Source organism: Adiantum capillus-veneris, chromosome 22 (genome assembly GCF_014529385.1).
Source record: "Adiantum capillus-veneris isolate H3 chromosome 22, ASM1452938v2, whole genome shotgun sequence".
Classification (NCBI taxonomy): Eukaryota; Viridiplantae; Streptophyta; class Polypodiopsida; order Polypodiales; family Pteridaceae; genus Adiantum; species Adiantum capillus-veneris.
The window spans coordinates 133,652,205-133,708,286 of NC_140952.1; the positions used below are offsets into that span (position 1 = coordinate 133,652,205).

Genomic DNA, 56,082 nt, shown 5'->3' on the forward strand with positions numbered 1-56,082 from the left:
GAGACAACAATGTAAGCTCACAGAACATTTATGACACTTTGTTGCCTCTTTTCAGTGGTGGAAATACGAATGTAAGTTCCAATGAGGCAAATGTACAGCCTATGGGGGTTTCTGAAAATGTTACAGATCAACCTATTACTGATGCACATGTACATGATGTACTTGATGAGGAAAGGGCTGAAAATGAGCAGGCTAGAGATATGCCAAAATGGCTGGTGCACACTTTGCGTGACAATAAATTGGATGCACCTTTGTCTAGTCGTACTCGTTCAGGCTCTTGCCATGCATCTGATGCATCATATTGTTATGCTTTGGCTTTGTCTAGCTTACATGATGTTGAGGAGCCTCTGTCTTTTGATGAAGCACAAAATTCAGAAAATTGGATGGCTGCCATGCAATCAAAATATGATGCACTTACAGAAAATGACACATGGACTTTATGTGATTTGCCTCCTGGCAAAAAGGCCATTGGTACGAAGTGGGTTTACAAGTTGAAACGCAAGCCGGATGGTGAGATCGATTGCCATAAGGCTCGACTTGTTGCAAAGGGTTATGCACAACAAAAAAGCATAGATTATGAAGAGACTTTTGCTCCCACTTGTCATATGACTACTGTGTGTTTTCTATGTGCATTGGCAGCTCATTTTGGTTGGGATGTACATCAATTAGACATTGTTACTGCTTTCTTGAATGGTGACATATTTGAGGAATTTTATGTAACGCAACCTCGCGGTTTTGTCAAGAAAGGACAAGAGGACAAAGTGTGCAAATGTAACAAGGCTTTGTATGGGTTGAAGCAATCTCCTTGTGCTTGGTATGAGAATGCTGACACTCATTTGGTCAAACAAGGCTTTCATAACAGTCCAACAAAAAGCACATTGTATGTAAAGCGTGAGGGTGATATACTTCTCATTGTGGTTCTTTATGTAGATGATTTGCTCATCACTGGACCAAATGACAGATATATTGTTGAATTTAAGGCTGATTTGAATGCTACTTTCAAGATGAAAGATTTGGGGCTGTTGCATCATTACTTTGGTATACAATTTAAGCAGTGTGATGGTGGTATTGCCTTGTGTCAGAAAAGTTACATAGAGACATTGCTATGTAAGTTTGGACTTGAGGATTGCAAACCTATTGCCACTCCTATGAAAACAGGTTTGAAGTTGAGTTTACATGATGCTGGCGATCCTGCTGATGTCACGCTTTACCAAACTGCTATTAGATGCCTCATTTATGTATGCAACACGAGGCCAGATATTCAGTTTGCATTCTCACAGGTTAGCAGATTTATGCATAGCCCAGGGACCAAATGACAGATATATTGCTAAATTTAAGGCTGATTTGAATGCTACTTTCAAGATGAAAGATTTGGGGCTGTTGCATCATTACTTTGGTATACAATTTAAGCAGTGTGATGGTGGTATTGCCTTGTGTCAGAAAAGTTACATAGAGACATTGCTATGTAAGTTTGGACTTGAGGATTGCAAACCTATTGCCACTCCTATGAAAACAAGTTTGAAGTTGAGTTTACATGATGCTGGCGATCCTGCTGATGTCACGCTTTACCAAACTGTTGTTAGATGCCTCATTTATGTATGCAACACGAGGCCAGATATTCAGTTTGCAGTCTCACAGGTTAGCAGATTTATGCATAGCCCAGGCTCCAAGCATTGGCAGGCTATCAAGAGGATTTTACGCTACCTTAGTGGCACTTTACATCTTGGCTTGTTTTATCCCAAGGGGGGGTCATTGCCGCCAGACTTACATGCTTTTTCGGACTCAGATTGGGCTAGTTGTTTTGACACGCGAGTGTCCACAAATGGTTTCTGTTTCATGCTTGGTAGTTCATGTATATCATGGTTGAGCAAGAAGAAACCTATTGTGGCCACTTCGAGTTGTGAGGCTGAGTACACGGCAGTCTTCACACCTACGGTTGAATGTGTATGGCTTAGACACCTTATGGCTAAATTGGGTGTTGGACAGAACACTGCCAACACTATCTACACTGACAGTCAAAGCGCATTGGCAGTTGCGAGGAACCCAGTTTTTCATGCTTGCACAAAGCACATTGAGGTGCATTACCACTATGTCACGGAGAGGCTCTCAACAGGAGAGATCATCTTGGTTTATGTGCCAACACAGGACAACCTTGCAGATCTTTTCACAAAGGCATTGTCTCGTGAGAATCTTGAAGCTTTCCGTAAAGCTTTGGTCTTACTCCCCTTTGTGGACTGATCATGTCCTCAGGGCATGGCACTTCCCTTTACTCATGTGCCATCTCTTGTTCATCGCATCACTCCAAGGGGGATTTGTTACCATATACATGTGGTAGTGATGTGGGTGAACACATTAGGACCGCCGAGGCATTTTTTCCCTCTTTAGGAGGTTTTTTCCCCCGTGCATTTTATATAATCCCATCACTCTAGGGCTATCTATCTTTCCATTGCACACCAAGTAACACACTCTCTATTGTGTGCCTTGAGCTTCCTTTGTCTTTTCCAAGCTGTGTGTGTTTCTCTGCACCCCTAATTCCAGCAGTTTCAGTCATTGTACACTGACAATCTGCACTCAACGTACATCAACGGAGTGTCCATGTTGAAACATGCACCAAAGGAGTGCAATCTAAAATATTTGATCAACACAGATTTCCCTTGTATGTGACATTATGGAGCCATTTTTGACATTTCTACTCATTGACATTGAGTAGTGTTTACCAATTTATGGTATTGAGTCCTTTTTTAAAGATTGATGTGGTTGAGGTTTACTCCCACTTTGCCATGCGTTTGGTTGAAATTTTTTTGGTCATTTTGTAGTGGTCGAGTGTGACTCCCACTTTGATAGTTATTGAGTTTTGACTCTCACTTTGACAAGTTTTGTCAGTTGTGGACATGGATTGGTGTTTGTATCCACTCTTATAGGAGTGATATTTTTGTATACTCTAATGGCTACAAGTTATAGATAGTCACATGCTCGGATTCTACAAGTTACTTGTAGAATGTTGTCAGATTGTGCATGCAATTTTGTGTGATGCATATTCAAAATTGGTTTTCCTCTCTACTTATGCAGATGGTTATGTGTTTAGTCTTAAAAACGCACATTGTAAGACCCTCATTATGAGGAGAAGCCATCGTGCATAAGAAAAATTACTCACCAAAAAATCAAAAATTAACGTCCACGTCAGAATATACCTTTTTTGTCGGAACATTATGGCCGAACAACGGTCAAAAAGTGGTCAAAACATGGCAGGTCGGTTGGCCGATGGCCGGTAGTCCATGGCCAGTGGTCGCTGGGTGAAAGTCTTTGGTCGATGGCTAGACTTGTCTTCTCAAGGGCGGCCACACATGGGCGCATTGGAGAGTCCAACTTGGACTTGTCTACACAAGGGTGGCTACACACGGTTGTCTCTCATGAGAGAGGGTAGCTCATTTGGCCTATAAAAGGAGGCCGTCTCTACACACAAAAGGCGTTGTGACGTTGATGAAACAAGGTGTATGTGAGGTGGTGAGAGTGAAGCAAGGTGGGAGCTCCATTAAGGGTATAATCCCTTTGTAATCGACTATACTTTGAAGTACTAAAGCCATCGAGTGCCTGCTTTCATGTGGACGTAGCCCGCATTGGGTGAACCACGTATATTGTGTTCTCTCTCTCTCTCTCTCTCTCTCTCTCTCTAATCTCTCCTGTGTGAAAATTATCTCTCTCCATTAAGTAAACTATTCTAATATCTACTTAGCTACGTCCTATTTTCTAACAATTTTCCATGACTTCTCAAAAGAGAAATTTTCTTGTACATGCTCTTTATAGTTTTATCCTTCCTTGATCTATACCTTTGACCTTAGATAATTAAATAGAAATTATCCTTGATTTTTAATAGGCTTTTTTTGTTTGGTCCCAAGCCTTTGACCTAAATAAGTCTATAATCACTTTAAGCAATTTCTCTTAATCTTTTTTATTCTTTTATCTTGAGCCTTTGACTTAAATAAGTGTATATGCACTTTAATCAAATTCTCTTAATCTCATTTATTTTTCCTAACTTAAGTGGCCAATTTACGCTAAAAAATATGTTTAGAAGGCTAGAAATTAATTTTCATGACATTACCTCTCCCCGAGCCTCTCCCGTGAAATCATAGTCGTCCTCTACTATGATTTCAAGACATTACCTCTCCCTCAAAATCATAGTTGTCCTCAAGTATGGAGTAGGGAAAATAAAGTCATGTCTAGTCCTTTTACTTTGGGTAGAAGATTCCTTTTTACCCATCGACATCCTTCCACAATGGTGACTAGTTCACTTGGTTCTTGGAAGACTTAGCTATCGTAATCATGTTTTTACTTACCCCTTACATCTTTCAGAGTAGATTGGAAAAGTCTACTTGGTTCATGTTTTTACTTAGCCCTTACATCTTTTAGATTAGATTGGCAAAGTCTACTTGGCTCTTGAGAGACTACACTACCGCAATCATGTAATCTACTTAGCCACTAATCATCTTCCATAGTAGATGGACAAAGTCTACTTGGTGCTTGAGAGCAATGTTTCTGCCACAATAATGATTCATTCTATGCATACATTTAAAAACTTATGAAGATTTAAAAGAAATCTTAAAGTCAAAACAAGTTGTTCATGTGTGGTTCTTACCTTTGACATGAGCCATTGTAGGAATTTACAAGGTTTAGATTATTATTTAATTGGGTGCCTTGCATCCACCTTGCATTTTCAAAGAATAATTCTTAAACTTAACAAGATATTGGCCAATAATATTACCACTTCTTTAAATCTTGTCTCCATGTCGTAGGATGCTCTTGGTCTGCAAGATCTCTTCTTGACCTTCAAACTCAAGTGGTATTTTGGTATGTTAGGGTGATGTCTTTAATCGGGGCCGGACGTTCCATGTGTGGCCACCCACTGCCTACACCATCCTTATTCTTGTACATATACAAAGAATAAAGAGCCTCTCATTCTTGAGTGTTTCTCCATCCACACAGTGCTGTGTTCTTCTCTCCCCTTCTCTGCACACACATAGACACATGCATCTGCACACCATGCACTCTTTCAAGTGGTATTAGAACCATGGAGCTTGGAGGATCTGATTTGGCATGTTTGCAAAGGCCTCCCATCGAGATAGGTGGCTATGATGGAGCTCGATTTTCCTTATCTCTCTCAAAGATTCAATCAATAGCTTATCCTCCTCCTAACATTGGTCTTAACGCTACTGCATTGGAGCTTCACGAAACTCTATTGACCTTCTTTGACATTCGAGTCCTCGGGATAGGGATTTGGGTAAATCTTTCTTGTTTTTTGCTTTGTTCTTTCCATCTGAAATCAATTATGTCAAATGAGGTTAGTGTTGCCATGCATGAGACATGACAAAGGATTTCGTGATAAGAGTAATGACAAGTAGTAAAAAGTTGAGCGAGGGAGAGTCAAGCACAGAATACTTATAGAAGACATATGCAAATATAAGGGTTCAATGAAGGATACAAGGCATTAGAATAAAGCGTGGTAGACATTGAAAGAAGTGAGTTCACCACATTCCAATTTGATTCAAGCTCAACTTGCAAGCATTCACTTGCATCTATTTGAAGTCAATATGATGGGTTGATATGGGAATGGTTGGAGATAGAGGTGAGGATACGGATATGGATATTGTCAAGTGGATAAACTAGGAGACCGACTTGCAAACGCACTTAAATAGAAGAACATATGACAAGATATAAATCATTGACTATTGGAATTAGTCCTAGAAAGTTAAATCCCTCTCTCTCTCTCTCTCTCTCTCTCTCTCTCTCCACAATACCTTCAAACAACACAATTACCGCCACAAAGGGCCATGAAGAGAAGAAAAAATGCCGAGAAGGGTCGCGGAAAGAAGCAAAAATTCCACCAAGGGCCGCGGATAGAAGAAACACCCCAAATGGTTGCATGTGAAAAAAATAAATCAAGTGTTGAGCGCAAACACCACCAAAAATTGCAAGATCATCAAGAATGCCAATGTGAATGAGAGCTAGACGAGGACGCAAAGCTAGCTAAGACCTCCCTCCTCTCTACATGCAAGAAGCAAGAGACGTAGGTTTGAGAATATCACTTTGTGTTCTCTCGCTTCATAAGAGATAACACTCCAAATCTAATTTTTATATTTCCTTATAGAAAATTTATTGTAAGAACTTAAGCCAAAGATGTTTCTTAAGGGAGAGATGTTGCCCAGAGGGAGATATGTTAAGAGAGGAAGAGATGTTTTTCGCGCGCGAGAGAGAGAGAGAGAGAGAGAGAGAGAGAGAGAGAGAGAGGGGGGGGGAAGGGGGATATGCTTTCAAGATATAGATAAGAGAGATGTTGGAGGAAGAGAGAGAGAGAGAGAGAGAGATAGCACTTACATTCATGATAATGTGTACAATTTCAACCAAAAGTAAGTGAATACTTTTTAGTTTAAAGTCAAATTTTAAAATTTGAGTTGTTAGATGACCGTCCGTTATTTAGAGCCATTAGATTACCATTAAAAAAGACTTGTTGCATGATTGCTCAATAGAACCATTATTTTGTTATTGACACCATGTGTTTTCAATGTCTACTTTTGAGCATCATATTTAGGGGATTTTACTATTTATTTTGGTCGTTTTTTATATAGTTATTATATTTAAACACAAGAGCCATTTTTTTCAAGTCATTTGAGTTATTATTTGCTATGTAAACTATAGGCGGAAGGGAGGAGATCTTAGAAGAGTCACCAAGTGAAAAAATTTATTGATGCCATCTTGAAAGCTGGAAGGGAGACAAATATCTTTGTGGATGCTATTAAAATATTCAACATTCCCTTTGAAATTTCTTTTTTCATTCAAGGAAATGTTTTTAGAAGAGTGGATAGAGTTTGAAAACCATATCATGGATCAAATCTTACTCTTGAAAGACAAACAATATGTCCATCTCACTAAATTCTTCAAGGATGCTGTTGAAAAGGGTAAAATTATGAAAAAGGTTTGCAAATATTAGCTATAAAATAGGTCTTCTTTGTCCATCTCATTTAGGGTGTCCCAAGCATCTTAAACCTTGTAATCTTGTTCTACAACCTATTGCTTTCCTATTTTTCTTAAATCTCAAAGTGGATGGAATGCAAAGCATAGATTCAAATCCAACGTCTCTTTCCTTTTCAATGGTTCTCTCTCTCTCTCTCTCTCTCTCTCTCTCTCTCTCTCTCTCTCTCTCTCACACACTCACACACACACACACACACACACACACACACACAAGCGAATTACAATGTGACCACAATGTCTCGGTTGAAGAAGCAAATGTTTTAGAGGAAGAGGAGATCAATGACCAAGTAGAAAAAAAGGAGAGTGAGGTTTTTGATGTTTCCCTCTTCAAAGCAAAGACAACCATTGAAGAACACACCAAAAATGTCGCAATCAAAGAGTCCTCTTTGACTATTCCAACTCTTCCCCTCTATCCAACAATATAAGGGAAGACTATTTTCTTGCCATCATTGCAAAATCTTGTGAAGTTGCCAAGGGTTTTGTTGTTGATAGTGAGGGAGAATCTATGCTCTTGTGAATGGGCAAGCGCATTCCTTAGGTCAATTTCACACCACGATTCACTCAATCCCACTACAGTATTCTTATACTTGTAACAAGGAGATAAACATTGAGAAGGACTAGCCTTATGTGGATGTTCTACCTAGAATGGCTGAGTCGGACAATGTTGACTAGGTATACGTAGCAACAACCATAAAACCTTGGCAAATAGAGGAACAAGTTGGGTAATACATAAGGGGGACGAAGTGCCACAATTGGCACCAGTAAACGTGTTAAGTGCAATGCATATACTCTTTGATGACATCAAAGCTGAAGACTTGAATGACATCCAAATTGGTAGTGTCTCAAAAGATTGTGGTCAATATGGCTCAAAGATTGAATCACCATCAGAAATTGACTACAAGCTTGAAAAGGAGTCTAAATCGCATATAAGCTCAAGTTTGGAAATGAAACTTTTGGGGCCTAGTACAACATCCTCTGAAAATTTATCCTGGAGTGAAGAGGACAAGGATGAGGAAAAATCTAGTGAATCTACGTCAAAAGCAACCCAAAAGAAAATTAGACAAGAGAACTAAGAGATATAAAAGGTGACGATATCGAGAAAATGTACAAGCTAGAATAAAATAAAAAGAGATCCACTGCAAATGGCTCAATTGTGTAGGGGCATTTGATGCTCATTGAAAGTTGGTAGACAATTGGGGTGAAAACCAACACACTATCATGTGGTGCAATCCTTGACCCTTTCACATTGCACAATTAGACAATGCATGCAAACACAATTCGTCAACTTGGGTTAATACATGGTGGATGAGCCTCAACACTAAAGGGCACGGGGTCTTTAATGAAGACCCCGTGATGGAATCCACAGTGGCAAGCTGAATTCATGAGGTGCAAGGTAAACTCGATCGTCCAATTTTAAAGGGACGTGTCTGAGTTTAGTTTTTGTGTCCTAGTTTACTTCTTCCTGTGTGGGTTTACTTTCTATAGGTTTTTGTTTGGGCATTGGGAACACCAAAAGGCACGCATCCGCATGGTTAGGACATTGCATTTCCACAACTCAGGTGTCAGACTCAAATCCCAACAACCGCCAACACGTACACCTTTTGCTAGACGTGCAACTTCCTCGAGATTCATGCACTCACTTTGCCGTCGTAGATCCCATCACGAGGTCTTCATTAAAGACCCCGTGCCCTTGAGTGTTGAGAGTGGACAAGTACAATAAAACATAGTACAAAGTCAATATGTGATAGAAAACATGAGCGTGTATGGAGCTACAATGGACACGATTATCTAAAGATTGCTTAAATTAACAACAATGTTGGATTAAATGGGCTCCTTGCATGTGATAAAAGACCCTTTTTTTTTAATGAGGTGAATTTATATTTATATCTAGGGTTAGATAAACTATCTCTAACTCTAATCTAGGTAGAAAATCTATCTTGGATAGCGATATCAACTATACATAGTGCTTGAAAAGAACTTTTTCCCAAAAACTGCCTACATATGAGAAAATTTAGAGATAAAATTGAGTAACCTTGAAGTGTTTTGCACAAAATCTCTCTAAATTTTGTAGGTTTTCTCACTTGAACTCAAAATTTAGAGCTAAATCTCAATATTTGTATTTGGGATTACACTAAACCTAGGTTTTTTTTTTAGCATTGCTCGTGAGTATGCCTCTTCACCATGTGTGTTGCCACCATGGCTACCACACCTCAAATTTGAAAAGTTGTCCTAATTTTAATTCAGAAGGCTTTATAAGCATATCTATTTTCTTATACATTGGAAGGTCAATTTAGCAGTCATAAAAGAAATTTCACTATTGTTTTGAAGGGTAATATTTTTTTAGGCCTTCCCTTGAAGGGAAAAATACTAAGAGTGTCTCCACACGGTGGGTTTCAATGCCCGTACTCTCCAAGTATAAAATGTGCATAAGAGAGTGAAGGAGACAAGAATGAGTTCACAAACTTTTGCAAATAAGAAAATAGATTGCATAATTTTGCGAAGTTTAGGCATTTCCATAGTCGTGTAATAGTAACTCAACATTTTTTACCTTTTTATAGGTGAGAATGTGATAGCAAAAAAAAAAAATCAAGGTGACTTTACCATCTCACTGTGTGAAAACCTTGAAAACCCCTCTTTATTGGTTAGTGTGAATCATTGTAGGCTAGATGGAGTGTGCACCATGTGGTTAGATCCCAACCTTAGGATGGTCAACTCTCAATAAAAATGGAGGATACTTCGAGTGCTTTTGTCAAGGAAATAACTCTCCTATGGTGTGCACATCTATTGTTGATGGTGGCAGCGTTAGGGCTAAAGAGGAGCACAAAAAGGTTGTGTAAGAAAGTGATTAAGTTTTAATTTAGCAAAGGTCTTGTGGTCAAAACGACTCCAAATACAGTTGTTCATATTAGAATGAGTAGTATCAAATGCATTTAAACCATATCCCTAATTATATCTTTATGAATAAAGTAAGATTCACTTTCCTTGTAATTTGTGTCAAACTTATTTGGTCTTTGAATATCAATTCTCCCTTATCTCTCTTCTTCCTCTTGTAGCTTTCTTCAACTTCTTTATTTTTCTTCTTTGGAGTTTTTCTCTTTCTCCGAATCGCATCACCATTGATATTACTTAGACCTTCATCAATACTTTGTATTATCTTTCTCAAAGATACACCGTATTGTCTTCTCATCTCTATGCAACTCACACCTTGAAGCATAAATTCCATATGAATATCAAACTAAGTCAAGAGTATGCAACTATAAGACATGTAAGAAAAAGAGCTCTCAGAGATACAAAAGAAGCTAATAGACTTTGCGACGAAGGAAAGTAACACATTGACCTTTGGATAGATGGAAGCATTTATCCAAAAGATCCATTGATGAAAAGGTGCCCATCATTTCATTCTATATACGATTTGATTGGATTTTTTGGGGATGGAGGTCAAGGTTTACTAGGTTATTGTTCTAGTCTCACTCAGGTACAAAATCAACATCTCCCAAACATCTCTCATCTTCAGCATACACAATGGGTCAATGAATCAAGACTAAACGAACTTAAAGCAGAAGTAGTAAAACTTACATAATTATATAAAAATTTGAAGACTCTTAAAGAAACACCCATTGGATTGAGAGTAAGAATAAAACAATTGAAACAAATTTATAGTTTAACAGAGTCTTTTGGACAAAGAAAAAAAAGAATGGAACTAGCTAGGGATTATGTCACTAGCATTTTAGGCCTTGACATGTCAAATGTTGAAGAAAGAGTGACATTTCTAAATGAGATGATGAATAAATCACTTATCTTAGAGCTTCTCAAACTACCAAAATAGAGCCATTTCAAGCATTTGGTTTAGAATTTAATATATAATAATTTTAGAGCCTTTGGACTTCCTAAACCTCACAATGTTGGGAAAGTGAGGTTTTTATTGAATGAAGAGATACCCAACAATTTGGTGAATATTACCACATTCAAGGAACAATTTCATATGAGAAAGAAATAAAAAAATGTGTGTTTGAATACAATGATTTTAGTAATGTTTGGATTGATATTAGAAGAGTTCAAATTGCTATGGTAAAATATTATAGAATCGATGAAAATGAATGTGGAGGAAAACTCACATTTATAATGAAGCTTGACGAGGCTCATATTATAAAAAAACACAAAATAGAGAGGATTAGCCCCGATCAATAGATCCTTGGAAGATAGCCGAGGGAAGAGAGATACGCCAGACTACAAAGCATAATAAAAATTGGAGCAATGGTGGATTGGATTGGCGTAAGTACCACATGAAATTCATGACACATTGAAGTGACTTTTCTCTCATACAAAAATTCCTAATGTTGTGGAACGCCATAATGCTGGTGAACGTCTTCTTGTTGATTCTATTGGCGTATTTTCTGTTGAATGGCATCTAAGAGCATACCTAAAAGCGCTTAAATGCATGTTCGGCATATCTGAAGGTGCCAATGTAACACACCCATGTCTTTGTTGTATGGCAAGCATGGGAATAGAAAGGTGGATGGCTACAAATGAAGTTGGAAAACCACCCTCTAGAAATAATGCTGATTTATCTTGTTGTCCTTCTTCTTCCATGATTTGGGATCCCGTTCTTTCAATAGAGCTTGAAAATGTACATACTTGTACATTGCATATATAAATCAAAATTTTGGATTATTTAGATTATACATATGTATTAAATCCAACAACACTTGCAGATGAAAGCATAAATTTAATGAAGCTTTGCTTTCAAAGATGGGTTTTCATGGTGTTCATGTCCAACTGAAAAAGGATCCCAAAACTTTCCAAAGGAACATGTAATGTTCTCCAGGATGTTTCAATGGGCGGCGCAAATGTGAGGAGATTTTTGAGCAACCATGATGGTAAACAACTTAATGCAGTATGGGGTTGCTGGAAGGATCTTTGTCTAATTACTACTAGTGTTAAGAGTAAACCACATGTAGTCAACAAGAGAATGGAAGTATGAAAGGGACTTGATGAATTCTTACATATTTTAATACAGCAAGTTAGTACAACCACATACGCATAATACTTCAAGAGGAAAATACAAAATTTGATAAAAACAATTAAAGAAACTTGGGAAGCAAAAAGACATCACTTACTACTTGGTAAGCTTTCAAAATCGCTTCTTTAAGGTTATAATAAACAATTTGAATTCTTAAATTTACACTTAATCACATAATCACTCATATTAGTATAGCTTAGCTTAGTAATTAGAATGGTAGAGGCGATGAGCATGCATTGAAGCTTGGCTCTTGGTTGGATTTGCATCACAAAGCCAAGAGTTGTTGGTGTAGGCCTCCCTTCTCACAAGCTTGGAGTAGGTGATAACCTTTCCATTAAAGCTTGAGAAGGAGAGAGAGTCTTCTTTACTTCACATGTGAGCTATACTTCACATGTGAGCTAGTGTGAGTGTGTAGGTGATAATGCCTTTGAAAAATCAGCCCCCTCTCTCTCTTGGTCGACCCCTCTTGCTATTTGCTCTTGCTAGCATCCTATTGGACCTCCCCAGGCTTAGCCAATGGTAACTAAGCAGTATAAGTGATAGCCTTCTGCCATGTGTCCCCCTTTCTCCTTTTGTGAGAGCTTTAGGTAATTTAATAATTCAACTAAACTCTCATTGGACCCCTTTGCCTCCTGGCCAATAGGAATCAGGCAAGCCATTGGGTTGTTGAATGCTCATTGGTCCCCTTGGGAGACTGTCCAATAGTCTTCTAGAGAGCTTAATTCTTATTGGTTCTTTTATTAAGTGTTTTTAAATTAATTAAACTAGATTTACTCTAGCCTAATTCTCATTGGTCCACCTCCAAGGCCATCCAATAGGAATTGGGTACACCTTGTGGGCATCTGGACTAGGGAGCTGACATGTGTCCCTCATTCCCTTTGTGTGAAGGGAGCTCGTGTGTGTGTGTGTGTGTGTGTGTGTGTGTGTGTGTGTGTGTGTGTGTGTGTGTGTGTGTGTGTGTGTGTGTGTGTTTCTCTCTCATCCCCTAGTTCCTATGTAGGGATTGCTAAAGACTTTTGGGACACACACAAAGCATTCAATTTCCCCATTGTTTGACCTTTGGACACAACCTTTGAATTTTGGAACCTTAGCATTTTGGAAGTCTTAATGGGCTGAACCTTAGGGTCTTTTAAGCCCATTGTTGCACATGGCTCTTTTAGAGATGGCCCCCCCTTTGGATCCTAATTTTCCCTCCTTTGGATCCCTATTGTGGCCGGTCTGCTAGCTTAACCAATATTCTAGCTTTTTCTCCCCTGGCACTTCCCCATATTAAATGATCAGTTTAACATGAGAAAATCATTCAGGAGAATTAGATATTGATTATTATGACATTACCTTTCTCTTGAAATCATAGTCGTCCTCGACTATGGGATAGAGAAGATAAAGCATATTCATTAGTCCTTTTCTTAGCGGGTAGAGGATCCCTATGTTACCCTACGACATCATTCCACAATGGATGACTAGTCCATTTGGCACTTGAGAGCTTGAGACTGCCGCAAGCATGTCTGCACATTAGTCCTATCATCTTCCATAGTAGAGTGACAAGCTCTACTTGGTGTTCGGGAGACGTCGTCTCCGCAAACTTGATCTAAGCATGCATACTACTTCATTTTTGTGCACAATAAAGAAAAAGAGAGTCTTATAAGACAAAAATTTTGTTCATTTTTAACATTTGTACATTTGCTTACTCTTGGGAAGCATTGTAAGCATTGACAAGGTTTAGGTTATCCTTTAATTGTATGCCTTGCATCCATCTAGCATCTTCAAAAGGATAATTCTTAAACTTAATAAGATATCGTCGGATAGTCTTACCGCCTCTTAGTACCTTGTCTTCATGTCGGAGAATAGACTCGGGCTGCAGCACCTCTTCTTGGTCCTCGATCTCCGGTTGGTCTTCAATAGTTGGTTCTTGAGGTGGCTCTCCTTTGTAAGGCTTTAGTAGGCTCACATGGAAAGCATTTTGAATGAGCCAATGGTTGGGCAACTTGAGTTGATAGGCCATCTCATTGATTGGCCTAAGAATTTGGAAGGGACCATAGTACCTTTTTGCTAACTTAGCATAGTACTTTTGGTGTCCCGTAGGATTCTTGCCCGTCGTGTGCCTTAATCATGCCTTGGGAAATATGAGTAAGACCCAATCATTTTCTTTAAAGGCTTGGGCTCTTCTGTGCTTGTCAGCAGCAGCCTTTTGCCTTTTCTATGAGATAGAGATAGCATCCTTAATCTTTTGAAAAGATTCTTGTAGGTCTCGGCTATACTCATCTACAACGAAGATCTTCCCGTGTACCTTAAGTAGCAAGGGACTTTTTGATCTTCCCTCAATTACCTCAAAAGATGCTTTTTCCGTGGAAATATGTACAGTGTTATTGTAGGCATACTCCACCAAGGGTAAGTACTTCTCCCATTGGGATCTTTGATCTACTTCCGTTACATAGGCTTTTAGTAGATCGAGAATTGTTAGGTTAGCTATTTCACTTTGGCCATCCGTTTGCGGGCGATAGTCCGAAGAGAAGTTTAGCCTTGTCCCTAAATTCTCAAAGAGACCCTTCCAGAAATTACTGGTCATTCTAGGATCTCTATCCGACACTATAGACATTGGCAAGCCATGGTACTTGAAGATTTGTGAAATGAAGAGGGTTGCCATTTGATGGGCTTTGATAGTCTTTTTGACAGGTATAAAATGAGCTTGTTTACTGAACTTGTCTACTATCGTCCATATTCCCGTATTCCCATGGATAGACTTAGGCAATCCAAAGATAAAATCCATGGATATGCTCTCCCATGGTGAATTAGGGTTGGCAAAGTTTGAAGCAATCCAAGTTGCTTCCCTCTATCAAACTTCGTCTTTTGGCATACCACACATTTAGAAACATACTCTTGTATGTTTGCTTTCATGGTAGGCCAATAGAAATATATTTCAATCCCCTTTAGGGTAGACTGAATCCCTCTATGCCCTGCAGAAGGAGGAGCATGAGATTCATACATTACTTTCTCATGTAGTGAGCTAGTAACACATAGTCTATTGCCATAGAGAAGATAACCATCTTGTAAAGTAAATGGTTCCTCTTTCTTCCCTAGTGCAAGGGCTGAAATCACATCTCTAAAATCGGGATCAATAGCATACTCATCTATCATAGAAGATAGATCATTGTGAGTGCTATGGAAACCGCATCCACTATCAACCGTCTTGAGAGTGCATCGGCTACTTGATTACGCTTGCCAGCAATGTAAGCAATATGAAAATGAAATTGCAAAAGAAAATTTTCCCACCTCATTTTGTTTGTCAGAGAGCTTGGTCTGCGTCATGAAGTACTTAAGACTTTGGTGATCCGTTCGCAGAATGAAAGGAGTCCCCAATAAATAGTGCTTCCATGAGTCTAAGGCATGTAGGACTGCAAGGAGTTCCTTTTCATATATGCCTAGAGCTTGCTCAACAGGGTCGAGCCTTCGACTTTCATAGCCTATGGTGTGCCCTTCTTGAAGCAAAATAGCTCCAAGGCAATCACCACAAGCGTCACATTGGACCTCAAATGGCTTTGAGAGATCCGGTAGTGTAAGCACAGGTTGAGAGGTATGCTTTTCGAAAGCATTGTTCTCCTTGGCAGACCATGTGTACCTAACGTTTTTCCTTGTTAGGTCATGTAATGGCCCTACTATTAGTGAGAACTTTTCTATGAAGCGTCTATAGTATGCACACATACCTATGAAGCTTCTTAACGCATGAAGATTCCTTGGTTTAGTACATCCTTTTATTACCTCTAACTTTGATGGATCCATTTGGATGCCATCTTGAGAGATAATGTGACCTAAATACTGAATCTCTTGTAAGAAAAAATCACTTTTCTTTCGATTAACATAAAGTTTATTCTCTCTTAGAACTTGAATATTACCTGAAGGTGTCGCTTGTGTTCGTCTAATGAATTAGAGTAGATGATGATATCATCAAAGAACACTCCAGTAAACGTTCGGTCATGCTTGAATAGATTCTCCATCAAGCGGTTGAATGTGGCTCGTGCATTGGTCAATCCAAAAGGCATGACAATGTATTCATAAAGACAAAACGTAGTGCAAAATGCGGTCTTTACAATGTCTTGATCAACTATCCTTATTTGATGATAGCCACTCTTTAGGTCAATCCTACTGAAGTAGGCGGACCCTTGTAGCTTATCAAATAGGTCTTCTACCCGTGGAACAGGAAACCTATTCTTGATAGTGATCCTATTTAGTGCTCTATAGTCGACACACATACGATATGTGCCGTCTTTCTTTTGCACTAGTAGCACAAGAGAACAAAATAGAGATGAGCTAGGCCTAACCATGCCCTTCTCAACTAACTCATGCACTTGCCGCATAATCTCCTCTTGTTGAGCTTGAGAAACTCTATAAGGAGGTTTGTTAGGTTGTGAACTTCTTGGAAGAACCTCAATTGCATGGTCATCATTGCCTCGTTTAGGAGGTAGCTCACAAGGGATGTCGTCAATAAAGACATCTTGAAACCCCTTGAGAAAATTGTATAACTCTAATTCCTTTTGATTGTGTATATTTTCTTTTGCTAGAACATTAGGTTCATTTTGAGAATCTTTAACAAAAATCATGTACACGGAAATAGAGCTACTTGTTGAAATCTTGTGTATGTACAATGGGTATAGTGTTACCCATTTCTTTAGCATCTATATACATATCTTTTTCCCTGAACTTAAAGGAGATTCTCCTTTCAGGGAATTTAACATTGGTAGCCATGGGATCAAACCATGGTGCCCCTAGGATTACATGCTCATGCTTGAGAGGAGAGATAAAGAAGTCCTCTTTGTCCACATAGCTTTGAACATGGAGCCTCAATTTCCACATTAAGGGAGTGACTGAAGCTTCTTGCCCCTTGAAAGCACCGTCTACGGGTAGGACCTCTCCCATCTAGTAGGTTTGTGTGCCTAGCTTGGTGGCCAACTCTATAGATATTAAATTATGACTAGAACCGGGGTCAAAGACAATAAATGCATCATGTTCTCTTACCTTTTCCCAAGCATGGCATAGATAAGATCCTTTGTGGTGAGTTTCCTCCTCTTGGATTTCGACCAAGGTAGCTCTAGGAGGATCATGGCGGTTATTCTTTTGGGGACAAGCGCGATACGCATGCCCTTGTTCGCCGCACTTGAAACATTGGTTATCCTTGGGATAACGCTAAAGCCCTTCAGGAGAGAGTTTATTTTTGCCTTTATAAACTCCCTTCTCTTTAGCTTTGTTGGAGTTGCCCTTAGGAAACTTTTGGACATTGTCCTTCCTCTTAGGCTCATTGGAACCCTTGTTTTTAGGGGGCTTGGAATTCCTCTTAGCCCCTGTTTGGAAATTGATTCGAGAGGCCACCATAGTATGATGTATTACGGCCGATATGGCGCGTGGCCTTTGGGAGTTGACATACTCCACCATTTCTTCGGTTAAGCCCGCACAAAATTGTTGCGTTTGCTCTCCAAATTCCAACTTTTTGAAGACAGTGGCTGTGAGTTGTAGGTCCCAAAACTTGTCTACATATTTGTGGATGGATTCATAGGTAGAGAGCTTTAAGCTTCGCCATTCGGTGAGTACTTTGTCTTTGGCATTGGTGGCCAAAAACTGCTTCATAATGGAAGCTCGTAAAGCTTTCCATGTTCGTGGAGCTTCAACGTTGGCCCGTAGGCTAGACCACCATTGCCTGGAGGACTTTTGAAAGTGCATAGCTACATGGTGTAGCTTAGAGGACTCCGTGAAGCCCTCATCTCCGAACGCTGCATCAAATTGTTAGATAAAGGCCAAGACTTTGTCCGTAGCACCAAAAGATCCATCATAGGTAAGGAAAGAGATGCTCTTCCCTCCCTCTTTGAATTTCTTGAGCTTGGACGACCTCTTCCACGCGGCATAGGATTTCCTATGGCCTCTTGTTTTTTATGGTTCAAAGGTTGCACCATCACTTTCTTCAGAAGATGAAGAATGTGAGGAAGATGGAGAAGAGGGTGACCTCTTTCTCGCCTTTTTCTTGCCTTGATCCTTGTTGTCTTGACCGTCACTTTCATAAGAGGAAGAGGATGGAGAAGATGGAGAAGAGGGTGTTCTCTTTCTCGCCTTTCTCTTCTCTTGCTTTTTGTCATCCCTCTTTAAAGTATGGTGTGGAGAAGTATGCGATGGTCTTCTCCGTTTTGGAGGTGATGGAGAGCGTTTAGCCCGCCGTCTTCGTGGAGCCATCTCCGTCGAGGTGGCGGGAGACTCACTTCTTTCTCGTTCCTTCGGTGGAGGCTCTTGAATCTCCTTTGAGAAGGAGATGCGTCATCAAGGAGCAAATTTCTGAGCCCTTCATAGGGATCCTCTTCTTCTTTTCGAATCGGAGAGAGACCTCTTTTGGAAGTCTGGCAAGGAGGCTTCCTAGGTGTTCTCTCGTCATGGTGGGGAGCTTGGAGAATCCCATGAGCACAAAGCTGCCGTTGCACTTCACTTTGGAGGGATGGATTGCCCATGGCTTGTTGAAGCCTAGAAACAAGATAGTTAACAAGCATCGGGGCATCATTAGTAGGTTGCTCATTAGCAAAATCAAAGATATCAACATTAATTTCACTCTCTTTACTATTGTCAACCATTCTAACAACTTTTAAGTGTAAACTTTTTAGGTGTACTTTGGCAGTTCAAGCCCTAGTTGCTACTCCTCTTTACCCCTTTAGAAAAAGCACTCAAGCTACTATACCCGTCGCTCGAATACCATTAATTGCAAGGAATAGAAGAGAGGGTCGTTCAACACCAAAACAACACCGGCTCCTTTCAAGATTCTAATAGGTCAATAGTGGTTAAGCCGTAGGCACAAGCCCCGTAGGACTCCACTATTAAGACCATAGCTCTCGACGGTGATGCCCAGTTAACTGCACAAAGGCAAGCGCAATGCAAGGCTGAAAATTCCCTATTCTACTTACTCACATGCAATTAATAGTACCAACCATTTATAGCTAGCTTGAGGACCTTCCTTTCTAGAAGAGCCTTTGTCTGAATTTTTCCTTTTTCCTTCTTCTCTTCCAAAAAAGTTATCCTCATCAAGATGCTCAATCTGCAAAAAGAATAAACAAACTAAATTGCATCCAAAAAGTAAATCAATTCATGAAATGGATGTTTCGACGAAAAAATTTTACCTTTCGTAATTCATTATCTTCAAGAACTGCACTTTTTAGCAAACTACACTATCCAAATCTTTTCTTGATATCATCCGTACTTACCTTGAATTTCAAATCAAAATTTCTTCTAAAAGAGTCCACCCCCAACTCCTTGAGCTTGGCTTCGAAATCCTCATCTTTGAGGGTGGGTTCTTCCTCTTCAATTCTTCTTAAACGTAAAGAAAAATCATTTGAAGCCTCAAAGAAACAATCACCCATAGTTTGTAAATCAAGACCCAAGAACTCTTCTTACTCAAGTGATAGAGTCTTGGAATTGTAAGTAGACATGGTTTTAATCAAGCATGCACCATTTTATCCTCCCTCATGAAAGGATGTCATAAGATCATCTCATATGACATAGGATGCTTGGAGAAATCCATAACGATGAAGATATGCGTTACCTTGTGTCCAAGGACTTTGATCTTGGTATATTTCAGCATTCCAATATGTTTTGCAATAGCGCCATCGACTATTTTTACCACTATACTACCTTTTTAGATAATTGAAAGAATCCTATTTTCCAAATGCCCAATTGGCATGTTAGGCCTGTGTTATTCGAGTATTTTGAAGCTCAATTTGCCCTTTATTTAGATAAATTGCCATGATTCTAGCATCCAGATTATTGAGTATTATTGAGTCTTAATTGATCCTTTCGCATAATCTCGTTTGCGATATGGTTTACATAAGTACCCCGTTTTTCATAATCATAGCCAATAATTGGTATCAAGGCCTTGTATTCTTGCCAACTAGGGCCACACAATCCTAACATGGATGTTCCTTATTGTAATCATATCCACATTAGAAGTCCCTTAAGGGCATTGGCATTCACATTGTCCATGCTTGACCTTCAAAAGACCAACCTCTTTGCCAATCTACTCATGCAGGTGTATCATTGTAGTTGTGGTTGAAAAGAAGTCTCAGTGTAGTTGCTCACTTTGTGTGTGTGTGTGTGTGTGTGTGTGTGTTGCATTGTAGCTAGCATGTGTGTCTTTTCAAGTGGGTCTAGGTGGTGCACTCGGAACTTTGCAAATTTTCTTAGGGTTGGAAACACTCATTGTCCTAGAAGCCAACCTCAACGCTAAAGGGCACGAGGTCTTTAATGAAGCCCCGATTGAATCCATGGCAACAAAGTGAGGGCGCGAGATGCGAGGTAAACCCAATTGTCCAATTTTAAAGGAGTGTGTTCAAGTTTCCTTTTTTGTCCTAGTTTAAGTTTGCCTACAAAGATTTGCTTCTTTTTTTGTCCTAGCTTACATCTATCTGCCTGCAAAGATTTGCTTTATAGGTTTTTGTTTAGGCATTGGGGACACCAAAAGGAACACGCCCAGGTGATTAGAGCATTGGGCTACCGTAGTGCAAGATTAGGGTTCAAATCCCCGAGGTGCCAACCATGTGGACATTTTGTTTGACATCCAATCTTCTCGATATTCTCCACCATCAATCCCATCTTGGGGGCTTCATTTAAGACCCAGTGCCCAATGAAGCCCCCCATGCCCGACCACTAAACCATGCCAACCACATATCTCTGTTAGATCTCCACCCAATTTCATCTCCAGACAGAGCCACGTAGGCTGTGCCAAGTGGAACCCTTGTGCTAAAGCTCTCTCTCTCTCTCTCTCTCTCTCTCTCTCTCTCTCTCTCTCAGTTGTACTAATAAAACAACTTTTAAATTAAACTCGACCAACTTCAGCAAATGATTCGGTAGAACTAGATATGCTTCACCTTTAAGGAAAGTGCAAGGTATAGACCCATGGTAGCCACCCACAAGACAATATAACCATCAGCTCCATCATATTGACTAAATACCACAACATCCCCACTAACATAATCAGTGCCCCATAGTGGGTGTAGAACTAGGTACTCACAAATGCTCTCAAACACAGTACACACCACACACACACACACACACACACATACATGAGCATTCATCAACACGAAGTTCAGCAAGTACTGAGTTTCTGTCAAGACTCCGGAGATCAAGGGCAGACTACTTTAGCCTCAAGAGTTCACAGTATCATTCTCCCCAAGATCCCAACAAGAATGCTGTGTTATAACTTCCATGCTCTCCAGAACGCTGAAAGTTTCCAGTTTCAAGCCTAAAACAACTTTTGATGTAGAATGGGACTACTACTTAATGGGGACCTTACTGGAACAGCGCTCTTCAATCATCTGATGCAATCTCCAACCAGTAGAATGGCACCAGTATGGTAGTCTCGGGCACAAAGGGCTACTTAAACCCCTGCTAAACATTGCCAAGAAGGGCACGCTTTTAGATCCCCAAGCTCCCTCACAAAATAGCAAAGAGCAACTTAAATTTAATTGCATTGGGCCTAGCAGACAACTTGTCCATTGCTGCTCAAACTGATACAATCAACTCCCCATTTGTATTAAGGCCAAGACCATAAACCACCTCACAAGGAGCTACAGACCTCTTCGATGAGGTGACAAAGCTGTCATTTTCCCAAAAAGATTAAGGGTAGTTTCAAAACTTCAATTCCCTGCGACAGGCCTAGATTGCCATTCATCTTAAGCCACACCTTTTGACACAATGCTTTCAGAGTTCAACATTTTACCAAGCAATGTACAGGGCAACTTGTAGACAACCCAATGCAAGGGCACAGGCAGCAAACAAGTTTCTGGTAGAAGACATTACGTTCGATTGCAACCAGCGTTTCAGCTCTATGTCAGCCATATATGTCCTGAGCCACTTCTGCAGAGTAGAACCTGATTGATTATCAAGAATTTTAGACAGTCAGAGAAATAACATGAAAGTATGCAGCACTAAAAGAAACCAAAACCACACAATCACACTGCATAATTTTCCATACTGATATGGATCCATCCACATGCATTGCCAAACCGAACCAAGCTTGTCTGCAACTCAACGAGAGAGAATGAATTACAAGTCCCAAAAGGGAGAACTTCATTTCAGTGAACACCAAAAAACCTCGCCCACCAGGAAGTAAATAATGTCCACAAAAACCATGGAGCAAAGACTTTTCCCTTGCAAAAATGGACATACAACAAGGACATATCCATAATTTACAGGATCTCTTCCCAGAACACCAGATAGCTTGTCACATTTATAAGCAGCTGCAGTAAAGTTCAATCCAGCTCTGTCTCTCAAGGCATAATACATACTCTCTTTGCAGTTAGTGTAGGGAAGCCCACTCTAAAGGCCTGAATGACTTGGGCTACAGCAACAACCACCACCCATCTGACATTTGAGCAAGCGCCTGTCTCAAGAACTCCGAAATAGAGAAGCATCACCTCCAAAAGCATTAATGACCCCAATCAAAGACACAGACTCAGTAAGCTGGTATCAACTAGGCTTAGGAAATCTTCGTAATAAATTTCCTGCAGCAAGCAACAGCCTACTCTTGCCCAAGAACACCCTATTGCGAGTGTTCAAAGGATCGTGTCCAGGGCTGTCACTAAGGTCTTCGTCTTCGTGCCTTACCTCAACAGGGATATCCAATGATGCAGTAACAGACGGCCGGCTCAAATGAAACAGCAATGCAGAAACCATGGTTACATCTTTGCATCTCTTCACCTTCACTTTGGTAAGGCTTGGGCACCCCTTTACCAGCCCCTCTATGCCAACATCAGAAATGGGGCAGTTCTTTATGCAAAGCTTCTTCAAAGATATGCACCTTTCTGCTATGCACGAAAGTTCGGTGTCTCCAACTGCTTCAGTACTGCACAATGCCATCCTCTCCAGGACTGTGCAGTTTGACGCTATAACATCCAAGCTTGACTTTGTCACAGATACACCTATAAGAACAAGCTCTTGCAATTTTGTGCAGTAATTTCCCAATACAAGCAAGCCCTCATCTCCCACCGGATGAATCGACCTATCATCTATGTACAACTTCTTGAGACCCCGGCATCCATTTGCAATTGCTGCAATCCCAGTGTTTGAGCATTCCCACACCTTGGACACATGAAGAACTTCAAGCTTTGAACAGTTTGCAATCGCTGTCAAGGCCACACCACTGATCTTGAGGAAATCTATGTGCAATTCAACCAACTCTGAGAGATTCTCGCATATCAGTGTGAAAAATGAATCCCACATGTCTGGGTTCCGAGCTAGAACAAGAGTTCGCAACTGCTTGGATCCTGATATCAGTGTTCCAAAAACATCCGTGCATGTTACTTCCTTAAGGCATAGGCGTCGGAGACGGCTTGCCCCTGGCAGTATTGGCTGTGGCTCATCTGATGACCTCCGGAGCCTTTTGACAGAGAGATCTTCCAGTTTCGGACAATTTTCAAGGAGAGGATTGAGTCCCTTGGAGGAGAATCCACATGAGCCACATGAGAACTTCTTCAATGAGTGCCCACGGACCTCAGCAAATGCAGCAAGACCATCATCAGATATGGCTTTGCAACATTTGAGCTTCAGTCTAGAAAGATTGGTACAATGCTTGCCGATCAGGACAAGAGCCCTGCTATCTATGCTGACTTCTTTTCTGCTACATCGAAGAGACAAGTAAGTAACGAAGGTATACCGTGATAAAATGAGAGACAAATGGGGTTCGATGGCGGCCTCAGCATGAAGAGCCAGGCGATCACGGGAGGTAGATTCCACAAAATGCCATCGCTTACAAACGAGAGAGCATCTGTGTCTATCAGCCGTTGAAAGTTTGTGCAAGATCGAAGCCAAGCATTCATCTAGTAGATGAAGAGTCAGATCTTGCTCCGAAGAAGGGACCTCTGCATCTCGGGTGTTGAAGATCGCTCTCTGGGTAGAAGAAAGTAAGGGAGGAGCAGATGGAGAGTGAGCAGAAGACGTTGTCTGCCCCATAGCTAACTTTGGCAGATCTGCACGCTCAGGGAGAGATTTCAGGCCTAAGCAGGAGTCCTAGGAAAGACTGAACCCTTAACCTAACCCTTACCCTAGGAGCGCGCCAATCTGAGACTGTTAAGAAGATGATGAGCACGTTGCCTTTTCCGAGTCTGCAAGACTTCGTCGTATGCGGGCAATTTTTAAACACAGAGCTCTATCAGAGACTCCAGATCCAGAGTCTGATTCCTGAGTCCAGAGTCCAGACCATGGTGGTGGCTATGATTTTTTCAAAGTATTCGGCTACCCTTTAGACCGGGACTTTTGTATTTTTTTACTGATATAACCCGTTTCAAATAATATCATTCGCACTACGTAGTTAGTGGCTTTTCCCTCAGGAGAATCTTATGGAGATTCTTTCTCAGCAACCTCCAAGGACCTCTCACCAGATTCGAACTCTCACTTGAAAGAATTGCCACGGCTGCGATGATATAAGCCAACTAGCCAACAACACCCACACATGATGATGTTGTTGAACTCTGCATATTAAAAGAAAGGCTCCAGACTCCGTGCACATCGACCTTCCTTGCACTGCACGAAGGTCTGCCGAAAACGATGTTGTCATCCTCAATACCCTCTCTGCTCTGAAAACCCTAGCATAGTACCTCTCATCAGCTTTCAGTTAACCCTCTCTCTGACGTCCACTCTCACATACCCTCGTCACGATCTCGTTAGATTCTGGCTAAGGATACTTTTTTTGAAATGTGTAAGACATATTCGCTTGAATATATGGTTTCTATGTGACATCCCCATTGAGCTTCCGATGTGATGCCTTGGATTAGGATCTACTTCAGCAACTAGTCTTGCTTGGTAGGCCTTGGTATAGAAGTTAATGGTAAATTTCTATTGTAGTTGATGTGTGAATAGGATACTATGGAAAGAAAAATGCTAGTAACAGGGGCTCACCTATTCACAGACCCTCTTTTCAGAAATCTAACCAAGAAAGCACTGGGTAAGCTCAAAAAGGATGTCGATCTCAACAAACACAATGCGTGGGACCTATTTGCTCAGAGCATTCAAAAAGCAATCAAAACCTCGGTCCCTCGGATCAAAAAAGCCAGGGAGGCACACCTCCTACATCTTACAGCTGAGGTGCAGTTGCTGACCTCCATAAAAGGCAATGGGCTTGCTACTGAGGATGAGCACAAGCGATGGCTCGAAGCCAGGTTTTGCTTGTCCACAAAGTGATGAAAGAGCTTAACAATGTAGTGATGCCAATCTGTGAATCGGAGTTTGACTGGAATGCTTGGAAATGGCCTGAAAACAGTCTATTATGGAAACCCCATTCTAAAGGCATATATCACACAATGATGCACAAGAAGAACTGGTCTACCCCCCTTAACAAGTTATGGAAAAAACAATGGCCGGAGCAAGTAATGGAGAACATTTGGAAGCCAAAGGTTCCGCAACACATGAAGGTATTTCGTGGAAAGTAATTTGGGGTGCTCTACCGACGGGGGTGAAGATTCAGGAGAGAGGGATCGGGACAAATCGATGCTTGGGGTGCAGGTTGGCTAGCGAAGATCTAGCCCACCTATTCATGGAATGCCCAGCTATCAGAGGCCTCGCAGGGAAAATATGCAAGTGGGTCCAAAGGACATGGAAAATTGGTTTTCTCAAGACTAATTTATTCCTTGGAGGTAAGAATTTCCGAATTCATGCCCTCCTCATCGGCACCCAAATTGTTAGGTACTTCTTCTTACATAATGTATGGCAGACAAAGAACCACCGTGTGTTTGAAGGAGATCCTGAGGTGGCAAGCTTCGAAGAAATTATACAAAAAAGCAAAGTACTAATATGGACGCTCGGGCACAAGCAAACCTCGGATGATTGGCTTAGGATTACCGATGCCTTTTGTACCAAGGATAAGGGGGTGGACCGTTAGGGGTGGCTCCCCAATTAGCCGATGTAACTATGGTCTCTCGATGATGTCATGGCTCGGCACGAGCATGGCAAGATCTTGTAATTTTTTGGGATGATCAATATAATTCACTCACAATTGTGAGTTTTGCTATTTAAAAAAAAGGGATACTATGGAAAAATTACTTCATAAGTTTTTCCTAAGCGAAAAGAATAGATCAAAGTAAACATAGAAGATTTTATGAAACACACTTGTGAAATCAAAACCTCATTTTCTTGTGAAGCGCGCATGTAATCTCTCCGTCAAAACCGAGCACTGACCTTATGAGTAATGTCTTCACTTGAAGTTTGTACGACAAAAATCTCGCCTTTGAGGAGCTGCAAAAAAGAAACAGAAAAACACTATTAAAACATTTTATATTGTGCAAATCTTAAAAATGATTAAAAACATTGATAGTGCACAGTCTTGCTAACAACTTTTTTTGTACAGCTTTATTGATAGCTTTGACCGCTGGCTAAATATGAGTGCCTTACGCAATGCATCATTTCTACCTCTCACGTGTCATATGCAAAGAGTCCTACACCATAAAGTAATTGAGCAAGATCTTGCTCTGTTGTTTTTGGCATGGGATCTTTCCAAGGACAATTCAGATTCTTTGTTGCTCCCATAACTTTCTTCTCTTTTTAACCAAAGTAGATTGTTTTAATGAAGCTCTATGAAATAAATTGTATGGAGGTCTTAGGATTTTTACAGGTAATATATCAGTGGAATATGTTGTTTGTCTTGTTTGTCCTCTTAATAAGATTGTTTTGCCCTCAATTTAAGCTCTTCTTCAACTCCTTTGTCTCAATAGAAGAGCCAAGATCTATCAACATCATACTACGACCCTTGATGCTGTTAGTTGCTTCAATGAACTCATTGTCTTTAGTGGTTGCCTACAAGAGCCATTTTCATCTTCCTTTGTGGTGATAATCTTAGAAAGCCATTTGGCAATTGTTGAAGTTTGATTCATACTAGAGAGGGTAGATTCCTAATCTAAGATCAGTTTCTTTTCATCTGTGAGCTAGGATTTTAATCGCTCTTGTCTTTGTATTCATCATCGTCATCACTGCCAATATTTCCGTTGTATACATCCTTGCGATCAACACGCTTTCTAGTAGTCCTTCGATCAATGCATCCATGTGGCTATGATCCCTTCTATATTTATCATGTCTGACATGGTCTCTTCGACCTTCTCTTATGTCGATTATGTCTACCCCCAATCTCCATCTTCATGTCGATCTTGTCAATTACAATATCTATCATCATCTTGTCTCTGACATTTGTCCTTGTGTTGATTATTGTGTTCACTTCTACGGTCATGCCAATCTACTATCACCATTTCTTCGGTGTTTCTTCCTATTCTTTGCTATCATGTCTGCCATCACCACTGTTTCCGCGTTCTTCCTCTTCTTTCAGCTTGCCCTCATCCTCAAGCTCCTTTTGCAAATCTTTAATTCTCCATCCATCATCAGGGATAGAAAAGCTACTTACTTTTGTGTTTCTCCTTATCTAAAGTCTTGCTTTTAGGGGGAATAGCAGCCACAGGGGGAAGGTGATAAAGCTCATGGGCTGCAGGAGAACCTCAGGGGATGTAGTTGACAAAATCTCATGTTTGTTATTGGCTATCGGCTCAGTTTAATTGATTTTGTATGGCGCAACTTTTGCACTTAGTTAAAAACCTAAGATCAACTTAGTTGACAAGCAAAAAATGTCCACATGGCAAGCACAACATCGTCAAGGGTCAGAGTGTTTGTTGCCCGTGCAGTTGCCCGCTAAGGCCCCTCATCAACTTCTAGTGTGCACTGCAACTTGCAGGAACAAGAAGTTGTGGAGAGACCTTTGAAATGTCCCCTTCAGCAGCCCACTCAGCTCCATCTTTTTTGCAAATGATCAACCAAAGCAGACATTGTTTTTATGTTATATGTTGTTTATATTTACTGATGCTTTATTATCGTTGTCTTTGTGTGATAATTAATTTAAAAGCGTGTTGTTTACTACCGCGAGGTTGCTCACTATGCGATATGTGTCAAGGGAAATGGCCTAGATCATGCCAAGCAGCTATCTGTAGGATCAAAAAAGCGAAAAGCCTCATTAGTCTTATCAAGTAACAAGATGCCCAAGTCAAGGAAAACAACGATTGCTTCACCCTCATAAAGGTGCAAATCAACAACAAAACATCTTTTGAGCAGCAACCAAAATTAAAGAAAGCCCCTAGACACAAACCTAAGAAGTAGCTCCTACCCCCATGTAAGCTTTTCTATATCCAAGGCTTTTTAGTCGTTTCTTGTAGAAGTTCTTTCGTTAATACAATTTCCTATGCCTTTATGGGGAAGAAAATGTCCGATTGAGAAGTAAAAATTCCACCTATATTCCTATGTAACTCTCGCACTCAAGGAAAATTTGGGGCATTGCAATTAGAAATCTCAAAATAGCTTTAATTTTTGTGCTCAAAATGTTCTTTTCTTACCCTTTTGTGTTGAGGCAACGCTGCAAGTGTTATTAAGGTTTTGTTATGTGTAATTGGCCATTCAATGGGTAGTTCCCTACCTCCAATGCCATGTGGACCTATGGGTTGCCTGTGTAGTTCCCTTACCTTAAGTGACATATCGATTGCTTTTGTGCAAATATGATTGTGGCACAAAAGTTGAGAGAGAGAGAGAGAGAGAGAGAGTAGAGAGATTTTAATTGTCATTATAACAATCAAAAGAGACCTCAAATAGTTATATGACAAGTCTTGAACTACCCTATTAAAAAGAGATTTTTTTGCATCGTTAAACACACACACACACACACACACACACACACACACACACACACACATATATATATATATATATATATATATATATATATATATATATATATATATGAGAGGTTGGGTAAAGGCCCAAATGTGCCTAGATTGAACATGCCATGTCCGACTATCCACTTATATAGTAACCATTCTTCATATTCATTAACTCAAGTGAATAAAGGAGCTTATATCTAGCTGGACGAGTTGCAAGTGCTCCACGTAGAGGCTGTGTCGCTCTCCTCTTTTGCACATTCTTTGTAACAAAATTTGGAAGAAATAGACTGCCCCAATCACTTGAACATCATCAAAATAAGAGAATCATAACACTCACATAACCATAAGAAGAAACTCAAAGAGAGAGAGAGAGAGAGAGAGAGAGAGAGATAAAGAGAGACAAAACAGTATTTGAGGGGGTTGAAATGGTCGACCCCCCTCCATGGGGCTTTTTGTATTACAGAAGCTTTCAACAAAGCCAAATACAATAATGATACATCAACTTGTCCATAAGGTGGCCTTTTTATCTTGCGAGCATAAATGGCCTTATTTGACTTCGAATTCTTGTTTTCCTCATGTAGAAGCATTACAAAAATACACAAAACCCTTCAAAAACATGTGCATTGTTCTCTTTAGAAGAAATTTACTTAATACATAGTTTCATGCATGACAAATAACTTTTTCATTGTCTTCTTTGAAACTGGTCAGCAAAGATGATGTTGCAAAAATTATTAAACATGATTAGAACATGAAAGTGATACCATAGATATGTAGGGCTTGAAGAGATCCATAGTAGAGCATAGTAGCTATGGAGATCTTTTTTGGGGGGGGGGGGGGGGGGGGGAGAGAGAGAGAGAGAGAGAGAGAGAGAGAGAGGGAGGGAGAGAACCTTTTAAAAGGGATAAGCCTTACTCTGCAGGCTATGATTAGCCAGCAATAATTTGCATTTTTCATCTTCTTTCGCCCCCCTATTGAAAAGGTATTCAACACAAAAGTCGTACATCTCAGTATTTTTGGTTCATGTAGTGGGCCAATTTTAAAGATCATCTCTCTATAGTGAAATATTCCAAAAATAATCTCACTAGGTCTCTTTTTTATAGTTAAGCCAGTTCTGGAGCTTTTCTTTAGTTATTTACCCACTACTTTTGAGGAGTATCCACTTCTGGTAATGCCATTCGGGTTATGTAATGCACATGTAGGTTTCCAAAGGGCAATGATGGCTACATTTTCAGAGTACTTGCAGAAATCATGGCCATCTTTGTTGATGACATCATTGTATATTCAAGTGTCGTTGAACATCTGAAATGCTTGGAGGTCACATTTGAAAGGTGTAGAGAGAAGAGGGTTGCCTGAATCTATACAAGTCTGTGTTTGGAGCACACTATTGAGTCATGTAGTATCGAGCAGAGGCATTACAATGTTGGATAACAAGCTTAGGAAAATTCAAGAAGTTGTACCACCCACCAGTTCAAATAAAGTATCAAGCTTCAAAGGCCATATTCTATTGGGATCAAAAATGTCGAGGGGTTCTAGGCCATCAATAAAAATATTTTAGTGAAACCAATCCCGAGGAAACCTAAGTGGGGCCTCATTGTTCCATGTGCATGTGGATGCATTGGGACTAGCATTAGGGGCCATACTAGCTCAACCTGAAAAGGACAAAGAATTTTTGCAATCAGAAGCTTCTCCTAGGCAAACCAAGCATATACTACCATAGAGTGTGAGGCTCTAGGGATGGTGCTTGCAGTACAAAAGTTCAAGCATCATTTGATGGGAATTTGATTTGTGTTTTATGTGGATCATCAAGCGCTACTGCACTTGATTAACAAAGTAGTCATTCAAGGCAGGTTGTTCAGATAGATGTTATTGCTACAAGAATTTGAGTTCAAGGTCATTCATAAGCTAGGCAAAAGTCATTTTAGGGAAAATTTCTTGTTCATTGCAACAAGATCTGATAACAGTACCAGCTTGAATGCTCCTGGATGCAGTCTTAATCAAAATTCAAAACTATATAGAAGAATAAAAAATGGAAACATACATGTAAACAAAAGAACTACCCATTGGATGGCCTATGAAAAAGAAACGGATACCAATCATCCAAGCTAGGAACTTTACATGGGCAACCGAAGCACTGTACAAAGTAGGGAAGGATGGAATAATGAGACGGTGTGTACCAACCAAGGAACGAATTGAACTGCAGAAGCATGACACATGTTAGGGGAAGTAACAACTAGGAAATTATTACGAGGAGGAAACTGGTGGGATTCACTCTTCAAGGACTCCCAAGATTGGGCCAATGGATGCAATGTGTGTCAGAGAATGGGAAAGCCCTTACCCAACAACATGGGGGCATTACAACCTATTCAACCCATTGCTCTGTTCATGAAATGGAGGATGTATTTCATGGGACCCTTCAAGAATATGGAGAGATACAAGTATATAGTGGTAGCAACTGACTATGTCACCAAGTGAGTAGAGGTTAAGGCGCTCACAGAGAACACAACCAAGAAAATAGCAAGTTTCTTGTAAGAGCACATTATCACCTGGTATGGTTGCCCGCTAGAGTTAGTCGGTGTGACCAGATTGAGGCTCTGAAACAATTGACGCTCCGAAAAAAGTATTTGAAATCAAGCACCAAAAATCAGTGACCTATTATCCAAGATGCAATGGTTAGGGAGAAAGCACCAACAAAACTCTGAAGGGCATATTAACTAAAATGGTACAAACAATGAGAGGATCATAAGAGATGTATCTACACGTGGCATTATGGGCATACATAATGGCCTTCAAGGTGACAACCAAACAAACATGGTTCTGTCTAGTGTTTGATTGGGACCAATCCTTTAGAAATCCTCCAAATTGGAGAAGATCATACATATCTTGCCACTGCAGATCTAGCCCATCCATTGCCATACTCTGGAATAATTCGGGTTCATCTCTTAACGACGTGGCTAAAATTCCCTCGTTACTTGTAGACAAAAAGTCAGTACTGTAGTGAGTTATCCTTTGCTTATGAAAAATCTTAAACTCAAACTCCAGCAGAAATATCATCCATTTGATTAACCGGCCTTGAATCATCACCTTGTTAATAAGAAAGAAAAGTGCTTGATGATCTACATAGAAGTGGAATAGCTTCCCCGACAAACAATGTCTAAACTTGGTTGCACTAAACACCATTCCTAGTGCCTCTCTCTTAGTTATAGAGTACCCTTGCTCTGCTACACTAAATCCGTGACTTGCGAAGTATACTAGGTAGTCCATCTTCCCATCAGGCTGAGCCAAAATTGCCCCAATCTCCATGCCAGATACATCCACATGGACATGGAATATCACTTCCCAGTTAGGCTGACAAAGAATTGGCTTCTTGTTAATGGCTTCTTTCCGGCACTAGAAACTTGCCTCACATTCTGGGGTCCATACAAACTTCACTTGCTTCTACTTCAATTCATATAACGGAAGATCCTTTGTTGTAAACATATGAATGAATCTTCTATCAACTCATACATATTTGTCGATGATCTTGGCTGCTGGACACATTGGACTTCATCTTCATCCATCTCAATCCCATTTCTGGACACAATATGTACCAAAAGTTGTCCCTTCTAGAGCATAAAGACCGACTTAAAAGGAGTCGGACAAATTTATTTTTCTTTGCATCTCTCGAACACCATTTTCAACAAAAGGAGAGGCATGTCCTCAATTGAAAACATGGTGAAATCATCTACAAATATCCCCAGGAACTTGTGGAGAACTCACTGAAAAATTCCATCATGCACCGTTGAAAGGTTGTTGGAGCATTGCGTAATCCAAATGGATTTACTAAGTATATAAATGCTCCCCATTTAGTGATGAATGGCTCTATTCTCTAGTGTTATCCTTAACTGATTGTAGCCACTATATCCATCCATGAAACTATACATCTCGTGGCCAGCAATCTCATCTAGCATCATAAGTAATAAACGAAAGAGGAAATGGGTCCTCGATGGTCTGACCATTCAGTTTTCAATAATCAACATAGACCCTCAACTTCCCATTCTTCTTTGGGACAACCACTATAAAAAACAATCAGTCATTGCTTGCTACTTCAACATGAATCTTGCTTTTAGCAAATTGTCGATCTCTTCTCTCACTTTCTTGGCATAATTTGGATTCAATTATGTACCTTTGGACCCTTACTAAGCGTGCATCTAGTTTCAATGGTATCCTATGTTGGCATATCTCTGGATCTACACCTTCACATATGTATGCTCCCATGCAAAAACATCTTTATATTTTTGGAACATCTTCTTGGCTTATTCCTTCATCTTTGGTTTTAGATGTTTGTTGATCTTGACCATTTTTGGATTTTCCTCTGAATCAAGACTCCACTCTTTAACTTCTTGATCATTTGGAAATAGCCAACTTGGTCCACCACCTTTTCCCTTTGCCAGGTGATTTGGCTTTCTTATCCTTCCTTATCTATGCTAAATATCCATTAAAGAAATTTCCCAATCCTCTTAACTCCCTCTCTCTATTTTTCTATCCACCGTTCCAAACAAACATGTCTGCACTAATTTGCATGTTTCTCTCATCTAGTCAGAGGTCTTTATCTATCTACCTTAATTCTTTTGGAGACCCGCCATCCAAATCCATCGGTCTTTCTCCTGATATTGTGCTCTCTCCCAATCCAACGCACTACATTCAGTTCTATCTATGCTTAAACGAAATATATTCATGGATGTCAACATTCGTTCGATCTTTTTCATGCCATATTTCCTATCTGGTTCCTCTAGTCTCATTGCCTTTTTCCAGCTTTTGGTGTTATTCATTTTTACCTAGATTCTCCTACTGGGTCCCTGGATTGTCAACATCTAGCCTGCATAATCATGAATGGCTCCTAAAATTTTGAGCCAAGGCGGTCCCAATAGCATATTGTAAGCTCCTTGTATATCAAGTACCAGAAAGCTGGTTTTGAATTTCTCCCTTCCCACTATGATCTATAGATTGTTGACTAAGTCACTAGTCTAGACCACTCTTTAATCTGCCATTCTGATCTTGAATGGAGCAAGTTTCATCTCTTGAGTCTCCAACTTCTGTTTGACATTCTCTCCGAGGATGTGTCAAGGCTAGGGACTTGCTACGCGCCGTGTGCGAGCCACAAAGGCTCCTAGCACACAGTCATACAACAGACAAGCTCACAAGGAAGAACAGTGTGTCACTCACCTTCCTGCGTAGTTGCGAATGAAGGATTCCCGCACCACGAAGAAGAGGGAGACGCCGCTACGCTGTGCTCAACCGCCTCGCCGCCTTCGTGCCACCGCAACGCTCGATCGCACTCTCTCTCTCTCTCTCTCTCTCTCTCTCTCTCTCTCTCTCTCTCTCTCACACACACACACACACACACACACACACACACACACACACGCACACACACACAAGGAGATGGTGAAGGAGAAGGTGGAGATGGAGCAAGAGCAGCTTCTATTGCACAATGAGAGAATGACTCAATTTTAGGTTTAATTGGCTTTTATGTGAGCTCACCCCATTCACACTTGGGCGCCCATGCTTAGCCAACTAACCCTAGCATGTTCGTGTTAGAGTGCGCCTCTCATCGGCGATCACTCTACCTTTCCCTATTGGACCGACAAGCCCGGTGCCTGACTCTACTTAAATAAATAATACGGTTACCGTGTCCGTCGTAGGCGATAGGGTGTCCGTGAGCCACGAGGGTTAACATTGCCCCCCTTCCTGATGTAGATTCCGTCCTCGGAAGCTATTGAGTTGAAGCTTGGTATGTCCATGTTGTAGAGCATCTAGATTTGAATCTGCAAGGCAAAGTCATTGTTTTAGCAAGCGGAATTATATTGCCATAAATCATGAGAGGAATGTAAAGTACATGTGGAAATGAGTAAATGCAAGATTTATGAAATGTTAGACTGCCATTAAGGACAAATAAATTGCACTTTGAGTAAATTAATTAATCAAGAGTTTTGAGCTTATGGGTGAGTCTATCAATTAGTTAGCTATGACTAAGGTTAAAACAACTACTCTAGTACTAGCTAAGCTAAGAAGATTATCTAAATGCAAGATTCCCTCATTATGCTTTTCAGCTTTGATTAGCCAACTCGCTCTCACAACTGCAAACAAAAGCTTGAAATGTTAACTGTAAGCTCAATGGAAGTCTTTTAATTTTTCTTTATTTTTTTATTTTTATTTTTATTTTTTTTAATACTTTTTTACTTTGGGTCACAATCATGTGACGTGTGTGCTTATTTTGTATGTCCGGGGTTTTTTGCTTCTCAAGGAAAAGCGCCCACACTGGGAACCTCTAGGGCTCTAGTACCATAGACAATACATGTGAGTGAAGTACCAATTCAAGCCAGGATTTCTCTTCCAGCGTAAGATTTTTCATTTGTGGCACTTATGTTTTTTTTTTTTTTTTGCTTCCATTTCCTTGGTATTCGCACTAGTGTTTTTTGTTGTTTAAGTGAGCAAGCCTTTCTCTGCCTAAAACATTCCTAAGGTCTCAAATACTCGGATAATTTTATTAGCTAGGCCTAGTGGTCAAGTAAATGAGTTAACCTAAAGTCACGGTCTCCTAATCTCCAGCTCATCCATAAGATTAAACTGGAGTTCAATCAACTTAAGCAAAGACAAATTTATACATCTATAATGGTAGATAACAATCATAACTATTGCACTCAAACAAAGCATGAAAAATCATTATTAGCAATTACACATATCCACCAACATGAATCATGAAAAGTAGTACACCTGGAGGTATGGAGTGGCTCATTTCGTTGAAACAGATGTCCTCAGCCATGTGGATGGAGATCCATATAAGTCCTACCTAACACATCCAAAAACAGGCACTATACCTCTAGGAGGCATGTCAGTGTGAAAAATTAAAACTCCTAAAAAACAACTCAAAACACAATCTAGACCCCTAACCTACTTATCTGTCACCCCTTTTAGAATCAAGGAAAGAGGATATTATATAAACCGGGTGGCCACCCTAAGGCTAGGCCTCTATCCTCATCATCTAGATAAATAAAATCGTTGTCCGTGAGGCCATAGTCTTCCTCGGTCTCTATTAGTTCCTCTTCATCATCCTCTTGTGCAAGCATGCTAATCAAGAACCTCGCGATGCGTGGATGCTCATCTTGTGCAAAAGAATAAGCATGTGTCACTGGAGACACATTCGCTACTGGGTAGGGATCACTAGTTAGCCATAGACGTATCAGCCATTCTAACTCCTCAAAATTTCTCTCACATGCAAGGCTCTCTACTAAATCCCATTCGCAAGAAAGTATAGGGTAGCATACGTAGAACACTTGAGGAAAAGACAAAGGGTACCTTTCATCAAAAATAGAAGTGCATGCCTCTGGTGAAGTAGCCATTTCTGACAATACAGATAGATTTGGTTAGGCCTTTAAAACATAAAAGTTGTTTTTGTGTGTTGCTTGAATTGACACGGTGAATTTGGACTTATATGTAAGATTTGATAGGGTGCTCTCTCGTTGCTAGTCGCTCTTGCTCTTTACTATTTTTGTTTTTTGTGAGTATAAGGCCATATATATACATTCCCTAAGATTGGAATTGAGAGGTCAAGGAGGAAGGTTGAGAGGGGAGCGAGTGAATGATTGATGTTAGCAAACACTCCCCCCTTCCTTGGGTAGATCATACTTTAACCAATAGTTTTCGACCGCCCTATGCGTTTCATCTAGTTGCAAGGGTGGTAAGGTACTCTCCCATGATTTTATTTGCAACATTGTTGTAGGTGGTGAACTTACCCCGGGAGGTGCAAACTCTTTCGTGCTTGTATGGATATGTACAGTGGTAGGTGGAGGTTGTGTCGAAGCTTCTATTTGCGTATAGGAACTACATGAAGAGCAAGAAGCTTCATTTGATTTCCTTGTTCCTGAGCTAGGTGGAACAAATCGTTCTTTCTTTGGTACCCAAACTAGCTCTAGAGCGGGTGTGTAACATTCCATGATTTTTTCCTTTCCGCGATTTTCAATTTGTTTTGGAGCCACAGGATTGGGTTTACATGGGCCAGGTGACAGGTAAGAGTACACTTTACGTTTGGGCACCTAGATTTGATCATTTCCTTCATAGTATCCTTGGGCGTCCAATAGTCGTTTAGGAATCCAACGCAACGTTTCTTTACATTTCTTGGAGTGAGTGGGACGATTCTTACGAGGTTTCCGTTTTTTTGCATCAACCATGCTCACTACAGAAGCTTTAGGGACCCACTTGTATGTTTTCTCTGTTATATTAGGATGGTTCTTGTGTGTCTCAAGCTTTCTTTCAACTACATCAGTTGAAGCTCTAGAGAGTTGGGCTATGGGGACGTATGGTTCAACCTCCTGGACATGCAATGTCTCGGGTTTTATTTCCTTAGGCAATATCTCAGGGACTATGGCTTGAGTGGTAGGGCTAAGAGTTGGTTTTTGCGTTGTAACACCCCCAGTCCCCCAATCAATAGTGCATTTGGTGGCTATCATCCACGTGCGGCCTAGGTTTATATTACCCTCCATAGTTCCAGTAGGCATGACCAAAGTCTTGAGCTACAATTCCATTGTCATAACTGACAGAAGTGTGTCAGATTCCAAAAACCGTAGTTTTTTTCTTGTTGACACCCTTGACTTGGATAATACTCTCAGACAGAGGTGGCTTCCCTAACTGACACCACACCCCATAGGATAGCAGATTATATTTAGCACCCGTGTCCAATAAGGCGTTATATAGCACTTTTCCATAGGCACTATTTAACTCAATAGGGTATCGTAGAGGTGTGTCAGAGTCCAACCCATCCTCTTCGATTTCCACGTGGAATGCATTTGTGACTCCAAGGTTAGCCTCTCGTTTTTGTCTTATAGGTTGTTGTCGCTCCTTAGCCTCAGCTTGAGCTTGTATCTTGTTTAACTCGGTTTGTGCTTTGGCGGCCTTCTTTTGATGAATGGCCCGTAGTTCTTCTTGGCTTAAAGGATCATAATATCTTTTGAATTTACTCCCATTGAGGAATCCAATGGTTTCAACTCCATCAAGAGTTTCCACACGAAGGGTACCTTGTGGGGTAATTTCACATACTCTATATGGTCCTTTACCAGCATATTTCAACTTTTTCTTCTCTTTACGTACTCCATACATAAGGACTTTATCACCAACTTTGATGTCCTTATCCTTCACATGGCGATCGAACCACTTCTTTCTCCTATTCTTTTCCACAAGAGCATTTTGCACAGCCAACTGTCTCTCTTCGTCTAGTTTTTCTAAGATATACAAACGCTCGGTTAAGGGGTTACCATTCCATCCTTCCTGTGAAGCTACCCTAAGACTAGGAATGACAAACTCCCAAGGCATAACCGCTTCTTGGCCGTATACCATTTTGAATGGCGTACAATTAATAGCCACTTTATAAGCAGTACGATAAGCCCATAGAGCAGATGTCAACTTCAAATCCCAATCAGTGCGATGAGCTTCTACCGTCTTGGTTAAAATAGAGATTAGAGTCTTGTTGGTGCTCTCGGCTTGTCCATTAGCTTGCGGGTAATAAGGTGTAGACTTATGGTGGGATATCATAAAGGTCGTGGTAAGCTCTCTTATTACCTCATTTATAAAATGGGTACCATTATCACTAACAATTTCAAAAGGGCAACCAAATCTTGTGATAATGTTCTCAAAAAGAAACTTAGCTGTTGTCCTCGCGTCAGCTTTTTGTGAAGCCTTAGCTTCAGCCCACTTTGTTACATAGTCCGTAGCAACTAGAATATATCGAGATTGAGTGTTGCGAGCTGCGGGACTAATTGGACCTACAAAGTCTAAGCCCCATTTTTCAAATGGTTGGGTTACTTTAATAGGATGTAAGGGCATTCTGTCTTTGCGCTGTGTGGTCTTGTAACGTTGGCACTCATCACACCCTTTTGTAAAAAGTGATGCATCCTTAAATAAAGTTGGCCACCAATAGCCTGATTGCAGCACCTTTCTAGCAGTCAGGTCTCCTGAAAAATGTCCTCCTGCTATGCCCATATGTGCTTCTTGCAAGATATACAAATATTCATCCTCACGGGCACAACGCCTAAGAATATCGTCCTTGCCTAGTCTATACAGAGTTCCGGCAATCAAACAATAGGGTTCACATTCTTTTACTAGCCTTCGAGCGATATCCTTACGAAGTTCCTTGGGTGAAAAACCATTAACTAAAAAGTTAACAATGTTCTCACTCCATTCAGGCATAGTCTCAACTATGAATAGGGAAGTATCGGGTAATTCATCATCAACTCCTGTAGGGGCTTCACCATTGGGTATGCGAGACAAATGATCAGCCATGACGTGCCTTTTACCGGGTCTCACTACAATCGTGAAATCAAACTCCAGAAGAATTAACAACCATCGTGTGATTCTTCCTATGGAGCATGGCTTGTTTACCAGATACAACAACGCTTGATGATCCACATAAAATACAAACTTGTTTGCCAGAAGGTAGTAGCGAAATTTCTTTAGTGCATAAACCATTGCCAACCTTCTCGCTCTGTAGTGGTGTAGTTCCTTTCAGCATCGTTCAATTGACGGCTTGCAAAGCTAATGGGATAGTCCAATTTATGTTCTCCTGGTTGAGTGAGAACACACCCAATAGCAAAGTTTGATGCATCAATATGCACATGGAAAATGACATCCCAGTTAGGTTTCCTTAAAATCGGAGCACTTACTAGTGTTTTCTTCAATTGTTCATAGGCCTGGTCACACTCTTCAGTCCATTTAAATTCAATGAGAAGCTTGTACAAAGGACGTGCTATCTCAGCGAAAAATAAAATAAACCGTCGATAATAACCCACGTGTCCCATGAACCTTTGAATTCCCTTGTAATTGGTTGGTGGTGGTAACTCTAGAATCACTTTAATTTTGCTCTCATCGGTTGAGATACCATTCTTAGATACTATATGCCCTAAAATAACTCCATGCTTGACCCAAAATTGGCATTTGAATGGGTTCAATGAGATACGATATAACCTACACTTTTCAAACACCTTCCGCAAACATGATAGATGTTCTTTCCAAGAAGAGTAAACACAAAGGTCGTCTAAGAAAGCTTCACAAAACTCTCTCAAATATTCTTTAAAAGTAGTGTTTATTAATCGTTGGAATGTAGCAGGGGCATTTGTTAAGCCAAAAGCCATCACACGAAATGCAAACACGCCAAATTTCTGTGATGAAGGCAGTTTTAGCTTGGTCCTCTAGCGCTATCATGATTTGGTTGTAGCCTGAGTACCCATCTAGAAAGCTATAAGCTTCCTTGCCTGCAACTCTTTCGAGTACATGTTCGGAATATGGTAGGGGGTAATGGTCTCTTCTAGTAGCTGCATTAACTTTTTTGAGGTCCGCGCACACCCTGAGTTTCCCGTTCTTTTTTGGCACGATAACTATTGGAGACACCCATTCAGAGTGTTCAATAGGATATATGAACCCACATTTGATAAGCTTTTCTAGTTCTTCTTGAATGATCTTTGCGTACTTAGGATTCATCGGGTAGGGTCTTTGTTGTACGGGCTTCGCAGTGCTAATCATAGGGATTGTATGTTGGACCACAGAAGGTGGAACACCTTTCATATCATGGTATGTCCAAGCGAATACGTCCTTGAATTCCTTGAGAAGCTCTTTGAGGACCGCCTCTTCAACTTCTGTGAGGTCTTGGGCAATAAAAACAGGTTTTGATTCTTCATCGAGGTCAGCTAATTCTATTTCTTTAACTATCGCCGGACCATCATAGATTCCATTATTCCCATCGATAGGTATTCTTTGGGCTTTTGTGTACACAACCTTTGCTTCCCCTGTGGTGTAAGATTTGAAATGTTCTGGTGCAGGATGCAAGTCTGTGGATTCTGGTTGTGCTATGGTTTGTGCTTCCATTTCTGCTTTCTTGTGGTGTCGAGCTAACTCTTGGTTTTGACGCCTCCTTGCAGTGCGGCTCAACTTTGGCTTGTCTATGATCTCTAATTGGGCTATGTCATGGGGTCGTGGTCTACACCACATAACATTTTGGAGATATTCACCCCAATTGTCTACCAATTTTCGATGAGCATCACATGCTCCTATATAACTGAGCCATTCTGCTGAGGATCTCTTCTTTTTTATCCTAGCACGTACATTGGCTCGATATCGACGCCTCTTAAGGTTTTTCTTTTTCTTATTTGAGACCTGCTTTTGATTTGCATTTAGATCTGGCTCACTAGAGGAGTCCTCGTTGGTGTCCTCTTCATTCTCGGAGGAGCTATCATCGGTTGATGTGCTCGGTCCTTCCAAATGTTTTGACTCTGAACTTGCTCCACTCTCTAATTCATGAGATTCAGAATCCGTTTCACTCTGGAAGTCAGTGTCTGAGTCGTGTCGGTTAAAGTCTTCTATTGAGCTATCGGTGTCACTGTCAGATTGGTCCACAATTGCCTTGCCCTTAGAAGATGCATGTATGGCACTTATCATGTTCAGAGGTGCAATTTGTGGTACCTCTTCCCCCTCTGGTGTGACCCAAGTGGTTCCTCTATTTCCCCAGGTATCTATGGTTGCAGCTAGGTGTACCCAGTCTACGTTGTCTGATTCCGTCATACCCGGTAACACATCCATGTAAGGAGAATCTTGGCCAATGTCTGTATCCTTCTTACAAGTGTAACAATATTGTAGTGGGGCCGAGTGAACTGTGGTGTCAGAGCGATGATCAATAATGGTTTTACTCCCTAAGGGGTGTACCTTACCAGTCACCAAATCCACTCTAAGGACAGAGTCTTGGAATTGCAAATAGACATGATTTTTAGACCAATCGTGAACCATTTGTGCTTCCCTCATGAATGGTCGTCCTAAAATCATTTCATATGACATAAGGTGTTTAGAGAAATCCATTACAATGAACGTATGTCGTACCTTGTGTCCTAGAACTTTGATCTTAAGATCCTTGAGCATCCCCATAGGTTTGGCTATGGTACCATTTGCCATCTTTACCACAATGTTAGTAACACTGAGGCGGGGTTTTCCCATGGATTCCCAACAATCTTTTGTAACGATGCTAACTCCCGCACCACCATCAAGAATTCCCTTTATAGTTAATCCCTTGGTAGTGATGGGTAGGGTCGCATTAGACTCGTCGCCTTCAAAATACTGCCCTAATTCGTTAATGGGTACCTCGATCACAGACTCGTGTCCATCTAAGTCAAGTGATTGCACATGATTTTCCTCATCAATCATAATCGAGTCAGGCCTATTTGGTTGCGCAAACTGCGGTAATCCCGTTCGTAGCTCTCCGTTAAGGAATGCTCGAAGTGCAAGGAATAACTCAGGATCTCCATACAGCTTTGCTATGATCGTGGTTCGGACCTCAGAAGACATGAAGTCCACTAGTTTGGCAACATTCATTGGCATTTTGCAGGGTGTAGGTCCTTGACTAGGAACTGGTGAGGATGGAATCTCATATTCCTCAATGGGATCAGGTATTCCTTCGTTAAACATCCTTTCCAACAAGAATGGGTGTATGCTCACTTTCTGATGTCCCGTCCTCACTCCCTTCTTGGATGATACTAGATATGGCTAACGGTCTATGGTTCATGTGGGGTGGATGAACTTGCGTGGGAAACACTGTGTCATGAATTTTGACATGCATGGGTTCTGGTTCTAGTTTCCTTGAGTCTCCTCCACTAAACCTCTTAGATGTTTCACCTGCTCAATCTCGTCTACTGGGTTTGGGTACGTCCCAATCTTCTTTTTACGATTCTTCCCTTTTTGCCCCTGCGGTTTATCTTGGGGGTCTTGGATTGGATTTGGAAACACTTGTGGTGTTTTCAGAGGCTCTTTATGGTTTTCTCTTATTCGGTTTTCATTTGGTTCCATGTTACGGTTTTCTTGGTCGGTCTTTCCCTTTGTGGTATTGGTTCTAGTCTCCATTGTCTCGACTGAATCTGAATCATCCTCGAGGTCATTCATATACACGGGGTCATCTCCTGTTCCTATGTTTGTTTTGGAACTTGGCTTTGAATTTCCCGTATTCTGCGACCTCTTCCTTCGTGTCTTCTTTTTCTTTGCTTGGATAACTGACGCGGTATCTCTCTCTTTGAGGATATGGCCTGGCCCTTGAAGCATGGACTGTGTAATCGCATAAGCGGGTGCGACGGGTGGTATTGGCGATGTCACACTAGCAATTTCGACCAAATTTAGGGGTGTGATTTTAGGCGCATTTGGGTTATAGGGGCATTGGGCAATCAAGTGATCTATGCCACAACGATTACATGAGAGTATTGGCATTGCAGACGTGCTCCCTTGATTCATTTGCATCTGTGCAGCATTCTTTTGCAGCCTAATAGGGCACTCCGCTGCTCGATGTGGTCCACCACACTCGTAGCATTGAAGAGGTGGCCTCCTAGCCTGGGTGTTGATATTTTGACCTCTGGATGCAAGAGCAGCAGCTTGATAAACCGGCTTGACTTGCCCCCAACAATCTTCCATGTAGTATATAGGACACTCTTCCAATGTATCAAGTCCATAGGCAATACTAGTGTCTATTTCCTCCTCACAGCCATCTGCATAAGCATTAGATGGCTCGCAACCCACTTGGTTCATAGGGGCGACTCTTGGATGCGGGGGCTGCGGTCCTAGCACAGGAGGTGGTAGCGGTGTAGCTTGTACAACATTTTGAGATCTAGGGACCATGTGTTGCGATAGTTGCTCAACAGGTGGAGCAGGCATCAATACAGGAGCTCGAGGCGCATCCGTCCAGGCTACAGGTGGTCTATTTGCCATCATACGTTTGATCATTAAACAATCCTTAGCTTGGTGACCATACCTACCACATGCGTTGCAAGTTCCATTAAATTTTACTCTAAACGTAGGGCACTCACTAGTGCTATGTGGACCTAAGCAAATGGAACACCATTGTTGCTCCCTTCTTGGATACATGTGACTATTTTGAGGGGGTCGATTATCCTTAAGAGACTCTTGGATTGCCTTGGTGAGGTCTGTCAAGAATGTCTCAAATACCTTTGGCTCATTGGCAATGGGCTTTGCAGTCATGGGTTCATACTCAATGGCTTGTGAGCTAGTGGATCTCGTGTCAGTAGACACCCTCATGCCTGCTATCATCAAGTTGTCCTCTAATTGGATTGCATTGGCAGTGACATCTTCCCAGGTTGTGATACCTCTAATCACTAGTCCATTATAGATTCCTTCATTCCTCAACCCTCGAATGAATCGATCAAGCAGTTGGTTATTGTTGAAGCGCTCATTTACAGGGCAGCGAGAGTTTAAGTGCTTTAGACGACTAATGAAGTCCCTTACTGACTCTCCTTCCTTACGTTCGGCCTTCTGTAGCTGAGATGCTACACCCCAAAGCACACCTTCTCGTATGTACTCCTTTAGAAACAACCTTCGAAGGGTAGGGTAGATTGTTTTCTCGTCCACCCTTAGGGTTCTATACCAATCTCCAGCCTTCCCACTTAATGTCAAGCTTAAGGCATTGCACTTATGTAGTTCGTTGCGTTCCCCTAAGGAATCACATACTTGTTCAAACACTTCAATGTGTTTTCTAGCATCTTCGTCCCCATTGAATTTTTGCGTGAGTTTGGCAATTTGTACTGCCTTACTTCTAGGCTCTCTATCAGATGCATGACGCATATTTTCCGCGATAGATCGACCTATGGTTTGAGCAAATGCTGCCAAGTCACCTATGTGAGGAGGCAGGGCCGGTGGAGGTACTCTTGGAATCATATGTGGGAGAGGGACGGGTACCGGTCTTGGCATATGTGTGGATGATGCAGGATATGGAACATAACCGGGCATAGGTCCACTCGGATAAGGGCTAGGGAGCGGCACTCGAGGAGCATAAGCAAGTGGTACAATTGGAGGTGTGGGGGCCATGTGTGCATAAGGGGCTAGAGGCACATACGGTCGAGGCCCCATATTAGGTACTACGACACTAGGTAGTGGCACTGCGCTAATCGTAGACGTCATCGGTACATTCTCTGTCAGGCTTATCCCTGGAGTGAGCACTGTGTTTTCCTTAATAGAGGGTTGAGCCAAGTTAGGGAAGCTAAAGTTGTCGCTCGGAGGCTCAGATTGCATAGAGACCCCAGGTGAAATGACGTAAGATGGGTCCATGGGACTCATTAGAGGAGTCTCCATTTGTGATAGAGTAGGCTGTTGAGCCTTGCTCGTATCCAGAAATTTCATGGGGCCAGTTGAGAGTATATTTACCCCTCGGTTTTGCCTTTCTGATTGAATAATGCCATGGATAACATTACAGATCATTTTCTGTTGATCTTCGATGCTCGTGGCACTAGAGGTGGATTGTACAATCTCTATCCATCCTACATGGTAGGCGTGGCCAGAGTGTAGATCTGTCAACACCTCAGTGTGGAGGTCGTATGTCCAATGATCATTAATGAACAATCCTTCTAGAGTCGACGTGTTAACGGTTTCTTGTGAGGTAGAAGCAATGTTGCTCCCGTGGTTTTACTTGTCACCAACGGTACTCTAGAGGGAACTTCTGAAGGAGGCAGCTCAACAGGGCCTTTTTGGTAAGAAGTTGGTAGGATATCCACATGGACACTCTTTGGGGGTGTGGAGTCCACGTGCGATGTGAAAGAAGAGTCCACTTCCCCACCCCCTTCGTGTGCTTCATTTGCATCAGGTTCCGAGCGAGTAGCTCTACCTAATGTTCCCATGAAACAGCTAAACATACTAGTACTAGGCTGTGGAGCTTCGGGAGGTGCATGGCCCTCTCTCTCAATGTTTTGGGTAGGGTATGCTTCCATGATTTCTGAGTCGGAGGAGGAATCACTAGCGGCTATTTTAGGGTCTTGGGTGGTGCTACCTTGTGTCCCCGCTGAGGGTCTAGAGCTTATCGTGGATGGGTAATGGGTGTCCGTATGAACAGAGACACCCTCAATATGCTCGTGTTCTAGCACCTGCCCAGAGCGTAAGTGCATGTGCTTTTGATACCCTAAGGTGTCAAAAAGTTGTACTAGGAGGCCTTGTGACTAGTTTTTTGCGTGTTTTTTGTTTGTGTTTTTGCTAGATTTTTTAGAGCGTGTCGTGGAATGGGCCGTGTGATAGCTCGAAACGAGCGTATCGCTAGGAGGGACGCGATGTGCTTTACAGCCCACCGTTTGGTTCTATTTTTCTCCAGAAAAGCCCGAAACAGTCTTTTCCTAGCTAGGGAACTAGGCTCCAAATAGCAAGTCTAAGGGTGCAAGTGGGAAGAGAAGGGAGGAAAGTGGAGGACTTGCCCCACATGCTCTCATTCTCTCTTGAGGGGGTAGGGTATATATATAAGAGTGAGTCTAGTGTATATCACAAGACTGAGGACTAAGGCTTGGGCTTGGGCTTGGGCTTGGGGAACCGATCTCGATCTAACTTTTATACAAACCAATCCGTTCGTTTTTATAACTTACGTTTTTTATTTTTGAAAATCTAACTTTTATACAAACCAACCCGTCCGTTTTTATAACTCACGTTTTTTATTTTCGAAAATCTAACCTCCCCCTCACTCACGTTTTTATTTTTCGACTTTTTTTTTTTTCAAAAAAGATTTTTTTTTTCGATTTTTTTTTTGGTTTTAATTTAATATATATTTATATATATATATTTGATATTATTTGGTACAAGTTTTGGTGCACGTTGACCTCACCTAACTATTTACTGTCCCACCTACCTACTGACCTGCTAATCAGTGGTTCACCTAATTACTAACCTGCTTAATTAACTAACTGTGCGCCTAACTGTGCACAAACCAGAAAACACAGAAAACACAGAAAATGAAACTTGACAGAACTGTGCAGTGCAAACCAAAAAATGCAAAAAACGCAGAAACGCAAGAAATGCTAACTGTGTAAGCTGAAATCGGAGCTTAATAGAACTAACAAAACAGAGCTTAACAGAACACAGAAAACTTGAATGCAGTCAACAACATTGTGTCTTTCTCTACTGTTTTTGCATAACAACAATGATCAAACTTAAGCCGCGCCTTTCCTACATAAAAAATAGCTTTAATACAATTTACAGGTCGCCATTGGAGCTTCACGCGCAGCAGCTCCCCAGCAACGGCGCCAAAAATGTCAAGGCTAGGGACTTGCTACGCGCCGTGTGCGAGCCACAAAGGCTCCTAGCACACAGTCATACAACAGACAAGCTCACAAGGAAGAACGGTGTGTCACTCACCTTCCTGCGTAGTTGCGAATGAAGGATTCCCGCGCCGCGAAGAAGAGGGAGACGCCGCTACGCCGCGCTCAACCGCCTCGCCACCGTCGTGCCGTCGCAACGCTCGATCGCACACACACTCTCACACTCTCTCTCTCTCTCTCTCTCTCTCTCTCTCTCTCTCTCTCTCTCTCTCTCACACACACACACACACACACACACACACACAAGGAGATGGTGAAGGAGAAGGTGGAGATGGAGCAAGAGCAGCTTCTATTGCACAATGAGAGAATGACTCAGTTTTAGGTTTAATTGGCTTTTATGTGAGCTCACCCCATTCACACTTGGGCGCCCATGCTTAGCCAACTAACCCTAGCATGTTCGTGTTAGAGTGCGCCTCTCATCGGCGATCACTCTACCTTTCCCTATTGGACCGACAAGCCCGGTGCCTGACTCTACTTAAATAAATAATACGGTTACGGTGTCCGTCGTAGGCGATAGGGTGTCCGTGAGCCACGAGGGTTAACAGGATGTTCACTCTGGAAAGATGACTCTTGATAGTGGCTCCCACTGTTTTCTTAGCTTGTAGTTGATCTAATGACTAGCAATTCACCATCCTTAATTTCACATAGATCCACGGTCATACCTTCTGATGCCTTTTTCCTCTACCCTTTGATGAACTTAGCAGCCTCTAGTAAGGTTCGTCTAATATCATCCAACTCCACAATACGCTTTTAAATTCTTTCATAGACCTTTACATAAAGTTCGTCTTGTTCATTCCTCCCAGAGCTGTTGTCTGAGCTGGAGGATCTCCCCTTTAGATAGTTTTCTTTGCAGTGCCATGCCTTTTTTACGTCTCTTGGGCTGATGGATCCTTTGGTAAGGAATTAAATAGTTGTTTTTGAACATTTTCTATCCCTAGATCCGCTTGATCAACTTCGATCAAGTCTGCTCTGACTTGCCAAACCTCTTCTTCTAGGCACTCCTTCGAGGCCTTCACTAGTTCTTCAGCTTTCTTTTCAGCTTCTACCCTACCAAATCCATTCTTTGGTAGCTCCCTTGTCAGAACCTTTAGAATCCTTAGCAAAATCCCTTGGATGGTTTTGGCCTCCGAGCATTCAAGTTTCTCTAACTTATTCTTAGCCAGATCCTTTGTGACCTTGGCTACCAACCCCTCCTACCACCCATCTATCTCCTTGGTCTTTCCCTTGGCCTTCTAGATGGCCCTTTGATTCTCCCATATTTGAGCCTCTTCAGTCTGCTTTCTTTTCTTAACTAGCTCATGTGGCAACTCTTCAATGATGACTCCAGCACTCTTGGTGATCACATGCTGCTTTCCCTTTTGATGCCTTGACCTTCACATTTTTCGGACATTGGGCTACAAAGTGTCCATATTTTCCACATAGGTAGTAGCTAAAATTTCTCTGTGCAAAGTGATCTATGCCTTGCCCCCTACCAACAACGTTCTAATACCTACCTCTTCCCGGCCCATTGTTGGTATTGGTCTCATTCTCCCTAACGCCTGACATCCCATCCTGATTTTCTACTTCCGGGTTTGTTGATGCTATCATAGAGGTATCCTTGCCTTTCTCGAAATGATGCATTCAAATCTTACAATTGTTCCATAGATGTCTGAGTGCTTTGGAATATGTGCACTGGAAACACTCATCGGACCTGTGCTCTTTTGGCTTACATTTCTTGTATTAGTTCTCGACTTTCACTAATGTTGGTTTGATATTTGCTTCAATTTTCTTTGACCAAGAGCCCTTTTTCTTAGTCTTCACTTGATCCTCTGACTCACTCTTAGATGAGCTTGAACTGGAAGTGGAACTTGATCCCTTCGTCGATGACTCACTATCACTCAAATCCCTTCTTTCTTTACGGTATTTCTATTGCTTTGCATGTTTCTCCAATTTCAAAACTCTTTGCACTAGATCATTGAGATTTTTGGTCAGTGCTGGTACCTTCTGCTCCCTAAGCTTCTTGCTTTTAAATCCACTCAAAAACTAGGCTTGCACTCTCTTTTTTGAAGGCAGTTCCTTCAGTTGTCTAGTGAGATCTTTGATCTTTTCATCATAATCCTTACCAACAACTTTCCTTGCTTGATCCTATCCAATTTATAGAGAATAGCATCCTCTCTGAATGCCTCCTCCTTGATTGACAGAGCGTGAGAGCCCCCAAGCCCCTCAATATCTCTCCATTCATGGTCAGCATCCATCTCCTCATTCTAAATTCAAGTCTATCATTAGAGCTACGCTGTGATTGTTCAACTACCTTATTGATATGGTCATGTTCCTTAGCACAAATTTTAGTAGGTCTTCTCCTTCTTGTTGAATGTCTAGGCAACATTGTAAATGTTCAAGTCACTCCAAATTCCAAGTGGGAGATAGGTTCCTGTCAAGAGCTTAAGCTCACCATCGTGATTGCCAAATGGAATGGGTTGGTCACTTTTGACAACTATTCTAGGTTGGAGATTCATAGGTAGATGTTAGATCAGATAGAGAATCAGATTCAGACTTTAGACAAGCATTGGAAATTAGATATGAACTAAACTGGAAGTACAATAAGAGATACTAGACACAAAGTACTGGGGATGATACATTCAATTAATGAAGGGAAGTACAATTGGGACCAAGTTCTGATTACAACAAAGCTGGATAACAAAAGGAACAACAACTCGACAAGTACAACGACTCATGACTACCTGATGGAGTAACAACGACTAAAGACTAGCAATACCAAAGACCATGAGAATGAGAGTAGCGGATCCAATTTATAGGTACCCTACTAGGTTCCAATTGATTGTACACAATTACAGTTACTGCAATAAATATTGTTGATAACTATCATGCCCGACTATGTACAAGGCGCGTGTATAAGGTTTGTTCCCATCATCTACAAGAATATAAATGCCCACACAAAAACATTGCAACATGATAAGTTTCAAGGGAGTTGAAGAAAGTTCACTTTTATGATCGTACTTCAATGGATGAGAAAGAGCCGGTTCACTATGAAAAGCTACTTCTACGCATATGCAAGAGTACATATATGCTCATTGTAAATGATGTATCATTATGCATTAAAACTAATGGATTCACATTTAGAGAACACAATGAAGATACTATGATTGACTACGTGCTACTCTTTGAAGCCATCATGTATTGGATAAAGAGTTTTATGCTTGGTCAATGAAGCTCAAAATCAAACCCGAACTTTACGTATTGATCTTACATGTGGAGAAACAACTAAGCATGAAAATCTCAGTCAAAGTGAAGAAAAATTGCCTCTTTGTATGCATTTCAAAAGAGCACCAATGGTACGTCATGTTAGAGCAAGGCTCTAACATGACGTACCATTGAAAACTAAATGAAAATCTTTCAAGAATTTCTTTTTTGTTCTTGTCTTGAAAGTTATTTGCATGCAATAAAACACTAATTCAAAAGAAGAGAAGAGGATGAAACACTCGGTATTTTTTTCTAATCTAAGAAGAGGCATATGTATATGGAAGATTTTGAAGAAACGTAAAGGGAAAGTGGGTTGAGAGTTTTGATAACTTGAGTCTTATGGATACGTACACTCATCGTAAGCAACAATATGAGCAACCAAATGTCAAAAAGATGTCATCTTATAGTTCGCTCTCATGTATATCCTCTTTTTTAGTTATCGGAGATGTATGCAACGGGTTTGAAAAGTTGTCCACTCACAAAGTGAGAATTTGAAGTGTCAATCTGAAAATGTTTAAACACACGTGAGAGGCATCACATCATTGGATGTGTGCTATGTTCAAACTACATGACATGTCGTGTTTGGAGCACTAATTGGGTCAAGCCTTTGCATAAAGAAGGAGATGTAAAGAATGTAAAATAATTACTAGATTATAATGATTAGATCTTTTATGGCAACGTGATTTGGATGAGTAATGAAAATAAAATGGCAAGCGCGTAAAAGGATAAAGGTGTTTCCATCAATGCCATAGCGCCATTGATCATCTTGTTACTCTTTGTGTTCTCATGGAGGAAAGTCAATTGAAAGGTAAGAGCCTATATTGTTGTTTTGTGGATTTCAAAAAATCTTTTGATATAATTTCACGTAACGATTTGTAGAGAAGGATGAAAAGACTCCAAGTACCAAGTAAATTTTTGCTTGCAGTGACTCGAATCTATGAGAAATTGATATGTTAATTGCGCATGGACAGAGGAATTTCAGGATTATTAAGAAGCACAATTGACATTGAACAAAGATGTACATTGTCATATAACTCTCTTTGGTCTTGCATTGAACAATTGGAACAAATGGTACTTCCCTTTATGCAACAAGAAGGCATTGAAAAGGTTACTATTTGCAATGTAGTAATCATGCTTTTGTTGTATGTTTATAATATAGTGCTTCCAATACATACTTTATAGGATATACAAAAGCTTATGGTAGTCCTTGAGAACTTTTGCTTACATAGTGGGCTCGTTGTGAATAAATCCAAAATAAAGATTATGCTTGTGAAAACCAACCATAAGGAGAATTTATGCATTGTATAAAACAACGAGATACTTGAAGGTTGAGAGCTTTTAAGTACCTTGGCCTTAAGATTCGACTCAATCTCAAGCGGGAAGAATGTGTTATGCATCATTTAGAAGATAGGAAAAGAGCATACTGTGCATTTGAGAACATGTGTAATGTGGGTAATGTCAAATGTTGGGTTCTCAAGAAGTATCTTTTCGACACATTGGTGACAGCGGTTCTTCTTTATGGAGTTGAAGTGGAACGTAAACATCTCAAAGTCTACCACCCACTTATATAGTGCTCAACTTTTGATCACATCCAAACTTGTTTTCTTCACATTTTCAACCATGATTGAGACCTACACACTTTCCTCTCCCAATGAGAGTAGGCTTTGCATTGTGATTCTCATCACCGCGATCCTTGAGCATGGAGAATCACTTATCAGCCCCACACATAAACATCACATGTATCTTTGGTCCCATAGGTCAAATTTAACCTCCAAGGACAATAATAAAAATCCATCCCCCCCCCCCCCCCCCCCCCCAAACACAATTTCAGGTTAGTCCACTAGAGTTGTATAATATGCCCCATTGTCCAATTTGTTCAGTGTTGTCATTTGCTAGTTTCCCTTTTAGTTCATGCATATAAGACATGAACATGAACATCATTGTATATTGTATGTCTCATAGTCCAACATGGCCTTTTGCTATCACTAATAGAATATTTATCTTCCCCTCTCTCTCTCTCTCTCACCATTCAAATCCTTCCATTTCACTTTGATACTTACGAGGATTGCCACTCTCAAACGCATAAGAATGGGACACAAAAAGTGCACACTCAACAAAGAAGTGAGCCTACAAGCTGATAGCAGCTACAATGTCATGTGATACATGAGAGTTGAGAGTCTTGGCAAAACCATTTTAAAACTGTTAAAAAAAATAAAATCCGTTGCCCAACAGATATTATCTTTAAACAAACGTTTGTTAAGAGCCATAAATGCCAAGCAATTCTAGCAATGACAGATCAAAGAGAGATGCACTTTGTTGCAATTCATGGAAGCAATAGAAGAACGCCTCAAGTACTCCTTTAAAGCAAAGTACTTATTTTGCTTGATGTATACAGGGTATGATGCTAAGGATGCACTGTTGGGGTATAAAGCCCAATGTGGTCGCCCAGGTAAGTGGGCGGGCCGCCAGGTATGTACACATATTCTTTTGTAAAAACCTAATAAGAACTCACTATGCTCTACACATTACAGTAGAGCGAGTTCACCATATCGTCGTGCTCTTCTTCTCGCACTCTCTCTCGCGTCGCACTTCTGCTCGTACTCCTTCAACTGGTATCAGAGCTCAGGTCGAGGCTCGGGGCAACATTTGCAGGTAGCCAGAGTCACCTGCTCATATTGGAGTGAGATTCGACAGGCGAAGACACGGCCCCAATTCCTGTGGGGGAACCCAAAGGTCCAGGTGTACTCAGAATTTCATTCTGAGGTCATCTCGGCCACCGTTCGGCTTCGACAAAGATCTGCGCAGGCCATTTTCGACTACGTGGTCTTGACGGGTGCAGATCCGACTCTGCAAATTTGGGGTTTCGGCCTACGACTACAAGTGCTGAAGATATCGGCACTCCCAGAGTGCTGATTTGTGGCTGTCTACACATCGAAGAACGGCTCACAGTTCTTGGAGGCGTGTCACATACGACACGGGCGCATCTAGACACAGACTGTAGGCGACATCCACTAGTTCATCATGTAGCTTGTGTTTGTTGCTTGATATTCCAGATTTCATCCTGACATTGCAAGTACTTCCACATGGGATGTATTGTCAGAGATGATATATGTCTATTGAGGGCTTGCTGGCTGTGAGTCACGCAGCAAACAACCACCGCAGCTGTTACAGGATATAGTGGGAAATTTGTGGATGTATGACTTTGTGGGAAGTCTATGTATTGTCAGATTTACTGCAACCTTTGTTGAGGGTCGAGTGAGGTTTTATTGAACTGGGGGATTCTCGAATATTAAGATTCTTTTGGTGATACAGGTCTTGGAGCGATCCCTCGAGCACCCTTAAATAGGCAGCTAGGATGTATTGACTGTGAGTTAGACAGTTAGGATTGCATCTTTGCTTTACTGTCGTTGAAGCATTGTCGCAATCTATGCTTACAAGACAGTGACAGGACAGTGCGAGCCAGTACAGGTGCAGGACAGGTTTACCCACAGCTTACAGTGTTAGAGAGACAGTGGTTTTTTGAGCTGTTTTTGGTCTATTTTTTTAGTACACCAGAGCCATTTTACAAAGGAGACCCTGCCGAAATTTTTGCAGAATCTGAAGCTTTCTTGGTTCATTTGACAGGTTGATATTGGTTCAGAGGTCAGTTTACAAGGGAAACTCTGCCGAATTTTTCTCAAAAAAGTAAACTACTGTGAAGCGTAGTTATGGCTGGATCACAAGACACTGCTCTTTACAATATCAAGAAGCTGGATGGAACCAATTTCCCATTGTGGAAGAAGCAGATTTGGCACGTGTTGGTACAAAAGAAGCAGATAAAACCTATAAAGCTCAAGGGGATAAAACCAGAAGATATGGACGAAGATGAATGGAGCGAAATGGATGAATTGACACTTTCTACCATTATGCTGACTTTGGCAGAAAGCATTTACTTCAATGTAGCAGACGAGATGTCGGCTAAGCATGGACAAAGCTGAGTGATCTTTATGAGAAGCAGAGTGCAGCTTCACAGGTATACTGGCTTAAGAAGCTTGTTGACTTGAAGATGAAAGAAGGGATCCCTATGTCCAATCATCTGAATGAATTCAACACCATCTACAGTCAATTGTCAGCTCAAGGTGTCAAGTTTGATGAACCTGTTAGAGCTATGTTCTTGTTGATCACATTGCCGAAAAGTTGGGACACTTTTCGCACAGCTTTGAGTAATTCTGCACCTCCAGATGGTTTGACCATAGCAAGTGTAGAAGGCAGTTTACTTACTGAAGAAACCAACAGAAAGACAATGGAAAAAGGCAAAGGAACAGCCTTAGTTGTCAGAGGAAGGACCAAAGAAAATTACAAAGGTGGAAAGAGGAATCAGTCTCGTAGCAAGTCCCGCAGTGCTAAAGGCAAGAGTGACATAAAATGCTACCATTGTGGCAAGAAGGGTCACATGAAAAGAGACTGCAGAGAATGGAAAGCAGAAAAAGGCAAAGACCATGGTGAGAAGAACAAGTCCTCAGTGAAGATTCAAGAAATAAATGTGACAAACACTGTTGCAGAGGATGACAGTCTAGTGTCAAGAGACATCTACTTCTTGAAGAATACAATGGACTCCGCTCTTCTTACAGCATCTGATGGAAATGCACTGAGTGACTGGATTATAGACTCAGGGGCATCACTACATGTGTCTCCAAACAAGGAGTGGTTTACCTCTTATGTGACCACTAAAGATCATGTTCGGCTAGGCAATGGGTAGACATGTGAGATCTTAGGTGTTGGAGATGTTCAATTGAAGTTTCAGAATGGCTCTTCTTTCATGCTGAAAAATGTGAGACATGTTCTCGCAATTGCAAAGAGCTTGATCAACACAGGTTTACTTGATGATGCTGGCTACGTCACCACTTTTGGACGGAACATGTGGAAAATATCCAAGGGTTCTATGACAATAGCACATGGAGTAAAGTCCGGAGGACTTTACATGATTTATGTATCAAATGTCTCTAAAAATGTAATCAATGTAACCGAGTAGCCGAACGTTTCTTTCTGGCATAGCGGGTTAGGACATATGTCCAAGAAGGGAATGGAAATCTTATCTCGTTCTGGTTATTTGTCTGGCTTATCATTTAATGATTATGAATTCTGTGAACATTGTCTGTATGGTAAGCAAACACAGCAGCCACATAAGCATAGAAGCAGCAGAAGAGATACACAGTGGCACTTGTTCATAGTGATTTGTGTGGACCTATGCCTAACCTATCTTTAGGGGGAGCTTCTTATTACTCGAGGAAAGTATGGGTTTACTTTCTCAAGCATAAGGATGAAGCATTTAGTGTTTTCAAAACGTTTGTGACACTTGTGGAGAATCAGAGTGGCAAGAAGCTTAAATGCTTACGCATTGACAATGGTGGAGAGTATGTTTAAAAGGCCTTTCAGGACTTTTGTGAATCAAAAGGTATAAAACGTGAACTTACTGCTCCTTACAATCCTCCTTAAAATGAAGTTGCTCAGAGGATGAATAGGACCATACAAGGGAAGGTCAGAAGTATGTTGTCTAATGCACAACTGCCAAATGGGTTTTGGGCTGAAGCTGTATCAACAACTGTTCATCTTATAAATAGATCTCCTAGCAAGGTTTTGCAGAAGGATTCAGTGGCAAAGATGGTATGGTCAGGCAAAATGCCCTCACACAAGCATCTCAGAGTCTTTGGCTGTGAGGCATATACTCATGTTCCAAAGGAATTTAGGAACAAACTTGAGCCAAAGAGTAGAAAGTGCACCTTTCTAGGCTATGGTAATTCTGGTGAGATGGGGTACAGACTTTGGGATCCCGAATCCAGAAAGGTTATCCGCAACAATGATGTTCACTTTAATGAAGCCAAATATCATTCTAAACCAGAGAGGGTTGAGGAGATTAGAAGAGTTGTCTTCCTAGAAGATGGACCTGCACGTGCAAGACAAAATGTCAGGGCTCAAGAGGAGC

General features: G+C 41.1%; 1 protein-coding gene and 1 pseudogene across 2 annotated transcripts; both read right to left on the minus strand.

The window, feature by feature from the left end:
- Nucleotides 1–20,906: 20,906 nt before the first annotated feature.
- LOC147430254 (uncharacterized) lies at nucleotides 20,907–22,348 on the minus strand. Its single transcript, XM_086494746.1, has 3 exons — nucleotides 22,157–22,348; nucleotides 22,038–22,083; nucleotides 20,907–21,933 (listed from the first exon to the last, which is right to left on the minus strand). Exons 1-3 carry the CDS (start codon nucleotides 22,346–22,348, stop codon nucleotides 21,779–21,781), a joined length of 393 nt encoding a protein of 130 aa, XP_086350872.1. The 3' UTR covers nucleotides 20,907–21,778.
- LOC147430255 (F-box protein At1g47056 pseudogene) lies at nucleotides 22,061–24,295 on the minus strand (annotated as a pseudogene). The gene is made up of 2 exons (XR_015185772.1): nucleotides 24,105–24,295; nucleotides 22,061–24,030 (listed from the first exon to the last, which is right to left on the minus strand). The product of XR_015185772.1 is annotated as an F-box protein At1g47056 pseudogene (transcript).
- Between the last annotated feature and the right edge of the window lie 31,787 nt (nucleotides 24,296–56,082).

Excerpts from the sequence above, each read along its gene's own strand:
- LOC147430254 (XM_086494746.1), bottom strand. The coding sequence starts at position 22,348 with ATGTATTATGCCTTGAGAGACAGAGCTGGATTGAACTTTACTGCAGCT. Across the intron at positions 22,084-22,156 it reads TTTACTTCCTGGTGGGCGAG|ACAAGCTTGGTTCGGTTTGG; the intron begins GTTTTTTGGTGT and ends GTTGAGTTGCAG. Across the intron at positions 21,934-22,037 it reads ATGTGGATGGATCCATATCA|GTTCTACTCTGCAGAAGTGG; the intron begins GTATGGAAAATT and ends ATAATCAATCAG.